Raw genomic sequence first — 72089 nt, 5'->3', positions numbered from 1 at the left:
CCACCAGGATTCTTCAGCTTAGTGTAACTGACTGTTTTTTCTGAATGGTTGATGAGGTTACCACAGTGCATGGGTGGCTGGGAATGGGAGAAACAAAGCTCTTGCTGCTCCAAAGGGATGAGGTGGGGAGCGGATGCTGGGCTACCTGCCCCTTTGGTCTCTGTGTGCATTGTTGAGCCCCCGGAGCAGTCACTTGGCATCAGCGCCACGCCAAGAGACGAGCGACCCTTCACTGCAGGGTAGCAGTGTGAAGAGCAGTTGTTCGCCTGCCCGCTTGAGAAACCCACAGCAAGTTAAAAATGTAAACATGCCCCAATTATCTACAGCAGCAGTTTTCATCCTGTGGTCCATGGATTCTGGGAGTCTGACTAATTCTCAAGGGTCTGTGAAAGGTGACAAAACAAGCTGTCAGGAGCTGTCATTTGCTATACAAGGGTTTGTGCCACCACCACTGGAAAAAAGCTGGGTGTCTGCGAACTGAGAAGTTGCGAATTACTGCCTTGGGGAATGTTAAACTAAAGCACTGCCTGCAATTATTGTTGGTGCAGTTTGTTGTATCCAGCCCATTCGGTGAGTCAGTATGAGACCATAGCTTTTAAATGTACAGCGAGCATGTGCCAAATGCACAAGAAACAAAAAGGTGTTCTTTTCACAATTTTGAAGTGAGCTTTTTGGGGAATTCAAAGCAAGAATGAATGTACAATCAGAAAGCTTTTCAAGTTACATGCTTGCTTTTTGGCCATCTTTGTATTTTTAAGACACACCAGGACTTATAGGGCAATCACACTTGCACCAATAAGATGGTGGTCAATGCAGTGCTAATTACTTATTTGAACAGTGCTGCTTAGCTGGCATTTATAGATACACAAGCCCATAGGAAAAGTGGAGTGCTAGCATGTGTGAATCCTGACACTTTCACGAGCAAATACAAAGATAACCACAGTTAGGTAAGTTGGAACAAGCTGAGCATAATCTTAGCTGGCAAAGATCAGAAAAATAATTCTTTACAACTTAAATATGTGCCCAAGGAAATTAACTAAAGATTTATGGGTGTCTTTCTTTACCAAGCACTAACAACTTAACCTGAATAATGATAAGAATTGTGAGGAAAGGAAACCCCCAAGATTTTAATGGTATAATTTTAACTGTTCTGTGAATATTGGCATGTGTTTAAAAGAAAAAAAATGTGTATGTAGTAATACAACCTGAAAAACCACTGAAGAACTGGAAAGATTGTATCATCAGTCTTGTTTTAATTTACACAAAAATGTGATCATACTCGTGACAGATTTTAATTTCTGATGGTTCAAAGCTTCTGGCACTTGTTTGCTGCCTATGAGAAAGCCACTTTTTCATGCTGAATCCCTGAATTAGCAGGACTGGAGAGATATGGGTTTGATTGATGGACTATTAGACGGATAAGGAATTGGCTGGATGGTTGCATCCAAAGAGTTTCAGTCAACAGCTAAACATCCTAATGGAAACCAGTAGTGAGTGATGTCCTTGAAGGGTCTATACTGGGACCTATACTATTTAATACCTTCATTAATGACATAGATAGTGGGATTGAGTTCACCCTCAGCAAGTTGGTGGATGACATCAAGTTGAGTGGTGCAGCTGATTTGAAAGAGGGAAGGGATGCCATCCAGAGGTACTTTTACAGGCTTGAGAAGTGGGTCCATGTGAACCTCATGAAGTTCAACAAGGCCAAGTGCAAGGTCTTACACCTGGGTCTGGGCAATCCCCAATATCAGTACAGACTGGGGGATGAACTGATTGAGAGCAGCCCTGCAGAGCAGGATACTGATGGATGAAAAATTGGACATGAGCCATCAATGTGTGCTTGCAGCCCACAAAGCCAACTGTATCCTGGGTTTCATCAAAAGAAGTGTGGCCAGCAGGTCAAGGGAGGTGATTCTCCTCCTCTACTCTGCTCTCATGAAACCCCACCTGGAATACTGCGTTCAGCTCTGGGACCCTTAACATAAGAAGGGCATGGACCTGTTGGAGAGGGTCTGGAGGAGGGACCACAAAAGTGATCAGAGGCTAGGAACACCTCTCCTATGAAGAAAGGCTGAGACAAGTTGGGATTGTTCAATCTGGAGAAGAGAAAGCTGCAAGGACAACTTATTGGGGCTTTTCAATATATAAAAAGGGCTTATGAGAAAAATGGAGAGAGGCTTTTTAACAAGGCCTGTAGTGACAGGACAAGGGGCAATGGTTTTAAACTGAAAGAAGGTAGATTTATGTTAGATAGAAGGAAGAAACTTTTTGCAATGAGGGTGGTGGGACACTGGACCAGGTTGCCCAGAGAAGTTGTGGATGCCCTATCCCTGGAAGTGTTCAAACCTGATCTAGTGGAATATGTCTCTGGCCATGGCAAGGGGTTGGACTAGATGATCTTTAAAGTACCCTTCGCACCCAAGCCATTCTATGATTCTATGATTTAGCAGTCCATGCTGACAGTTGCTGTGTGGACAGAAAGTCAAACATTGACTGGGCTTGACAAGTTTCAGTAGCTGGCTGTGAAAAGGTGCAGCTAGTTCTGAGGAGACATTCCCCAGGGACTGGTCAGGACTGGCAGCTTTCTTGGCCTACAAGCTATATATGAAAACCTAGAGAGGTCTTATGGCACCGAGGGAAACAAACACGTGCACACACGGGCGGGGAGTAGTACACAGGTAGGAATAACTATTTCCCCAATGGCCCCACCATCCTTTCTGGCATGTGCTTGTAACAGGTGCACAGCAAGGGGCCAGGGCAATCTGGGCATGCTGGGTGAAGTAGCCCCTCCATACTCATTTTCTCCTACAGCTGGATTACTGCTCACTCCAGTTACCTCTTGGCTCTCTCCCCAGCGTAGCTGCTGGCCACGTGGCAAAGCTCCACAATGGGGACTGGATTTGACCTGCTCAAAAGCCACAGCAAGTGATTCACCAGTTAGCCATCCTGCCCTGGTTTACTGCCTGTGCCTGGGGCGAACTCCACACTCATGTGAAGGGCAAAGGCTTGCTGGATGCCGGGTGACATCTAATTCTGCTGCTTTTCCATGCCCAAGTCCCACCCCTGTAAATCAGGGAGTCGGAAGAGTTCAGTCATGGAAAGTTGATACAAGTCAGCTCAGGATCTGATTGTGATCCTTCAAATCAAGACCACTGACCTTCACAGAAGCTGCACACTGAAAGCTGTGTTCCCCTGAACCATGCCACAGTTGAACCGTAGTACAAGGCAGTAATAACAGTGGTAAAAAAGCAAACAGGATTTAAAAATGTGCATAAAGAAATTATAGAGGATATCAGATTAAGTGTGCCCTTAAAAGTGGATGGAGTAGCTCCTTCATTTGCTTATATCTTTCCTGTATTGGGTGAAAACACAAATCTGATGATAATCACACATGGCTTCATTTTACTTATAATGCTATCCATAATGACTAACTAATGCTGTATTTTTTGTTCTTACTCATGTGCGTTATAGTTGCATACTAAGAGGCATATTGATCCCAAGACTGAGAAAATAAATTGTAATAGATTCCTTGGCAAAGAGTGTGTAAACCTCATCAACTTCCTTTTGCTCTTGTTTCTGCCATATGACTGCAGTTTTAAAGCAATAAAACAAGTTAATTATAAAAGCCAGGAAAAGCTGAAGAGGGATTTGGTATTCAAAAGTCAGTGGTATTTGTTTTAAGAACATTAGGCTGTGAGACTGCACTGCTGGTTAGTCTCAGACATTCATCTTCTAACAATTGGAATTATTTCTTGACTGTTAGGAATTATGGACTGCATAAATGCTTGACGAGAAACCATGTCAGAAAGCTATGACCTTTTCCAGGAATTTACATTGCTTTTGATTTCATATCTTTTTTCCCCTTCTAGACTTTATACACTGGTATTGTCATTTATGCTCCAGCTTTAGCACTAAATCAAGGTAAGATGAGTATACTCCAGCTGTTCTTCTGTATTATACTTTTTTCTGCATATAGCACTGGTATGGTTTTTTTGGGTAATGCACACTTAAAAATATAGCTCAAGAATTGACTGTGAAGTCTTCTAGGATTTCTGTTGATCCTGCTGGGAATTCTGCCGGAAGGCCTGCCCAGAGAAGTAGTCCCTTAATCGCTATCCTAGTCCCTTAATCGCTATCTGTAAGGGATTATAGAAGAGGCTTGAGCAAAAAATCTGCTCTCATTTACTCTGCCTCTCATGCAGTATCCTTAGGTCATGGCTGCATTCAGAAAAGTTAAGAAGACTTAAGTAAATGTTGAAGGCAATAGAGAGACTAAACACACATTTAATTCCCATGGCTAAGTGCTTTTCTTCAAGAGGAGAGTGAGGCAAAAGTTCTGTAAATATGGTTTTGGGCTGCCCAGAACTGTTTAAATCAGCCTATCATTTTTCCTGGAAAACAAATCAACAGCAAAGAGATCTTGAACTTAAGATGTTTTTAATGATATTTACAAAATGAAATACCTCCATTTTCTATTTCAAAATGACTCTGCTTTGAAAATGAGCCGCATTTATTTTTAAAGGGGAAAAAAGCTTTTATGTGGAGCCAAATGAACCTTTTAATCTGACACAATTAATTTGTCCACTTGGCAAGAAAAGGCAATAACAAAAGACAAATAAAAAATTAATCATTTTGGCTTGAATGAAAATCACACTTGTTCTGTTTGTCGGGGGTTTTTTTGGCTTGTTCATTGAACAAAAAGGAAGAAAAAACCCAACACTGTCTGCATTTGTCTCCACGTGTGTGGAAGTCCCACAGGTTTTATGTCCTTGATGTTTGTATTTGCCCTGCAAATACACACTAATCCAAGCCACGGACCTAGCTGGCTCCCAACTAGAAGCAATGATTTTCGTGAGTTTTGCTGCAGTGTTTCTCATGAGCCTGAGCTACCTGTTGGGGAGCACCCAGTGCCCTGCCTGGCACCACGTGAGCGCGCCAAGCCGGGGCAGCGACAGCTTGTGTGCCGACCGCAGCACAACGTTGTCTGGCGTAGACATACTATCATGTTTCCCTAAAAGAAAGGAGAATAAATGAAAGGCTTTTAGTCTGACACTTCTTCCAGACCGTGTTTGAACCACTTTGCCTCCGTGCAGCATCCCTATGTTGTTTACTTGTTTAAATCCTTGCTTAAGGACTCTGTGGGACTACCCAGGCTTCAAGGAAGGACATGTATTTTAAACCTTCCTGAGTTGAGGCCTACAAACATATTGGATGTGTTGATTGGCAGATTTCACATTAAAGACAAATAACTTCTTAGATCCTGAAATATATCTAACTTTTTAGCAGTTTCCAATGTCTGTAACAACTGTTTCATTTTGAGAACTGGTTAGGGCGAATCCCCTGGTCAAATCTTTTCATTGCCATTTTTTATTACCTCCTACTTTTGCATTTAACTTATTTCTATTTTTTTTCAACAACTGGATTGAGGGTGAAAAATTGACCTTAACTTTTTTGTCCCCAATGGCTTTCACACTGGTGCCATTTCCCTCTTTTTCAGTCACTGGCTTCGACTTGTGGGGTGCAGTGGTGGCGACCGGCGTGGTCTGCACTTTCTACTGCACGCTGGTATGTGGGCTCTTTGGCTGAGAAAAATCTCTGTTCCTTTCACCATTCACATCAAATATGGAATTTATTGGAAAGTAGCTTAACAACGGGTTCCCCCATGGGAGTACATTTCGCAGTGTAGCTGGAGCCTCAGGGCCATATTCACCCAGGGATGTCTCTGGATGCAAAGGTAGCCACGATCTGACTCAAACCTTTTCTGTTTTGATACATTCAAAATTCTGTTATTGCTGAAAGAACAGCAAAAAGATAGATTTTCCTTCCTAAAAATCCTCCTGTAATTTTTCTTCTACTTTAGTAGGGTTTAGCTGTGTAATTTGTCAAGAACCTGCTTACTGCAACTATAATAGTCCTGTCTGTTACTGAATGAAGCCACTGAAAATAGCAAGTGTCATAGGAACAGATTGGTCTTCAGGTTAGTGTTAATTGACCAAGTGTCTTGAAATTATTAAATGAAACCTCAGTGACAAATTTATTTGTATATGTTGGATTAAATTGTGTTTTATTCACATGAATGATATGCCTTCTGGAGTTAGTGGTACTGTATATATGTGAGATGAGCACTGTCTGCCAATTTATCTTCTGATACAAACTTCTGAATCAGGTTATGTGATGAAAGAAATACTAGATTAAACTATGTGTATGCCCAAAGTAAAATCTAACGCACTTCAAAAAAGGGCCAGGATGTCCTGCATAGGTTCCAGGGTGCAATTCCTAAACACTCCAGTACAGAATTATTTCTATTAAAGAAGAAGATGAAATGCATCTATTATGCATAATATGGATAATAACCTTTCTCTTAGTTGAATGTGAGTGCAAAGCAAGAGTGCTGCTGCCCTGTTGTACCTGATAACGTGCTGTTCCTCATACAGGGTGGTCTGAAGGCAGTGGTGTGGACAGACGTTTTCCAGGTTGGAATCATGGTCGCTGGATTTTCTTCGGTGATTATACGAGCTGTGGTGGTTCAGGAGGGGATTGGACGCATTGTAAATGATTCCTACTACGGAGGAAGATTAAACTTCTGGGAGTGAGTTTGTACTTGCAAATGATGTGCCTCTATTCCTACAAACAGAGCCCATGTGACAAACTGTGAAATTAAATTGTTACTGAAGGAGGAGGAGGGGAGGATTTGTGACCCAATTCTATATATTTTTAAACAAGCTTACCTGGTCTGAGGGATATTTTTTAGGTTTTACACCATGAAAAATCCTGTAAGGAGCAAAACCTTTTTATTTTGTCAAGTAGGTGTTTTAAAGCTACATTTTAGATTCTACTGAAAGTGAATGGTGAATAGGAGAGGGCAGTCATATTTGTTCTTCTAATTTGCAACCAGCTGATTCGGCATTTCAGCTGCTGACCCAAAACAGCTGGGGAAACAATAGTTTTTGTCTAATCTGAAACAGGGAAATGTTTTTCTTTTCCCTGAAAGAAAAAATAAAAGTAGTTTTAATAGTATTTTACTCTCCATTATTATAACTAATCATAGCCCAAAAATATCAATTTGCAAGGTCAAGAATATTCATTCTGTCAGTGTTGAATCAAAAACCACTTTAAGTTAAAAAAAAAGAAAAAAGTTATTGTACTGTTGATGAGAAACTTCACCCAGTGCGATTAGTGAGAGTTTCATGTGACAAGTATTTCCTTTGTCCATCAGTTCACAATACCCATCAGGTTGTTCTGTAAAATTTTTCCCCAAGTTCTTCAGTAAATAATTGATCTGTGGGCATTTTTTTTTCTTCTTGCGAACAGTCATTTTTTTCAATCTGTTTGGCTGATTTGCAGTGGTTATACTGCATTGCTTCTTCTCCCAATCATAGAGTTCACAGATGGGAAAAGAAAAGGAATAAAGTAATGTAATAGATTAAAATAATATTACATTGTTCCCAAAATAAGCATAATTTATTGCTATATTAAAGTGTGATTTTAAAAAATATATATTTATGGCCATTCATAATCTGTTATTCACTTAGACCTAAGCCAGCAAAATGTTTTACAGAGGCTCTGTCCACAAAGGCTGGGTGTGCAAACACTCCTTTAAATCGGTATCAGACTGGTGTCCCTGTAGATAAGCAGGCATATTAGACTCTTTACTGGAGCATCATTTCATCACAACAGTCACAGGCATTGTACGGCTTTACTTAAGACTGTACTTTATAGGCAAATAAATTAGTTAAACTTCACCTTTGGACAGATCAGGGTGTTTCACTGGATCAGGATTTCAGCTCTTGAGTTTTAAAATATGCTTTCCCTGTTTTCACATAAAGTTGGAGTATCTGACTGTTCAAAATCTGGCCAAATTAGCAGAGTTTGTATTAGAACAGGTGTGGGGAAATTTTTTCTCTTAGGTATTAAGGTCTTCTCATAATGAGAATATTTTCATATTCCAAATTTGTTTTCTCTTTTTCTTCTCATTGTAGTTTTAATCCCAATCCTTTGCAAAGGCACACCTTCTGGACGATTGTTATAGGTGGGACCTTCACATGGACTAGCATATATGGGATCAACCAGTCTCAAGTACAGAGATACATCGCGTGCAAAAGCAGGTTCCACGCAAAAATGTAAGTCTGCCTACAGTAACTCTTAATGTCTGAATTTAGCAGTAACTGTTCTTTATAAGGGCGATTTTTTTAAAAGGAATGTTTTTTGTCTATATAAAAACTATTTGTAAAGGGTAATAGCTTTCGCTTTCTGTTTTGTGGACCAGGTAGGTAGAAGACAAATCAGCACAATAAATACCGGTATTTGAATTACATGTAATTGCTCTAACATTGAACCTTGTGCCAGAATGTTTCACTATGCCAGTATTCTTGCATACAAATAGCTGCATTAAGGTTATATGCAACCTAAAGACCAAATAATATAGTACTTAATGCTGAAGCCATATCAACACAGCATCGTGAATTGCTGCTCTACTAAACCTAAATCATTGCGTGGGAATTTTGCGTAAATAAAGACTAAAAGATTTTTCAGTACCAATGAGTATATGCATGAGAAAATGCAGAAATGTTTTATTCAGTGGTAAAATTGCTGAGGAATCATATATTTTATTTCCATAATAATCATGACTTTTTCTTCAGGAATTCACTACGGAAATGGGCAGAGTTCTGTTTCCCTTCAGTTAAACATTTCTGATCAGCCTTTACTCTAGAATGGAGTACATTTACTAACTCTGTTATCTTACCTTTATCTTTAGTATCATTCCAGGAGTTTATAACTCAGGATTTAAGAATTATTAGCAAGCTCATAAAGTCATAATATATAAATGTACATAATGTATTTATAATCCCTATAAATTTTATAATGCAGTGACATACAGAGAAAGAGTTTTATGAAGGCTTTCACTTCATAAAGTCAGCAGAATACCCACAAAATTGTGCACAGTTTATAACTGAAATATTTTGGTTATGGCAATAATGAAAAATCTACTTTTCAGTCATTTACGCTGCGGACAGGAATGAGCTGATGCTCATCATCAGCCACATCTCCAAGTGTACAGTGCCACATCTCCAACACACCAGGTGGCTTCTCCACAATCTCTGGCGCGTGGCTGGGTTCCAGCTTCTCGGCGCTGCAGAGGCAGGAGGTGCATCCCACAGCTGTAATGCTGCCTGGCATGATTGCGTATAGGAAAACAGCCACATACGTTTTGCCAGATTTTGTGTGCCGGTGAGACTGTTCTTCCTGAGCACCTGCCCCACTTAGGGCTGTGCTCCTCTCTGGTACCCTCCCTCCCTTCTTTGTAAGGAGGGACACCTCCAGGGCATCCCAGAAGGAGACTGTGGCCAAGGGGAATCTGGCACCATGGCAGCTTCTGGGCAGATTTTCTAAGCTGCTGCAGCAGGTTTGACCAGGGCTGGAGGCTATCTGGTTCTGGAGGGGTTTGGATGGGATGTATAGCTCATACTGTGTTAGTGGTGGCACAGGTTTAATCAATCAGTGGAGTCCCCTCCTGCCGACGTGGGTGGTTGGACTCTGTGACGTCTTGCTTGCGCCTTGCTCATGCAGGGAATTTCCCCTGCATGGAGAAATCATTTTGTGAAATGGTTGCAGCTTGTCACAGCTATAAATGCTGCCATTCTGTGGTGACTATCATCTAGTCCATTTGCAAATGTAATTAGACACATCTGGCAAGTCATATTGGTGGCCTGCACCTCTTATTGCCATTTAACCTGTACACAGAAGTGTAAAATGTCAAAGTAATAGGGTTTTGTACCTCTGTGGCATTTACTGTAAGGCTTTATAGGAGGTAGCACAATAATAAATTGGAGCTGAAAAAATAATTCTTTCACAGATCTCAACTTGCAGGTTTTGGGAAGGCCTTTAACAGTGGCATAAGAGTAGGAATTTTCTCAGGCTTTTGGAAAGCATTTCACCCCATTCAAGAAACACACCAGTAGGTAGGAGCACATGCTGTCATCCTCAAACAGTAACTAGGCAAATTGAACGTAACGCTCATATATGAATGATAACTGGCACTTAGACCAGGAGATTTTTCAGAAAAATATGGGCTACTATCACATTTTTCTCTACTTTCCTTTCAAAGTCATCATCTGGCATGTTTCAGTGCTAAAATCTTAGAGCCAGCCTGAAACAAACAACAGAAGATAAGCCTTGTGCAGTCACAGTGCCTACTTCACCCAAACTCCACCCTATGTTACTCACCCAGAATTAATGGGAACACCTCCCTCCACGAGTGCTACAATTACTATACTCCAGTGCTTAGTCATAGGGTGTACCACAAGCTGGGATGTAAATCAGAAGGAAAAAAACAGCTTTCTTTTGAGTGTCGAACACTTTCTTTTCAATGTCAAACAAGAATTGCCAGATTCAGACAAACAATTTCTTTTACTTCCATGTGTTTCTCTTGACCTTCTAATCTTTACTACAGACTATATGCTAATACTGCTATACCTGTTCAAAAGATTTGGATTGATTTAACTCATTGGTTAAGTTCTGTACTAAATCAGCTTATAGGTAGATTATGCCAATGCAGGAACAGCTTCAGCTAAATGGATGCAAGACATCCAATCAATATGTAAGCATCTTTAAGAAGAGGCCTACTTTATTTTTACTAAATTAGTCTAGAGAGAAATTTAAAGTGCTGCTGGTTTTTTACTTAGACCACCCCTCATTGCAAATACAAAGCATAAATGCAGAGTTTCGTCTACTATGTGTAAGTTGGCTTTTATTTATATAGGTTGTTTTAAAGAGTTTACATTGTGCTTGCCAATAATTTGTCTATGGTATAAAACTGATAAGTCAACTAGTTAATCTACATTATGCCTTTCTGAAAATGTCCATTTCGATGCCTAATGAGGCCTATAAAGTTAGGTGTGCTTCTTGATTCATCCTGATGGTCCTCTAGAGCAGTCCAAAGGTTCGTGCACCATTCCTTCATGGGAACTGAAAGCACTAAAAGGCCTCCTGAAGCACTGCAAGCATGGATATATTTGCACAGAAACCAAAGGTCCTCCCAGTGGAGGTCTTAGCAGTTGGCACAGGTCATTGGTATGTGATCTGTCAGGCAGTTAAATCACTGTCGGCAGATGGTACACAGATAAACAGGAGGCAACTGCTGGAAAGGAACGCTGTTTTTCAAGGTCAAGCTCCTGGTGGGTATGTTTGCTTGAACTGACCACCCTAGGTGAGAACAACTTTGTGACCCAGGAGTCATCAAGAGCTGAGGAACATTTGAGAAGATCGGATAGTCAGATGGAAGGGAAAAGCCCTCACTGGGATAGGAGAACAATTGTTTTTCAGTGCCAATAGAGGCTGCCTTTTGTGTGTGGCAAAAGTACCATTAATGTCTGATGAAAATGCATTTCTGCTCCAGCGTTAGCTGAAGGTCCTGTCAGGATGTGGGGAGGCAATGGGGTTATTGGACCGTACCAGGCTCCATGTTGTTTCGTTACTAAAGGGGAAGCCTTGGGGATGGTGGTAACCCTCTGCTTTCTGGAAGTGGCAGCTGTAGGTGGCTCCAGACCAGGTCCCAGGTCCAAGTGCTTCATTGCTGCCTCCCACGGAGACTGTCCTGGGAGGAAATGGGGGATTTGTTGCTTTACAAGGACAACTCCAGCGTTGTGTAAGCGCGGCACTGCAGCTCCAGAGGCAAAGGAGTGCTGGTGCTGACTCAAAGGTGGTACCCCACACTTTGATCTGGGGCACTCCGCCTTACAAATCTATCCAGAGTTTGTCTTTATGGAGGGGTGTGGCAAGGGAGGAAGAGCATCATCTTGCCAGCTGCCTGCAACGTAAAACTCGTGCACATGATGAAACGTGGGGATTGTCATAACGCTCCCATCGTCTCCCAAGCAGACTTTGTCAAGGGTCAGGCACTCAGACCGTACCACCAAAACCAGAAGTGTAATTCCTGTATTTAAAAACATGATCTCACAGCAGGTGAAATAATGGGAGCCGTATCATGACTCCCTTTCCGGTGAGAGCCACTGACCAGGAGGTCTCCTCAGTGCTGGCATGGGTGCTTGCTCGCTTGTCACCAGCGGGGTCTTGTGGGACGCCAAGCTCTCACATGGTGCTTCCGTGTGTGTTGCTGCAGGTCCCTCTACATCAACCTGGTGGGCCTCTGGGCCATACTGGCCTGCGCGGCGCTGTGCGGCCTGGCCCTCTACTCCATCTACAAGGACTGTGACCCCTGGGCATCAAAGCAGGTGTCGGCACTCGACCAGGTAGGGCCCCACGTTTCAGGGGAAGGTGGTGAGGGGGCTGCCTTCCTCTGCAGCCATAATAACCAGACAGGGGTGGTTCAAGAGGCAAGGAGTTGGGAATAATGAGATGCCTAAGTCCTGATACCCACCTAATATCAGGCAAGTCTGTAACACTGAGGGATTAAGCTGAGACCATGGCGGGAGGGAATACCCTGGAGAAAGCAGCAGACATGTCCTTGCCACTGCTTGGTCACAGCGTCCCCAGCTGTGCTGGAGCTGCAGGTCCCTCAGCACCAGGGCGGCAGGGAGAGCAGCGATGTGGAGAGTGCTCAGTCCACCCACGTCTGCAGGGGTTTGGGTTTTTCACTCAAAAGGGGCCCGGGAGTGCCAGCATTGCATGAAACAGCGCTTCAGAGAGAAGCGAGGGGAAGGGGCTGCTGCCAGGGACAGCCGAATCGAGCGGTGCCTGTGTGAGTGACTGCAGGCCCTCATGAGCTGCTTGGTACCACCCGACCTAAACCGCTCTGTGCCAAGGGAGGAGAAAGCCTTTTCAGATTCAAAACGTAATCGTGCCCAAAGCATACACCTGGGAGAAGGCTACCAGCAGGCAGTTCTTTGCTAGTGATGGTGCATCCTTCCCTCCTTCAGAGGAGAGCTGGGCAATCAAACCATGTTGTACCGTGCTGCGGAGAAACCACCTTGTAAGTGATGGTGGCCTCCCCCTAAATAGGCCCTGAGCAGCAGATTTACCTGAGGAACAAGAGCTCTGGGAGCCCGTAGACTGACCAGAGTTAGGGCCCAAGGAAACCATGCAAGTCTTTTTTTTTTTGTATATTTATGCTTGGGATAATCATAGGCTCTGAATAATGTCCCACGGACAATAGCTAGAAAGCCAGGAGAAGAGCACAGACAGCAGTAGCTGAGACAGGACCACTTGGTCTTTAAGGGTAGATAAAATGAGATAAGGAAAGCCAAGGTGGAAACCTGAAGGAAATTAAGTTCCTGTCAGTCAAATTCTTCTGGTGAAAACTGGAAGCAAGATACTAAAAACTTGTCTGTGAAAAATGGTTCACAGGAAGAAAAATCTTAACTCTTTCCAGCAGTCATATCTGCAAAGGTCAACAAATGACACATGGTTTCCAATAAGAAAATTGTTCTCGGGTACCCTGAGGTTATTGGACTGTATCTAAAAACCTTTTTGTGGAGTCAACAGCAGGCAGAAGCATCTACTGTGGCACCCAAGCCCAATACAGACTACCTGCTGCCCAGTAGATGCCATTTCCTATGCCGTCATCACTGGAAAGCAAGCCTGAGGGCATGGCTGTATACTCACCTCTGCGAGGTGGTCTAAACAGACTTTGCTGTATCTCAATGCCAGTGAGAAAGCTATAACAAAAATAATACAGTGACAAAAAGAAAGATCAGGGTAAGACAACAATATTTCTTACTTTGAATTTTTCAGCTAATGCCATACCTCGTGCTGGATATTCTCCACGATTTTCCAGGAGTGCCAGGGCTTTTTGTGGCTAGTGCCTACAGTGGAACATTAAGGTAATTTAATAATTTGGAAACTAGTGTCTTTTTTTTTTTCTTTTTTGTTAGCGCTAAAGTCACATTTATACTAAAACTTTTGCATTTCATTTCTTTGTCTACCTAATTTTTATTCTTTAAAAAAGTACTATAAGGTCTTTGATGATGCAGCTTAAAAATCCATAGTTTCTAACAGTGGCGCTCTGAGGTCCTAGGACACAAAGCTGTTTGGGGTTCCCTACCAGCAACCCCATGAAAACAGCAATCATTATATATTTTTACCAGTGGAGACAAATCAATCCCCTTCTATTCCATAGTGGGGAGTGTTTTGTTCAGCTTTCCCAAGGAGCATCTTTTAGGAAACATTGCCTCTCTCGAGGAAGGCTATGAACTATAGTAAACAGATAAAAATGAAGAAACTTAAGAATGTGACACCAGAGTAATATTTTGTTCTGAGTACTTGTAGTACTTTAAATAGAAGGAACACCCAGGATATTTGTTTTTTATGCACTGAGGGAAAGCTGGTAGTTTTTGAGAGCAAGGTATACATAGACACAAGGTCACCTGACTGGCTTTGTGCCTTAGGAGAGCTGGTTTCTCTGACCCCATAGGGAGCCTGGAATAGTTCAGTTTGGACTAGGTGCCTAATTTTTAGATGACTATAGTTAGATTATCTGAATCCTCCTCTGAGAGTGCATTCAAAGGGATGTGGAAATTTTACCTACCCAGATATATAATGTGTAGACCATTTGTGAAGGTATCACATACGAGCAGTGTTTACAGCTTAGCCACATGTAATAGATATCTTCATTGACTTCTCCAGGCCCATCTTTTCATCAAGGTTTGCCTTGTCTTCACTAAGAGCGTTATTTTAAACAATTTTTGTAAGCTTTAACTGCATCACCCGGAATAATAAGTTATTTCAACTAATACAGCAGTTACATTAGTTTTCTGATACTGCTCTAGACAGTGGCAGTTTCTTTCTGCCAGTAACCCATCTGTTACCTATGATTTCAGCTGCTAAGATAAAAAAATTGTATAAATCTTGCCTCCTGTAGTACAGTGTCCTCCAGCATCAATGCTCTGGCCGCCGTGACTGTTGAAGACCTCATTAGGCCATACTTCAGATCCCTCTCTGAAAAGAAGTTGTCATGGATTTCCATGGGGATGAGTATGTCTGGAAAATATCTTTTCCACTTTTGCTTTACAAAGTGAGGGCTTGATTTGGATCTCACCTATGGCAGTGTAAGTCAGGAGTAAGTACATTCACATCAGTAGGACTATGTTGGTGCAATACTTGGGGGAGACAAGATCAGCTGTGTAGGTTTTACACAGAATGGGGGACAAGCTATTTCAAATGAGCATAAGGAAAAAAGAAGCCACCTTGTTTGATCTTTAAGCAGGAAAGATGCACGACATCTGTATTCCATATTGATTTGCAATACTACAAAGCCAAATGTCTCCTGTTATTTTTCTTTCATCTGTCACAAATGAGGCGCATAGGAAACAATTTTGTAACAAACCTTTTGAACTGAGTGATACGTGAGCAATAGCATTGTGTCCCAATAACATTCCAGATAATGAGAAACTTCACATCTTCTCTGATATACTCAGACCCTCACTCTGTTTAGCTTCTCTGTTTAATGTAGCTCAAAGAAGAAAGTCAGAACTAGGCTGAGCAGATGGTTTAAATCTCTGAAGCGCAGGTTGTCTCTGCTAGTTGCACTGTCTGTGACCAGCTGCAGGTGTAGCCCAAGACAGTGTTTGTAGTAAGCATGGAAAAACCACAGTCCCAACACAGAGCCGTAACCTACTCATACCACTGGTGGCAGATGACAAGTATTAAATATTTTCACCAGAGAGCAGTTTCTTAAACATTGTTGCAAACAATGTTTATGCCAAAGTTGTTGTTGGTCTTATCATGAGTTGCTTGACATATCACATTAAACAGTGAGGTTAACCTATTGCTTGTGCAGTGAAACTCAGCAGGGGTGGATGTTGAAAAAACAAATAAGCCAGTGTTATGGGTCCTGGGAAGAGACACAACATCCTGGTGACCCGAGATGTTCTTTGTCACGGTGCCAGCTCCCAGTAATCTGCCAGCATTTACTTTCTTGCTCCAAAGACTTTAGACTGAGAAGCAAAAATCATTCCCTCAAAAGAAGGACTATGACACAGGAGGTTATCTGAGAAATACAAACAATATGTGTCATATTCCCACTATAGCTAATCCATATGGCTGCCATTTAGTAACTAATCTTTAGTAATATACAGAAAGAGGATTTTTTTCAAGTTTGCATGATCTCTTCTTAATGTAAACAGAAACCTGACCTTTTGTCCAATTCAGGCTCCCTTAGAAAAACCCCAGATGCTAGCAGGTTTGTTTTGAAGATGTCAGGGGCCATGCTGGGTTAGATGCAAACCTTTCCATTAGTGATTTTCAAACTTTGGCAGATTTACACGTTATTCTGCCTTTCCCACACAGGCCTGTTTTATGGCGGAGTCTGCATCGCTATGGCTGCACTGGCATCTCTCCTGGGAGCCTTGTTGCAGGTAGGTGTCAGACTGCTTTTTCATGCCCATGTTGAATGACCTGGAATGAATTATGTAAGAAAATAATTGCTGGATACCATTATGAGATTAGTTTTTATTCTTTGTTGGGTACTGGCCTCAAACAGCCCATGACTCATCCTGTGCATGTAACTATACCAAGTCCTGCCAGCTGAGTACACACCAGTTAAAAAAAACCTCCTAAATTCCTTCTCAACATCTTCCCTTCTTGCCATGTTGGAGGCTTTAAGTTTCTTGCACAGGGCCTGATAGCAGACTCTCTTCCTTCCTCAGGCAGCACTCAGCATTTTTGGCATGATCGGTGGCCCCCTTTTAGGACTGTTTGCCTTGGGAATCCTCTGCTCCTTTGCAAATGGAATTGTAAGTAGAAATTTAAAGCCTTGTTCATAGAAAATTTTGATCATTTTGGGCATCTCCTTCCTCCTCTCCCCCCAATAATTTTATGTTAGACAGCATGTCTTTGATACTTTCCATGAGGACATTTCCCCTTGCTCCCTTTCCTCCTTATTCCAAGGAATTGATGAACAGGGCTATATAGGAATTTGAATTTCCATCCCATGAAGAGATTTACATGACCAGAGCAGGGGAAAAATATCAGGGCAATGAAAATGAAACTTTGGCAAGGATTTCTGGAAAACCGAATTTTAGAAGCAGGGAACAATGTGGCTTGAGATATAGCTGAGCCAGTAGACTCAGAGGATGCTGTTGGGATAAATGGGGCCCAAGAACTTGCAAACTGAATTGGGGTGTTCTCAGAGTGCTTCAGTATCGTGAAATTATAATTTGCACAGGAAGAAGCTATTACATCAAAAAATGGATTTGACGAACTTTGAGAATATGGTCCATGGGTCTGGCAGGATTGCTATTTAGTAAGGTTCACTAATCACTAACCTTTACCTCTTTGCAGTTGCAAATTTTATGTATATACTAAAAAAAAATAAAATTGCTAGCTGTCAGCCAAAAAAAATCCCCACCCTGCTGTAGAAGAGACTTTTGCAAAAACAGATCACATGAGAAAAAGGGAAAAAAATGCTTCTGTATTTGTTCAGGGAGGGCCTCAAATAAAGCGTTATTTTCCCATATACCATGCAACCCAAAGCTATCCTTTGATTGTAAAGGCATAGTGGCAAAAGAAAAAGAGGTAAGCTCAGGAGCTGTGAGTAAATACCATATTTCCCAAAAGGGGAATGAAGTAAACTCCCCAGCTGTATATTTCATTTTTGCTATGGAGCCTACAGTTTAGATTATCTTAACTGTTTCTTACTCACCTAGGTGTTGTTTTTTACAAATATCCTTTTGCGTTTCATGTAAATCCGAGTTTCATTTTCTGTTTTGCAGGGTGCATTTGTGGGTCTTATCAGTGGCTTTGTTATTTCACTTTGGGTTGGAATTGGATCTCAGATTTACCCTCCACTCCCAGAGAGGACCAAGCCACTATATCTCTCAACTGCAGGCTGTAATATATCCTCAGGAAATTTTATGTCAACAGAAAATCCATTAACAACAGTCTTCAACACACCAACTGCAGAGAGGTACACAAGTTCATCATGTGCAATCAACAAAGCATCTATTGTTTTAAAGCAACATGAACATCTGCCTAGCATTTGGGTTACTATAACTATCCCTCCCTTTTTTACCTACCAGGCTGTTTAAGATGAAACAGTTTTCTCTGATTTTTTTTTTTTTCCTGTCAGAGTGAAGTTTGTCTGAGTTATCCCAGACCAGAAGTCAAAGTGAATCTTCCTATTGATCCAAAAAACTTCAGCTCAATATTTGAGTCTAAAAGCTTGGATATACCTTACTGTGAACCATAGTGTTAAAAAAAGCATAACATTTATAGTTATTGGATTTACTTCCACAGTCTGTCACATGAATTAAAGCCGTAGGCAGTTAAAGGGCAATTTGCCAGTTTAACAGCTCCACTGACAACAGCTTGTCTGTGCAGAAATAGTTCCATGCAGGAAATTCAGAAGAGGGCATAATCTGTGTAATGGGCAAAACAGAAGGGACTTTCTCCCCTCTGCAATTACCATATGTCCATTACTTTGGACAGTTACAGTTAAGTGTAACAGTTATGAACAACAATATAGGGAACAGGGGGAACGGAAAGAAGCTGAACAAACACGTTTCTAGGGGTTCCTAATCCTTACACCTTAGAGCATTATACACACATGTACATGGTGCCCAACATACAGTTTCATATACTACACCTCTCACACCAGGCCTCCACCATTGCTGATGGCTGCAGGGAAGCAACTGTTGCAACAGAGCACATAGTCAGGGAGAATAAAATAAGGTGTAACCTGAGGTGTGACAGTTGCCCCATTGTTTTTGGCTGTTTAGAGCTGCACATGGATGATTTCCTACTTTTTTTTTTTTTTGTGTCTCCTTCTTTAATTTATGTCCCCATTCTAAAGAACTTATCCCTTCATCTGGATAAATGGAGTGCTCAGCTCTGCACTAGATTCCTAGCAGAGAAAGGACTGTTCAATGCTTTGCCTTGCTAAACTGTCCAGTCTCAAGTTCCTACAAAGGAACTTGTCCTGCAAATTTTAGAACAAATTTTCTGTGCACATTTTATTGTGCGGAGGTAGTTCAAGACTACCAGGTCACTTGGTTCAGAAGTAACTATATTGATACGCTGTCTGGAAACAGACAACATTTTCAAGTTGCTTGGAATAGGAAGGCAGAGATTAACACTTCTTCTGCTCTTTTTCAGGCCTGCCCTGGCAGACAACTGGTATTCCTTGTCTTATCTCTACTTCAGCACACTTGGGACACTTATCACAGTAGTTGTGGGAATAATTATCAGCCTCCTAACAGGTACTAGTTCCAGATCTGTGATTGAATGTCTCTTAGATCTCTTTCAAACTAAGATGACCAGAGAGCTGACATTGCCACAAGAAGTGCTGGTGACCCTATTGCAAACGCTGTGTAAAGGTTACCATCCTAAATCTCACTTCCTCCCCTCAGCCCTTCTGCATCCCATTTCTTGGTCTCTGCTCACATCAAAAGTTACTTCAAATTTCTAAGAAGAAAGAAATGTCAACAGTTTTTTAACCTGAGGGGAAAAAATATATGAGACGTCTATCTTTCCTGTTTTATTAGATGCCAGCAGGGGCTGGAGGTTTAAGGGCTGTCCCTGAACATTGCAACAACTCCAAGCAAGGAGATACACCCATGCTTCTAGAGGACAAAAGCAGTTTTACCTTGAGTGAGTTCAGAGCACTCAAGGATTATTGTCTGCATCTGTATAGTGCATGTTTTTCACCACAGTCCCCAAGCACGTACCTAAGAGCTGCAGACCCTGTGCACAGCTGTTACCTTCTTTCTCAATTTCCCCTGTACTATTTGTACAAGGGGCAAAAAGCAGCAATCCCCACAGGTAAAAGGGGGGACTTTGGTTTCAGCCCATGGCCTTGCTATTTTTGCATCTAGGCAAGATGCAAAGCACATCTGTCATCCACCTCATGCATGGCAGAAATAGCACAAAAGCAGCTGCTCTCACAGCTTTCCCCAGATTCCTATGCCCAGCCAGATTCCTATGACAACCCTCATCTTCAAGACTGTTAGATTTCAGACCTATTAGTCTGACCTACAACTGCTCCAGAGCTATGAAACTCCAAACCCAGCAGACAAACTTGCTTCTATTAGCTCCCCTGTGCCTCGCAACTAATAAGCACAAGTTACACTTCTACTATTTTCTTTTCCTTGTGAGTTCCTAGAGGATTTGCTCCATCCTTACTTCTGAGCACAAACTCTTCCTATTGCTATAGTGATATTTGTAAACAAATTTTGCTTCTTACCAGGCTGGGATCAGGTCACTCACAGGCCGTGAAACAAAGCATGGAAACTGGGCAACTCAGTAAATCCAGATGAGATGATAGTCTCAGCCCAAGAAACAGAAACCCTCAAAAACCCCTAACCTAACCACCATGTCACCCTACTTTTTGTGGGTCAAGATCCCATTTAAGCCTCAGGTGGCATTCAGAGCTAATTCTCAGCACCTGCATCTCCTTTTTTTCCCACACACATTCCTACACAAAAATAGTTAATCTTCTATGCCTTAAAAGTGCCAAAACATTCCATTAACCCTCATCCACCTGCCTTGGGGCTGCCCTTAAATAACACACTATAAAAATTGCTGGTGACTGGAGACAGGAGTCTTGCTGACAGGGGGATGAGGATTGGGGCTCAGTCTCCAGGGCAGCACTTGGTACCACAGCTTCTGGACTGGCAGCATGGTGCCAGATATCATTGTATGGGATTCCTCCGTTTCTGACAATTGTCTCAAGTTTTTGACGTAATAAGAAATCTGAGGAGGATCTGGGAAATGGCTAAGGCATTTCAAATAGACCTTGAGGGCTCATTTTATATTTTGAGAGGTGCAGGGTATACACTATTGTAAAGAAATGATACCTAAGGCCTGTGATTGCTTGATGGCTTTTGCTGCATGACTCTTTCCTGCTCACCTGGCCTGGTGCCCATAGCTGGGCTCTGACATGTCATTTTGCATGCGCAAACAGGGCTGATGATTGATTGAAACATGCCTGTTTTGCAGGAGGACTAAAGCAGTTGCTGACCAAGGAAGATTTCCTCTCCAACTTCTCACGGTCTAAATCTGAGACAGTAAGTGTAATCATGCACCTCTGATTTAAATCAATCTTTCTTCCTGGGGACAAAAGCAAACAGTCCCTGGCTTATTTTTTCCCACTAGGATGAATAGTACCATATGACTGTCTCCCTTAAGGTAGTAGCAGAGTGCAAGGCAGGTAGGAGTAAAGCAGCTGGCATAGGCAGGGAAGTTATGTTTGACCAAAGCTTGACTTCAGCAAACAACAAAGCAGCAGCTGAGACAAGGGACAGTTGTTCTCCAGGTTTCTGCCAAAATACTCCCTCACTAGCCTCTTGGAAGCTGGCCCAAGGCACACTTTGGACTGAGCAAAGCTTCCTTTGTTTGTAAACATGTGTTTTCTAAAGTCTGTGGGTTTTTTGGAACTTCAGCTACTGTTTGAGAGAAAACATTTCTAGTCAGTGTAACTGTTTCCTAGCTCCCTCCCTAAGATATAAGAGAAGGGGAGACATTATTGAATAATAACATACCTTAGAAGGGAGAATGTAGGGGAAATTCGTTTGTTTTTACAATAAACTATAGATCACTTTTCAATCAGTATCACCAGGATGCTGAACATTCAAGCTCAGCTTTGTTCAGAGCTTTTCGAGTGCTGCAGTACAGGCAATGATCATACCTTTGAGATGGTCCAGTTTGCAAAACGTTTTTCCTCCATGATGGCAACTCCTTTTAGCATGATCTCATATATTTCAGCTTCTGCATATGAACACCAGGGAGAGAAAAGGATTTTTACAATACTACTGTGATGCTGTTTGCCTGTGTCACGACTGGAGACCAGCTATCCAGTTATTGTCATTCACTGTCTTTAATGGGCCAACATCTGTTTTCACTATCTGGGAATTTAATCCCTGAAGTCTTTTGGGAAAAAAAAAAACAAAAAGCACTCACCCACATAGAAGTTAATGTCCACAGCCATACTATTTTTACCCCCAGAGTCAGAAACAAGTGTCTGCCTGGTTATACAGCTAGGATCTGGATAACACGTGGCTAGCATCACAAAAAATGCAGAAAGTTGTTGAGAAAAAAAATCAGGGGGAACTGAGCAACTTCTTGCACATAAAGAGCTCAACATCTCATTATGTTTAACAGAGATGGAACATAAAAGCAATGATGGGTGTTAATCTGCTTTTCATGTGAAAAGATAGGGCAAGGACCAAGGGCTGGGAGTCCATAGCTCAAGGGCTTAGTGGTGACAGATTGCTAGGCATGAAAACAGCAATTAGAACTTTGCACACCCGAAGATACTTTAGACACTTCCCAGGACAAGAACATTTATGTGACAAGAACATTTTACACAACTAGTACCTTATGCAATAAGAAACTTTCCATGCCCCTAGAAAAATACCAGCTATTCCAATGAGTAACTATTTATGTTCTGTCAGCAACCAGCATGTGTTTTCCTGCAAGGCATCCTGTATGTTGGCCTGACTCTTCTTGCCTGCAGGTCGAAGAGAGGAAGACTGTTTCTTCCACTTCACAGCATGGCTTTTGTCTTTTGTTTTTTAGCCAGAGAAAGTGGAAGTGTTGAACTGGAAACCATTTACTGTGGCAGCTGAAGGAACTGACAACCCTGCTTTCAGCCACATTGAAATGGATGTTGCAAGCGATAAGGACAAAGTCAATGGCCTTCATATATGACATGGGGCCAGGTCGGCCCACGACGACAGTTTTGTTCATGTAAAGCACTGCTGACATTCCTGTGGTGGGTCAGTTATCAGCCCTGCTGGGGTCATGGGCAGGTGTCTGCTGAGCTTCGTGGCACTGTCACCCTTGCATGACCTTGACATTAGTCAAGAAAGGAATCAGGTCTTTCTTCCACTTCCTCTCTCTCTCACTCTGGATCTTGGTGACAGGGCTTAAGGCAAAGTTTCTATGTGAAATATTTGCCTGATATTCTTGAGCCTCCTGGAAAATATCTGCTTTTAATCTCAGTTCACTCTCAGAGTAAATTTTTTATTTGGTAAGAGCACTGTTCCCCCAGACATGGCTGTTTTTCTGGTTTGTTTTTTTCTTTTTTCTTTTAAGGCATTGGAGGTATGAAGAGATTAGGGCTGTGGGATCTTATCAGATTGCAAGAAACAGTGGGTCTTTTTTTAATACCGGAGGTGTATTTAGTGCCACCTGGTTCCTTTATAGAACTGATCCTGAGAGCATATTTATTTTGCTGTTTTTGTCATATATGTTTGTTTTTGTCAAGCCACTTGTTCCGTGGTTACCTGCATCTCTTCCTCTGTGCTCACTGCTGGAAGCTACCAGACTGTCCTTGGTGATGGGTAGAGGCAAGAGTCAGAAATAGCCTTCCGTTCACGCCCCGTCTCCCTCTTCTTCCCTGTCTTGCCCTTACAGAGCTGGTCCTCAATAAGGAAAAGAGCTATTTGGGCTTTTAATTCAATGCCGTATAGCAGAACTACACTAGTCTTCTACTTCATGCCCAGTGTGCTGGCCTAGGCCTCCTCTTCCACTGGGCTGGGCATAGCACAGCAGAGATGTTAATGCAAGAAGAGGGCCCTCTTTGCTGTACTGGACAAGAGGGAAGGCTGCATCTGCAGTTGCCACTGCTGTTACCTGTGGAGCTGTGAACTGAAACCTCATGTAGCCATTTGTGTTCATGCAGTCGCTGTTGCCCCTCTGGGGATTCACGTTGAAGGTTGTTTCAGATCAGGCAAAAGCACGTCATGTGTTTTGGCAGGCAGGCAGAGTCCACTGCGCAGTCCCCCAGGATGGGAAGGGATCGCAGAGGCTGTCATTTGGTGAAGGCTTCTCCAGGGCTGCAGGGCATGGGACAGCTCATCCTCTGGCTGGGCTACCAAGAGAAGCTGAACAGCACATCCACTCCACACCGTGCACTGTACCTGTGGTTTGGGAGGGTGAAAACCCCCATTGCTTCCTTACCCTGCATGCTTCCTGGTGCAGCAGGGAACAGACTCTGACTCACTGTGTAGTTTTTGTACTGCAGACTTTTTGCTATGGCTACATGCGGGTATTTAAAACTCCTCTACAGCAGCCGAATCAAGTTGCAAAATAAAAGCCATTGCAGGAAAGTCAAGCTGTGCACCTTATAAAGCAGTCATACTCAAGAATCAACTGAAAAACTGACTGCGTGTCTTAAATGCTTTCTAAAAGTTATGTTGCATTTGTGCCATGTGCTGAGTTGCTGTAACTTGGAATATGACACAGTTACTAGTTTATCAACCTCGACTGGGGCGCTTTAGCATTTTAAATCAGTTTATTCCATGCCCTTGTGACAGAGGGCACTTGATGATCTACTGCATAAGATGAACCGACAGGATCAGAAAACATTAGGAAGCAAAAATGGACTCCAAGGAGCAGACCCCTACCAGAGCAGTGCAGGCCAGACAGACACTGTACAGGTTGCCACCAGGGGCATGTCTCCATCGGCTTACCCAGTGCAAAACTACATAGGGGAGGCAGGTTTACCCTTTGCCTCCTGAAGCTCTGGTTTGCATGATCCAATAAGAGTTTAGGGCCAGTCCCTTGTCTCCTATTCCTCTGCTGCAGCTCTGTGACCAGGCAAGTGCCTAGAGCCACTGTGTAGAAGGGCTGTGGGCAAGCAGGATAGATCCCATGAATTATGTCTAGTGTCCATATAAGATCGGAGACAAACAATAGCATCCTGAATAAAGTCTTCTGGGATTCAGGACAGGAGTCTCCATTCTGGTACTGTCCTAGTCACGCTGAGACAACTCGTCCACTCAGTGAATGAGCTGGCTGTGCTTCTGAAGCCTCAGAAGGCAAGTGCAGCTCATCCAGCCTTGTGCCTTGCCTTCACGACACAGAAGTACACACTGCATTTTGTGCTACAGAATAGTTCTTGAGCCGTAGAGTATAATAATTTGCACTACCATGTACTTTCAGCCCACAGATCTGAAAAAGGGTAAGTACAGCTATCTCCCCTCTGCTGCAGTCTGCTGAAATGGACGAGTGTGCTTGGTAAGACAGAGTGAACAGAAGCCTGTAGCAAGCCCTTGACCTGTGTGCCTGCTGGTGTAGCTACAGCCCTCCCAATCCCAACACACATGCTGAGCTGTCATCTGAATGTTGCTTCTCGGGAGGGTGACTGATCACTGCTGTGTTAAACAGCATCGGCGTGGCCTTCGTTGCACCGCTGTGTGCCGAGATCACTGTTTGCGCTGTAATTGATACTGCCTTAAACTGTCCTGGATGGTCTGTGACTTCTGCCTGTTCTATTCATGGAGTGAAGACTAATCTTACCAGTTGTCATAGTTAAGAAAAAAAATCAGCACCCCTGAGGTTTTTTTCCTCAGTGCTTTGAATTCACATAGTTGTTTAAAACAGAGAGAACATGTAAATGACCAGCTTATCTTCCCTTATTGCTTGAAGTCACTATTTAAGCACTGAGCAAACATTTAACTCTAATTTTGGGATGAAGTGAAAGTTTGGGCCAGGTGATATCTACTGGTCCACAATCACAACCTCAAGATGAGTTTTTACTGGGGAGAATATCTTGCTCTAAGAGGTTTAGAGACAAACATTCCCAAACTTTGCAGATGATCCCTGCAACTACCCCATCTCTTGCTGACTAACCTCCCATGATTGCTGCAGAACTAGAAAGTGACTCTTTCTGCTTTACTTTTTTCTATATGCTTCTTGTTTCAATTGGCATCACTAAAGCAATTAATTTTGCATAATATTATCTCTGGGATTATGTATTGTCCTCTGCTAGTTGGACTCTCAGCCAGGGCCTTGTTGCTGTAAAAGGAGCAGGATAATTCTTGGTGTCTCCATCACACTCCTGCACCCTGATCCTTCATCTCTTCCAGCTAAAAGCTCACCCGACAAAGAAATGCAGGATGCTTAAAGCCGATTAATTCTGTGGGAGCGGGAGCACTCCACACTGTCCAAATTTCATGCACCATCTGGCAGGGTCAAGAGACAAAACAAGTAGGAATATTAAAAAAAGAACTAAAACCACAACAGGAACAATATTTGACTGTGTGAATACACAAAGGATCCACAGAGAGAAAGCAGTGATGGATTTTGGCCCTTTTTGGTCTGCATTTAAATTTGCTTCCTCTGACTGATCTGTTTGCTTTCTGAACAAATAAGGTAAACAGAAAATAATTCATGAATGCCAAACAGCAAATATTTCATATGCATAATTTATTTTAAAGTTTATTGCGTCACATTATACAAGCATTAAACATGGCTTTATGTTGATGATTTTTTTTTAAGTGTGAAAACTTGACATTCTTCTCCATAGGATTTTTCTATTTACAAATAAACAATCTCTCTATATACTTTTTTATATATATATTATATATATGGTAAATAACATAACTCCCCTCAGAAAGATTTAAAATAAAAAAGAACTGATTTGTAAACAGGGTTTCTGTTGTAGTATTTGGTGGCTTTAACGCAGATGATGTTGTATACCTAGGATTTTTCTTTTGTGAAAGTATCCAGGTTGTTGATTTACATTTTTTATTCTAAGATCTGTAAAACCAACATGGGACAGAATGCAAAAAACGTAGCAAACAGGCTGAAAAACAGTCCCAATATACAATTTTTTTCCCCTTGGTTTTAAAAACTGGCGTGTAACTGCTCATGAAGTACATGCTGTCACGAGTGGTGTATGGAGATCAATCTTATGCTGACTGCAAGATGATTTCACAGTAAATCCTTTGATGTGTGCTGTCCTGCTCACTATGTAAAATGTCTGTGGCATGCACTGAGGTTGCTTTTTTCCTCATTCCCTTGAAGGTAGTGCTCTTGTGGAGCTGGAATAAGTAAACAACATATAAGACGATCACCTGGAGGTTTAAACAAAACCCATTATCAGATCAGAAAGGGAATGGCATAAATTTGCTATCTGGAAACCATTAAAATTCCATTTATTATTGTTAGCTTATTATTTGTATTATATTTTCCTAATTAATAAAATAAATAAAAGTGGGTCCTTTTTCCCAAGTGTTCTGCTATACAGCTTTGAAGGACTCTAAGGGAAATCTTTTCTGCAGACCAGCAGCACAGAAACCTCAGTGAGTTGACTGGTCAACATTAGGCGACAGAAATGTACTCGGGGGTCTGCCAGTGAGGTCAGAGCCCCGTTCAGCATCATACTCAGCACAAGCTTGGTAAGCAGCCAACTCATGTTCTCATTTAGAACAGAATGAGGGACAACTTCTAGCAATGTATTGTCATGAAAATTCATCATAATGTAGCTATGTTGAATACTAGTCTCAAAAGCAATTATTATCTATTGCATTTCTGCTGCACTTCATTTGTTTTGGCACATTATATTGCAGTGGTTCCTCTGGAGTTGAAGTCAGTTTATATTGTACTGGGTTTCATCTCAGTTCTGGGAAGTTGTCGAGACCTACATCGACAAAGCTGTTATCTTACTGCAGGAGTTTGCGAAGGTTCACACTCATATGGGTGACACAGATTTTACGCATGATTCACATCTCACTTTACTACTTAGCAAACAGTTCCTAAGCTCTTGTCAGCTGTTGTTTTAGATATTAAACAGAGGGTATGCAAACCCAATCCAATTGCTCATGTGAATTCGGTCTGAATGCGATTTTGCACAACAATCCTGCCCGAGAGTCTCCAGACTGCAAGTGCAGTACGCACCCGTAGGTGGTGGATGGTCAATTACTAACCCATCTGGCATGTGTGTATCAGAGGATGACACTGCCTAATCCCCACCCCCATTTACAGAGACAGAAACACTCCCATTTCTCCGCTGCCCACATGCGATGTGTCCACAGCTGCTGTAAGCTGAAGCAAAGATGAGCAAGTTCACTTCCTCATGAGGCAGGAATACACCCCACAACCATTAGTCATGTTCCTCACTCATTCTGGTACCGAGTCAAGACAGAACAACTTAATCCTGAAATTCCTTCAGTGCTTATGTTGCCTCATGAGACCTTCAGGCTTGGGCCAGGAGCGCCTGATAAATGGGAGCTGCTGTGCCATTTATCCATGTAGGATGATAGGTCACTATTGGAGAGGTTCCTTGCTGCAAGGAAGCAAAGCGTAGGCAGACAGTGGCTACAGAGATGAGAGTGCATAAATTTTCTTCCATCCCCCTCCTTCCTCAACCCATATTACCTTTCATTAACCCCCACGCCTGGAAATAGCACAGTTCTCCTTTGCCATGGAAAGAAGTGAATACATTTAATTTGGCAATATGTGATCTTGGTGCAAGAGATCCTGATGTCTTATGGAGCCTAAGGCATCTGTCCATAAGGTCTTGCACTATGTGGTCTGTCCAGAAGGACTTCTAGCCCTTCTGTTGAATGATTTCTGGAAGAACTTGTAGAAACAACTTGCTGAATTTTCCTGCCTCTTAAATATCTTCAAACTAGCAAGGTCACAGTTCCTCAAGGTTTCTGAGAAAACTATAATTTTTATGGAGCTCCAGTTATTTGGAAAAGGGCTATGTGAATTGATCAGCTCCAGTATTTTGTGTCTAGCTGTACCCTCACCAGGACATAGGCTTGCTTCCACTTGACTTCTTACAGTCTTGGCTTTTGAACTTCCTTCTTCAAGTCGTGGCTGATTATGCCACTGCATGTTCTACAAGAATTGCAGTGTTATCTCCTTGAGGCAAGAGGTGGTAGAGCTTTCACAACACTCAGCATTTTGATTTATGTTGCTCCATCCAACACTTATGCAGTTTTCAGACTTACAATCTATTTTGGCTTAATGATCTGGGAATCTTTTTAATGTCTTAATGATAAAGAATTTGCCAAAGGATATAAACAGTGGCCCATTTTGGCCAAATCTATTTCTGCAGCCTGTGTAGAATGGCTCTGCATGAAGGATTTCAAGCTATTTTATACTACAGTCTGTTGTTGCTTTTTTTTTTTTCTTTTACCCTCCACCCCTTCATAGGTAACGGAAGGATGAATAAAGAAAATGTTAAAAGAGTAGAGATTCTGGATGACTCTGTTCTTTTGCTCTGCTGACCTTGTTCATCTGTTGGTTTTTTTTGTTTTACTTACACAGCTAGGTCGTTAAGACACAGTCTGTCTTCTGTTATGTGTATCATACACTCCAATTCCTGATGAGGCCTCAATGTGATCTTGCAATACAAATACACGGGCAGTTCTGGGCAAGATGCCCTAGCCTGATTTGTTTCCTTCAGAGACCAGACAGTCCTATAGCTGAAAAGGCACTGTTCAAATTACCAACTTTCCACAGTATCATTTCCAGATAAATGACCCTACAGTTAGATACCTCTGGCCACATTTAGATGTTTGTCTATCTGATAGCACTTCTGCACACCTAAATTTTTCAGCATTGTTAGACCAGTTGATTAGACTCATGATCAAGCATCTCCTCCTAAAAAATACTGCAATATTGTTGCAGTTATGGAAATGGTCCACATATGTGACCTTAACTTGTGGTAAATGCAAGCTAACAGCTTAGTCCACTGTGGAAGAGGGCAACATTGCCATGCATGTTCTGTGGGTGGTGGTCACACACATGGACAAGTACTGCCATGGTGCTACTGTGCAGTTGCTGGTTATGAAGTAGCAATCTGGTCATGAGAATGAGCCGTATGATCACTGAGCTCTGTAAAGCACTGTAAGATATACAACTGCTTCGAAGTTCAGGGCCTTGAATTTAAGTCAGGGCCTAGGAGCTTCCTGGAAAGAGTGCAGACACTAAAGCATTGGTCTGATCTACTCATGCTGACATTAGCTCTGGAGAAGACTAAGCCTTGCAAGACCTCTAATTTCAAAAGGCTTATGACAATGTGCACCGTATTAAACATGGGCGCACATGTGCTAAGTGCACACAACACTGACTGACTATTCTTTTCACTGCACTCTCCACTGTAGAAACTCAGGAAATTTTTATAAACAGAATTCCTATCTTCTTTTAAGCAGTTTCTTCCTCACCCCATCATGGCCACTCATTGTGATAAGATTTTCCATTCTTCTTCCTTTCCTTCCGCTCTTTCTGCAGACGTTCTAGTTCAGCTTCATACATCATTTCCTGAATCAGGTACTTTTCTCTCCTCATCCGATCTCTCAGATCTTTTGGGAGATCTGGGATTAAGTAGGAAATTAGGTGCTTTATACAAAAGACAAGGTGCTGTGAAAACAAAAAAGGGATGAAAAATTAAAATCTTAGGAAGAAAAGAAGTACTTTCTGTATCTTCTGAAAACCCTCTCCTTCCAGTTCACAAAAAGATGCTGTGTTAGAACTAAATCTACTACTAAATTTGAGGAAACCAAACCCTGAAGATTTTTCCCCACAAAAACTCCAGCCAAAATGAGTGGGGTATGGATCTCAGCAAAGGTTAAAAGTGGCTGGGTTTAAATAAGGCCCCAGAATTGTTGTATGACTGTGTGTTCATGGCCCTGAGGCCATGCTTTGCTGTAAAGTTGTTTGGGCAGTGCCTGGTATTAGTGGCTTGCTCTGCAGGAAGAGTGGGGTCAAATGGTATCTTTCCTGTTATCAGAAAACCCTTGCATCAGTATTGGAAACAATGAATAACCTATGCAAAACAAAACATTTTTTCTTATACTGCGTCTCTCATCCAAAGCCATATTGCCATTTACTAAACATCACAATTAATTACAAGGTAAGTGATCCTTTGTCCCCCATCTTTCAGGCATGGCACAGAAAAGCTTGATTGTGAGCAGGGAAACTTGCTTGCGTGTCCTTTTTCGTTTGATCAAAGATGCCGCTTGGAGATTTACCCACTCCACTTGAGAGGAGGAGCAGAGAAACAGAAAAATCTTCCGTCACAGAAAGGACACTCATTCTAGATTGGAGAAATAAAGGTATTTATTCTTCTCCAAGCAGAACCCTTCCCTTGAGAGCTACTGAAAAGAAAATTTAGTATGTTTTCCTATGTATCCTTCCCTCTTAAGAAATAACCCACAATACCTTAATTGCGGGGTTTTTTTCCAAATCTAAAAAAAAAAAAAAAGAGCTGCTTCTGTCAGTTTAGCCTGGACAAATAATTCCTTTTGCAGTGATAGGAAATAACTTTTGTTTGTTTTTGAGGGAGGTAAAGATAGCCAAAATAATCACACCCACAGTATCAAAAGGGTGTCTAATTTATGAAAAACCTACCTTGAATCAGTTATCTCTTAGCTCAATCTTTTACTGTAATTGCTGTAACAATCACAATACACCCATTAGTGTTTTCCACACAAGAAGACAGTCATGGTTTCCGCTGCAATTACCTTTTTGATTTCACAGATAGAGTTAAGGAAACAGTTTGCAATGCCATTAACAGTGGCTGCTGTCGAGGGAGACAGCTATGAGCCACCCTATGGCTTTGGTTGGGGCAAAGCAAAGTCAATTCTCTTGTGCAAGTGTTGGGCAGACACAAAAAGCTATTCCACAGCAGGCTGCAAATTTGGCTGGGCACTGAGGCTTGAGCAGGGCTGATTCTTCTTGCCTCAGTTATCTTTGCCCTTATGCCATGCTGCCTTTATGCCAAGTGTGTATCAAGAAGCCAGGCTATCTTCCATCTTAAAACTGCTTAGGCTGACATGCCAAGGCCGTTCTTGTAGCCATGTCTGGAGACAGATACCCTGGTTCTCAATACTGACAGCTCAAGAAACAAAGAAGATACCAAGCCCAGCAGGCCTCTATCAAATCTTTCTTTCTTTCCCTTAATGTCTCCCTGAGCGTGGCAGAGATGATGGAAGAGCTGATCTCCTTAGGATCAATTCTAATGAGTCAGCCCAGTGTAGACAAAGTCAAGAACCCAACCTGCAGTGCCATATTCCCCCCTCGTCTGGGAAGGGCTGAAAGTGACAATCGGGGGAAATTCACTGCAGACCTTGGGCTTCTGCTGAGCCACCAAGACATCCCCACATAAGAAATAATCTAGAAAATGTTTCCCCTTCACCTTTCATCTAATTTAAATGCTTCTGTTCTGTAATCCAAAGAGGTGCTTCGAAAGCTCAGTTCTGAATGAATTTACACAGTACTGAGTCAGAAATGCAGTATGTGCTCATGAAAATTATGCCAATAATTTATGGTGATTACAGTTTCCATATCTATGTTAGATGCCCTGTTGCTATGATTTCAGAGCAGAGGATTGAGTAAAGAGTTTTTTAAAATTGTTTGTTCCCTGTTTGGCTTCTTCACAGTGTAAAAGGCATTTCAAACTGCCCATGGTAGAGAGATGCTGAGCACCTAGTTTCTGGCAGGGATATTCAGGCACCTGAAATTCAGGTCTTAAGAGCTGCATTTTATTTTGTAAATGGTCTCATCGTATTTATCTACCCTCCTGTCTCTCTTTCTCAAAATCAGCATGGGAATACCAGCCATGTGAAGCTGGTATTATCTTCTCTGGTTTATCTTAAAGATTTCTGAGATACTGACAGTAAGTACTAATATTATGAACATTGGCAAATGTATTGAAACCTTTTCATCGTCATCATCTTTGTGATGCTAATCATTCTCGGGAAATGAATGGTAACAAAAAAAGAGAAAAAAGATAGATGTGTAAATACTGTAACTTAAACTATTTTCATTTTCCAGTTGTTCAGATTTCATTTTTGCTTCTCTTGTTCCTTCACCCCTTCCTCACACACTAGTCAGCATATGGCTTCCCAGACTAGTCAGGATACAAATGCCAAAACGCAGGAAGTAAATAAAAGCTTTATTTATTTTCCCCCTTTGCAAGCTACTGTTATAGTTTTCAAAGTGCTACATTCCCCTTTTTGTTAGAACCTAAATACCTGTGACTGTTCAGAAAACAGATCTGAGTATATGTGTGTATATATATATAAAGCACAATAGCAGAAACTAACACAAAAAGACCAACAGCTGCCATCATAGATCAGCCTAATGAAAAAGCTTCAAAGGGCAATTTGTTTCTTTTTGTTGTTTTTATTAAAACGGAGAAACAAATACTTGCCACTTGAATGATCACTGACCTCAAATACAATAATGAAAGCCAACCGTGCTGCTAAGACATGCCAGAACTGCAGCGTGTAACCGTAGGGCACTGGGGAGTGAGGAGGGTCTCGGTAGTCCCTGTACCTGGAAGACAAGCAGAGTAGGGTAGTCAGCAAGTTCCTGCAGTGCTGCCTGGGAGGAAGGCAAAACCAAAACCCAGCTGCTCTTGATTATTGCATTTTCTGCACCAAAATGATCTCAGTTCAGACTGTACAAGTTACCACAAGACTGCTTGCTTCTTAGGCTGGGCCTACGCTAGGGTTTTATTTCAGATCAGGTGCATGCTTTTGAAGCAAGTGTCCTGATCACCTCCACTTGTCATGCTTCGGTTCACCCGGATGGGTTTACTTTCAGATGAAACCTAATGGTAAGATGCATTCCAGGAGTGCACTTCGTGCTCCAGCTGCTAATGGAAATATTCAGTGCAAAGGACCAGGGCAGAGCCCGTATGAAGCGAAACTGCTAAAGCAACTACAGAGGATGTTGGGTGCTCAGCACCAGCAGTTTGACCCTACAGCATCTCCCTTGGCAGCGCAATGTGTACCTTGCAGGCACCTCCCCAGAACATGGAGCAGGGTGGGATGCTCTGCTCTTTTGAAGGCCACTTTCTTCCCACCACAAGTTTATTTTAAAACTATAAATGTCCCCAATTTTGTCAGCCTGACAGCTGCCCCAAAATCCATATAAAACTGCCTCATGGCTCCATCTGGCCCTTTGTCAGTTAGTTGCTCAAACCTTGGAGTAAAGCATGACTCATCTTGACTTCAGTGGAGCCAGAACTGCACCCCTTGGTATACCAACAGGGTAATGGTTGGGTACGAAAGGGTTCTAGTGTTTTGTCTCACAGAATGTTTCTTTAAAGACTTCAGGTCTCAATAAAGTAACTAGAGATATCTATTGGGAAAGCTGGATCCAGGATGACTCCAAAACTACATTAACAAATCATGAATCTAAGTCACACATTCTGGAGTCCACTTCTACTAGCAGTATGTTAATTCCAAAATACTACTGCAGAAACTTAATTCAAAAGTAGTGTAAAAATTGTTTCCTCCTTAATCTGTTTCCTAGATAGGACAGAAAATCCATTATAAAAATTATTGAAAATACCAGAGCAAATAATAGTAAATAATACACTTAAATAATACACATAGTAAATAATACACCTAATAACCCTAACCCTTGATGTCTAAGTTTTAAGAGACTAAAGAAAACTCAGATGAGCAAAAGAAATAAACACTTAATTCATCTCTCTGATAATCTGTATTTCTCCCTGAAGGTTCACCTTCCTAGATTGCAGAGGGTGCTACATAAAATGAAATAAACTGTTTTGACATCTTAGTCAGCAACAAACCTCGCTTCAATTGCAGTCTTTCTAGTGCAAGTTCTTAAAACTGAGATGATCTTCCCTTCCGCAAGCAGCATGCTGACTTCAGAGTTTAGGATGTTTTACAATATCCTAAGCATCCTGAAAACAGGAGTCCCTGGAGCAAGTCGCAAGTCAGTAGAGTACTTTTTGTACTTGCTAGGAACCAAGCACTACACATGAAGAAATGGGGAAACCTTTTATAAACCACCAGAATAGCATGGTACAATCTGAGTTCCAGACAAGCAGAAGTTAGCTGAATATGGCCACTGTTTGTTGTTCAGATGGACTGCCTTCCTGGAAAAATGCCTCCACTATTGCACAGTAGAACATAATGTTTCCTTACCTCACTACCAATATCTGGCTTGAAGGGCAATTAAAATGACTGATGTTTTAGCAGAACTCAGGTGGGTTGAGTAGCTGATAAACTCAGCTGAAGAAAGTAAGACAGACATTCATTTTCTTTCAAGGGTATATGCATAACAATTCAGTGTCCCCCAAAAGAACAGATTTATCTTCTGGAGATTTATGGCACCAATTTTAATAGTGTTCTGTTTATGGGATATTGAGAGGACAACTTTTTTAATTGATGGGATTTCCACCACTGGCTTTAAGAAGCAGCAACCTCATGCTTGAAGTTGGGGAAGAAAGGAATTAAAGCAGGGAAGAGAATGATCAGAATTACAAAACATTATTAAACAGTGCTATGGCAAACATTGTAGAGTGGAATATCCTCAAAGTGGTTCTGCTCCACAGAAAATGTTACCTATGGATTCAACATTGGGATGTTCTTTCTGCCAAATACATTGCAACAGTCTTAAATACCAGTTAATTAAATGAAAGCATTAATGCCAACCCCCCCAGTTCATTATGCTACACCACTCAAACTTATTAATAAAAATGCCACAATATCACAAAGTATCACTGACTTTTTCTGTATCACAGAGTATTTTCTCTAGGCACTCATGAAAGGATATTTTAATTCTTCACAGTGAAAAACACTGGGACTAAGTGTATCTGCAGCTACCAGGACTCATGCTTGTAAACCAAAGTTGCAACAAAAAAATGGTAGCTGTATTTGTTGTTTGGTTGCGACCCCATTTAAGACCTTTATGTAGATCCTTGATTCTTTGGACCATTAAAATCAATCAGGTGCAAATCTTTCGTTACAGACTAGTCTCAGACTGCTATTTCTCCAATCTGAGGACAAAGACATAAAGATAATTAACTATTCATTTTATTTTTATTCAAACCACATTATTACATTTATACCTGTAAGGAATGACATAAACATATTAACCATTGAGCAATTAGGAAGTGCTGGATTTGAGATTTTGTAAAGATAGCTTAGGACAGACCTTGTTTATGCCTGGCAGACCTGTGAAAAAACTCAGTGTGGTCGCTTCCGTGGAACCTTGACTTCCTTGTGCATGTGCTATGATATCATCTGATTACAGTTTCATCTCACTGGTACCTAAGTAATGTCACCTATTATTGGCCCTTTGAGACCGTATTTCTCCATGATGGTTGTGTCTGATTCAAGCAATGACACCATAGAAATGTTGCATTAGGAACACCTGCCAGATACCCACTTTTCAGCTTCTCCTGTATCTAAGGAAGGAATCACGCAGGTAACAGCCAAGCAGTACCATCAGCATGTCCCTGAATAGCACAGTTAATTCTTTCCATTACTGTATTTTAAAGCTTGAAAATCAGTTCCAACCCCAAATTTATCATGATGCTTCTCCCTTGCAATGTCTTAAAGCAGAGAGGTTATTTTGATCAATACTTACCTGCAATATTTTAATGGTGAACCAGAGAATTCACTTCCATTTGACGTTGGCTCTGAACGGTTTTCAAAGTCAGACACCAGAAATACTGATAAACTGGCATTAACATAGCCAACCATACACCTAGAGGGGAAAAAATCCTGTAGTCAGGACACAGCAAGGTTTTTCCATTAACTGTTGTACCCAGGAGGATGTTCTCTGGGTTTCATGAAATCCACAGTATATCTGTGATGCTTACTAATATTTGAAAGGGATGATGAGGCAATATAAAAGAAATGCTCAAGTAGGTCAGATGGACAATAAGAATGAAGAAGTGGTAGATTTCTGTGGGAGAAAAAATGGTGAAGTCTGGGACTGGTTACTTTTGAAAAGAAAAGTCACCTAAAAGGTGGCATAGCAGAGGTAGAGAAAATAATGAGTAGCACTAGGAAGATAATCAGAATATTCCCACTATTACCCTCATGATACTAGCACAAAGCGACATTAAATCAGATAGATTAAACGAGATTTTTACAAAATGTTGAGTTATTCGGAGGAACTCAGTACGAAAAGATCCCAGGGTGGCTGAACACTGGGAGGGTCAGGCAGAGTTTGGAGAACACTGGGTAGGAGAATGTACGTCGCCTGACGAAGGGCTGTGGGAGTCATTAGGAGGCTCAAGTTTGGTCTTAATAAAGCTGAGGAGAAATATGGCAAGTGTATTGTGCTGTTCACTCTGCACTGCTGAAGCACAGGTAAGTCTAGGCACACTGCTCAGCTTGGTGCAGAGTATAATGCACAGTATGCGTTGGTTTGTTTGTTTAAATTATGGGTGTTACAGTCTTTGAGAAATTACATTTAAATGCCATCTGGCTTTGTCTCAAAATCTCCATACTGATTGGATTTGGAACTTAATTTAATTACAAAATTTTTCTGATATCACTGGATGTCATATGGATCTAATGCCTGCAGATGTTTTTTGGAAGAGAGAAGCACCTCTCTCATTTAAGTTATTCAGTAGCAGATGTTCTTTACTCCTTAATTTGAGAAAATTCAATATTCCTGTGGATTTTTGAACAGCTTCCTGCTTTTGTAACAGTACTTATTATATAACAATATCCAGAATGCTGACATAAAGAGCTTTTATCCAAGTTGGCTCCTTCAAAGGATTACTGTCTGATGGTTTCCTCTAGAAATTCACTCAGAAAAGCAGCAGAAGTGTGAAAACACTATAAAAGAGGTTTGTGAAGATGATAAGAGCTTCCTCTGTGAGCCAAGCTACTTCTCCTATGCAGAACTAGTTTAAAAGCCAGTGAGTCATATCTGAGTCTTCATAAAAATAAAATTTCTAAAGGTGGTGCTTTTTCATGCACAGTAGTCCTGTGAAAACCAGTAGCAAGGAAAGTTGCTGACTGCCTCAATGACCTATGGATCTTCATAATGGCATAAGCAGAGGCACGTGCTCAGGAACAACTGGCACCAGACCAAACACTTCACCCGTGAAGGAACTTTAACTCTTCATGAACATAAATGGAACATTTCCCCCGGCACTGACTAAAATGCCAAACTCCTTGCAGGACGGCAAGTTAGCAGCACTGCTGATCAGGAGCTGCCACACCAATTGCCCTTTTTCCATCAGTATGATTAAACAGTACTGGCAACCAAAAGACGGCAAAAAAGCAGCAACAGAAGAACTCACTTCCTGTAGCAGGGAAGAAAAATCAATCTGCCATGTATCTAATAGCAGAATGTAAGCTCTCTGTCACTGTCTACTGTTTAGCTTGGGTTTCTTTGAACAGTTGGGTCCTTGCTAATGGAGCTGCTAGAAGATCATTTGCAAACCATGTCTATCTGTGTTCCGCTGGATTCAATGACCTTCCCTGAGTGCAACAGCCTAGATTTGACAAGTTGCCATGTAGTAGCTATACTCATACTTGCTAGTAGTGTGCACACACTAATATAATCTCAGTGTTTAGCAACATTGAAAGAAAATCCATTTGGGCAGCAGGGATTCAGTTCAAAAAATGTCTTCTGAAAGATTTAATCCAAGGTCTCTAGTTTTAGAAGAACAACAAATTACTTTGCTCTGTAAGTATATCTTGATGTATTAGTCGGGAATTGCTTCCTCTTGTTAGACACTATTTTTTTTGAGCAATACATGCTGAAAATACATTAGGAAAAAAAAGCCTACTGAGTAAGTTTAAAATGCTCATTAAATCCATAAATGATAAATATCAGCATTGCTTCAGAATGAAAAGAGGGTTATATCTATGTACACCAGCTGCGGTGCAGCTTGTACAGCATACTGTTGCACACAGCAAATCTCTGTAACAGCTCTGCCATGTTTTCCTTGAATTAATGTCATAAATTATAGTCACCCAGCAACCCATTCCGTGAATATGCAAAGCATCAATATCTATAGCTGATACCTGTTACCTAAGCACAAGCAATGAATTTGGGTCTGTGGAAACAGAGCACACAGACAATACTGCTCTATCTATGCAAGTAGTAAGTGGTTTTCATGCGCATCTGTTTTCCCAAAGAAAAGCTTACTTTTGTCCAGCTTCTCCTTGGCCAGCACAAGGTCCATATTTGTAAGCATAAACAAGACGAGGGATGAAATCTGATGTCACAGCTATAACAAATGCATTTGTGATAACAGAAAGAATTCCAATGCCTTCCAGGATCCCGTACCAGATTCCTGTTCAATAAGGAGAGTATGTTAGCTCCAGGAAAAGCCAGAACCAAAGTGCCTGAGATACTGCATGCTCTGAGCAGTTGTCCCCACCACCCAAGGTCTTCCTATGTAGTTTCTATCCAAGAGTCGCTGAGTAAAAATAATTTTTCTTATTGAACAGCAGGACTTCAGTGGACCAGATTTCCGTTTCCACTAGATGGGAATTTTGTTTATCCTGCAAATAATCTCAAGGAAGCCACCAAAATGCTCATGGATGTCTTGGCTCCACCAAGCCACAAAACCGTGTGGGCAGTTTTAAGACATGCTGTAAGCCTCCCTGCTTATGATGATGGCTATCCAGCCTTGGAGGAGGGTCTTCCAGTGCAGCCACGAATATATGCAATCCATGATCTGCCTGTCACAGGGGCCTGTGTGTAACTTGTGCACAGCTGGTCAGCATGCATCTATCAGCATCAAAATCTTCATGGTATGCTAATGCTGTACAACGGCACACTGCCCCTAGGCATCACATGAGCTTTTTGGCCCATCCTCAACCTTCTGTCAGATCTTATGGTACAGGCACACAGCAACTCTGGTCATGAGGACCATCACTGAGAACCACACTAAAGGAAAGTTAGACATACCCGTTGATTCTAATGAGGCATCAAGCTGTCCCTGAAAACTTTGCTGAATAGTGAGCAAATGCAACTTACTTTGAGAAAGCACACTTGAATTGGCCTCGGAAAAAAAAAATCTAATTTTCTGTGCTTTTATTATTTACACTATGTAACTTTTTCAGGAATTATGTCTGCAGTGTATGCTGTGTACAGGCTGATGTCCAGGCTTGTACCTAAACTCATAGATCCACACTGTCCAGCGTGTCCAGAGAAGGGCAACGAAGCTAGTGAGGGGGCTGGAGCACAAGTCTTATGAAGAGTGGCTGAGGGAACTGCGGTTGTTTAGTCTGGAGAAGAGGAGGCTGAGGGGAGACCTTATCGCTCTCTACAACTACCTGAAAGGGGGTTGTGGCGACGAGGGGGTTGGCCTCTTCTCCCAAGTAACTAGTGATAGGACAAGAGGGAATGGCCTCAAGTTGCACCAGGGGAGGCTTAGATTGGATATTAGGAAAAATTTCTTCACCGACAGGGTGGTCAGGCATTGGAACAGGCTGCCCAGGGAGGTGGTGGAGTCACCATTTCTGGAAGTGTTCAAAAAACATGTGGATGTGGCACTTCAGGACATGGTTTAGGGGACATGGTGGCGCTGGATTAATGGTTGGACTTGATGATCTTGAAGGTCCTTTCCAATCTAGTGATTCTGTGATTCTGTGTGATTCTGTGACATACAAAGCTTTATTCAGACACAGACTTTAGGTACATGGTAGACCATTCTGAAAGCACAAAGCCTGGGGTTCTGTTTTGTGGTGTGGGCTACTGGTTTTTGCAATGCATATGGGCAGTGAGGTATCCTATTTACCCCTCCAAAGACACCAAGGATTCAGTGTTGGGCAGATGACTTCGTTTTACAGAGTCTTTCCTAAGGGTGTTCTGCTTTTGCACACTGCAGGACAGAAGAGATTTATAGTCAAAATATGTTCAGAGAGCCCTTGCAGTAGTGTGTGACTGGGTGACCTCAAAGTTATGTGAACCCTGTGTTTAGCAATGTAGGTGTGCCTCACTGGGAGCAAGTCATCTCTTGGGATCTAGACCCGCCCTGTCTGACCCACCAGGGACCTAGTGGGCATAGCACCTGAGTCACAGGGGACCAGGTAAACACAAAACACACAGGTCCCTTCCTGGATGGTGGCCACTTTAACTTGACTTTCATGTCTGCTCTGTCTGGTTATTATATTCAAACTGAGCAGTGGCATGTGTTCACACAGTATGTCTGCCACAAGCAAAAACCTGCAGAGAACACTGATACTTCATTAAAACATCTTGGCTATTAAATCACCCAGAAAATCATTAAAAGGCATTTTCCAATATAGACTACTAATTGCATAAGTAGATTGGCATCAGATGATACCTGAAGTTTTTTTGAACAATCAAATTATGTGTTGTTAATGGGGAAGATGACTGAAAATACCTTAATCTGCTCCTACTTGAAGTGATCAATGCTTTGCCTTAAAAATAACATACACAGAACACACATACAAAGAGCTCACCTATATCTTTGGCTCTTGAAGCTAAAGGTCTTCTCCACTGGGTAACAAATTTGTATGCATCAAGCCGAATTTCAATAATATTGTTAAGTAAGGCCAGAAGTGGTGCCAGTGGAAAAGCTGCCACAAAAATGGTTGTGAACCCAAACTGAAGAACTTGGAAAAAAAAGGAAAGATCACAGTATAACTGTTAAGATCTAATTCCAAGGTCTAGGATACCAAGTAATACATGCATACAAAGTTATGTATAAATATACAAACATTTCTTATTATGCCGTACCACACAATAGTCTAATGATGCTTGTACAGCAGTTCCTGGCTAAAAGTTCAGAGCAAGGAGGACAAGCACATCTGTCCCTGGGATGGACAGCAACACCTAGATTTTGCAATTTGGAGCAAAAGTTGAAAGTTGACAAGCTGTGCTTTTAGACAGGGACATTTTTACTCCAGCATCAACTAGGATCGCTCAATACTTGCAAAGATTAGGGCTGAATACATTCCTTTTTATAGTACAGATGGGTAGCAGTTTGAAACTCTGTGTAAGTTCCTAGAGGCAGGTTTTCAGACTGCCAAATTTCCCATTAATTTGAAAAGCATTGTGTGAGGGAGAAAAAACCCCAAAGTCATGAGATATGCAGTTCAGCCACTAAGGGCAAAAGTTCTTGTTTAACATTTCTTTAAGCAGTTATCCTCCCCTCTCCTCTGGATAGAGCAATGCCTTTTGGCAGCAAGCTACTTTGTAAATGGGAGGTACTAAATGATGGTGAATTTTAAACACAAACAAGCATGCAGGTCTGTACCACGCAGTTTAAAAATAACAGCCCAAGGGAACTTCCTTTAGCAAATAGCAGCAAAGTTCTTAAAAAATGTATGCAGGTGAAAAGGTGGGCTCTGGTTTGGAAAATGACCTTCCCCACACAAAGCCAGAATAAAAAGTGTTTCATAGACGCAAGGTGAGCAAACCAGCAGCAGTGTGGTTAGCTACATTGGTTTGGTTCTTACAAACTCATTCCCATTCCTCACCTGACCTGTGAGAATGAAAACCATTTGTCAGCCTCATTAGCTTCATACAGCAAAAATTAAAAGAATACACCAGCCCACATCAACAAAAAAGCAACAACATTAAAATCCAGTGAAAGGGAGAGAATGAAGGTCAGTGCCATACTCATTTCTAGGTATTCGTCGAAGAGTCCATAAGCATTCATAGGTTGCAGATTGTAGTCCTTTTCCCACTGTGGGAAGCTTGTTTTTCTCTGTGTGCCATACTCTTGTCGTAGTTTTCTCCTGGTCCACCAGTTTTGAATTAGCCTATATTTTCAAATTAAAGAAACAAGGTAAATAGTATTAGTGGCTGTTTATCACAGAATTGGAAGAGACTGAGTGTGCACAACATACCTTGCAAAATTAATTTCCCAATGCACAGGAAAATAGAGCATTAGTAATAAAGGTGGCTGATGACACAGAATAATAGGTATGAAAACAGATATGACTGATGGGCTGTAATCCAGGCCTAGATGTTCTTGAAATGGTGGAGGGGTTGACACCTTTTCATTATTTATTTACTTTTTTTTCTCTACATAGAGTGGCAAATCACTTCAGGGTCTGTTTATATGGCAGAATGCAATGCTGTGTGGAGATAGGTGAGCTCTAATTGAGAAATCAGTAAATAGAGTGCTAATGCTGCTCGATCCTTTCCTGTGTGCGAGCTGGCATCTCTACACAGCTCTACAGCGTGCAAGCTGACAGTCCCCGGGCAATCCTGGAAGGGTAAAAGCAACCTTGAATGGTGTCTGCAGCCAAACATTCAGAGGAACAAAAGGCAGAAAGAAGTGTGTGGACTACTGACAACATATGGTGGCCAAGAGGTCGATGGCTGACATGAGAGCTATCTCTGTCTCAAGAAGTGGGGGAGCTGTACTGGACTTCAGGGGGAAGATACTGTTTCTGAAAAAATGCACGTGTGCCTCCACTGTGAGAGGCATTGAGCCCGAAGCGAAATGAGTGCTCACATCTGAAATAAACACCTTTGCCTCTCCAGGTCAGGGAGTGGCACTGGTTTAACCAACAAAGGACACAAGTTACAGTTAGCAAAGGAAAAAAAAAAAAGAAAAAGAAAAAAGAGATTGCCTCCTCCCCCCTTCATCTCAGCAAGACAGAAAGTGATGGCTTACCCACATAATTCAATCCTTTCCCTCACTGTGTTTCGATTCTTGCCTTCACAATGGCCTGGCCTGGCCTGTGAATGGTAGGCAAATGGCCATTGGATTTGGATAAGGGTTTGGCCAATTGCTTGTTTTCTTAAAGCTTAGAGATTATTTTTCCATTCAGGCCATTTACGAAAGAGATTATAGCTTTTCCTGTCTTCTTTAAAGAACTGTAGGTACAACTGAGTGCAGGGCATTAAAATCTGGAGTTTAGAAGAGCAAGAAAAAAATTCAGAAGTGTGGACTTCAAGCCAAAGTTTGGAAGTACATGAAATTACTGAAGTATTTGGTTTTAGCAGTTTGTAGCCAGTCACTAGTGCGTGAAAAGCCTAAAAACGCCTTTCCTGTGAATGACCATGGTTGTGATTGATGAACTGCGGGACAGTTAAGGGCACATCTTTGCAGTCCACAGCACCCTTTGGGACTTTGCCTCTCCTGTTGTGCCCGTGAGAAAGTGAGAAGGTTGAGAGCTGAATTCCTGCAAAGGTGGCAAATTGACGGATGAGGTGGGTGGGAGACCAATATGCTGAGACAGATCACAGTTAACTTCCTCCCTTGTGAGAGGGGAAAACCATAACCAGTGTTACTAAATATCAAAGACTCCTAGCAAAATTCAAAGAGATGTCATTTTCTCATATATGTGGGAGCAAAATGTGAGCAATGCGATGTAATGTGGTTTTAGTATGGATCTATATTCTTCCAAGAAAAACGTCGACTTGAAATTGTAGTTTTCCACCTCCAAATGAAGCAATAATTTATGCTTTTTCTTAGTTATTGCAAATATATCTATGCAGGACAGGAGAACTGATGCACACTTTCAGAGGTTTTGAGGTGGTGGTTGTACGAAGCAGAAGCACCACTCTAACATGCCAGTATTTGTATTAAAAATGTAACCACTAAACAATGAATGCTCTAGCACATGCCCTAGGGACTCTCTTTTCATATCTTTGAAACCTCGTTCTTAACTCTCAGGAAGAAATTTCAGAAGACAAGCCAATGCCACATGTATCAGTGAGAAATGTGACAGCAGGTGCGGGGGTTCCTGTCACCAAGCAAGACACGGTGGCATTTCTGACTTGCCCTTCATGTCTCTGCGGTCCCTGTGGGAGCAGAGATGGGCTGCCACCCTGAAATGGTGCAAAACAACACCCTCCAGAACAGGCTGCTGGTGCTCCTCCCCTAGGGCTGGTTTATGGGGAGATAATCTCTGCTATCAGTCTTGGCACTGCACAGTACTGGCTCTGCCTCCGTCCCAGCAGGCAGTAGCTGGCACATGGCTGGAGGTTCTACTACAGGCTATAGGATTGCCTCCAAAACCTCTGGTCATCCACATGGTGTTGGCTCCGATCATGCTCTTAGCAGAAATGATCACAGTTTCGCACACAAAAAGGAAATGCATTTGCCTGCAGCATTTCAGGGCTAGAAGGTGGACTGAAAGGTCTGGAGAGCAAATACATCTCTGAATAAGTTGAAGCACCTCGCATTGTTGTGACTGTGTTTTGTGTTGTGATTTTCGTTGTGACTCTAAAAGTGAAGAGCCTGACGTCATCTGAAGCAGTTTATTCCTATTAAATCACTTGCTCCTAAACAATCTCCTCTTATCGCCTTCAGTCACCTTCTTTAATCCCCTTTTGTGTTCTCTATTAGGTTTCAAAATCCCTGTTAATAGGTAGCAGAAAGATCTAATGAAAACTGACAAAAGAGGTAGGGAGTGAAAAGAGAAGGATCAATACTGCTGCTGTTCCCATCTCCGCACCTCCAGCCCCAACAGTTGCAAAATCCTGGCAAGTAGCACTAGGCGCAAGCCGGGGAAGATGGAGAGATAGCGAGCCTTGAGTACCTTCATTGCCAATTACTCTGTGCATTTAAAGCACTTACTCTGTTCTCGTTACAGCTGGATGTGATCAACACTGAGGCTGCCTGCAATCTCTTCTGCAACATGTTTCTGCAGTTCAGGGACCAAACTCTGCACTAGCTCTGCTGTGGATCCTGCAGCGAAGCAAATCACTCTGAACTTCGCAAGGGCAAACTTTCTGACAATGTCAGCTCTCTCTTATATTTTCACACTTGCTAATTTCTCTTGATGACCTGCCACACTGCCTCTAGCATCAACTGTCTATATTAATCATATTAAACATGCTCATTAAATACTAATCAATAAGAAAGGGACCAATAGGAAATGAATAATTGTCAGCCTTTTTAGCAAGGCGACATCTCTGTAATACCCTAAAGATCACCAGGGAACTTGCCTATATAGCAGTCAGTATATTTTTCTATCTCTGAGAGTGTATATGCCAGCAGTGCATTTTTTCCAGCTCATACCTGCCCTTTCAGGCATCTTTTATCACCCAGCAAGGAGAAATCCAATATAGAACTTACTGGCATAGCTAAAAAATGATACATATAATATTTCCTGTATAAGGAATACAGCAGTCCTACAGTTATTTTTAAGGAGTTTTAAAGCGGGGAATACAATTTGATGAAATCAAGTACTTCCCATATTTATATATTAAATATAATTAAATAATATTAAATATATTATTTATTTGTTAGTATTTATATTACACTTTCACTTTTGCAAACTATGTTCAAGGTTAAAAAGAAAACCCAAACACCATCTATCTCTATACATCTGAAAATCTGTATTAAGAGTTTTGTATCTTAGGGGGGATTTTCTATTGGAATGACTATCTTGCTTTTATGTAACTGGTCATAAGCAAAGCATAAAAGCATATTTTTCTGTGACGTAGGGAAGCATGGGCATTATATTTACTTACGGATATCCTAGTTCCATGAAGTTATTCCAGGTCTGCTTTAGCACCATTATAATACCCATTTGCATACAGAGATCAATAAGGCATCCACTAGGGTGGCACTACAGAAAAAAAGAAACAAAAGGTTAAATGTAAATTATGCTGAGTTTCTGAGCATTTCTTAAACATGGTAAATGCATATTAGATAATTTACTAAAAGGAAATTAAATGTCATTCTCTTTAGTTTTTAGAAAAATATAAACTCATGGGAGCATGTGAGACTGTATCATACCGTGAGCCTTTTAAGCCTATAATCTAATTCTCTGCAGAGGTCAGAATCAGTTGAAACCAATGCAGTTTTCACATTAGTGATGCTAATACGTTGTGCAACTGTGGGTGGGACAGAGGCAAAGGCTAATAAGTTTCTTCAATGATTTCAATAGTTTTTGGGGAAGGTGGCTGTGCCTCAAGTCAAAGAATGAAAAGAAAATTCCTCCTGGCTGCACAGGCAAACAGTTTATGCCTAAAGGATAGACCTAATACTGTTTACTGAATACTATTTAATGTATATGACTGAGTGGACTATGCAAAGCTATTACCTTCTCGAAGAACTAAAAATCTCTAACAGTCAAACAACGGTTCTCAGTGTCTCTTGCTGAGTATTTGCTTGCTTTAGCAGTGGCTCCAGGCCTTGAAGAAGAGGTGCTGCTTTGGGGAGAGATGCTCAGCTAGTACAAATTTAAGTAATTCCACAATATTTCAACTAGTATTGGAAGAAACAAAAAAGAAAAGCAAAAAAACCTTCTGCCCTCTAATAGCATTTTGCACAACTGACTTTGCAGATCCAAACAGCGGAGGTCCAAGCTGTATTATTAGATCCTGGGTATTATGCATAAGTCAAACAGATCACTGTCACAGAGCTGGAACTATTTCTGTTTAACTTTTAGGGAGAAAAAAATTGACATTAGTTATGACCTGTAACAAAATGCGATTGATATGAATTTTTAATGCATACTGCATTATACAGTGCTCAGAACCAGGGTCCCTGCTGAGGTTTCTGTATGACCTCATTCAGTTTCTCTTTAGATTAACAGGGTGGCAGATATTTTTTTTTTAAATTAACTTTTCTAGCATATTATTAAATCATCATCTTTCTGTTTTAGGCATCAGTCACATGAGCTGATATAACCTAAGAGAGGTAGGTGCAGTATTAATGAAGTACCAGTGATACTACAACCATAACATCACTAATGCACTTTGTACGTCGTGGTCTGAATATGCCCACCGACACTGGACCTAACTATATCATGTTATTAAATGTCTTACACTTGGCTTCATCCAACAGTGGAAGAGAGGGCTATTGGGGGGATATCTGGACATGATATTCTACATTATGTTTCTAATAAGACCTAACACAGATAGGGTCAGTAAACTTGAGACTTTTTAAATTAGATGTTTCTTTTATTATTAGCCTTTTTTTTTTCTCTGAGAAAGGCAAAACAGTAGGGACTACTAATAGTAGCTTCTACCAGCAACTGACCCAACCTCTACCACCTTGCTGCTGCACTTCCCTCCCAAATCTGATTCTTTGTTCCTCCCATCTCTGCTCCTGCAAGTGAGGTTCTTGCCCTGTTCTCTGATGCCTCTGTGAGATGATTCAGCCCAGTAACTCATCAGAAAACTAATGCAGCCAGAAAAAAGAAGTGTTCCCTGCTGATACAGGGAACTGAATAGGCTCCTCACAGGGTTGGACAAGCCAGAGCCAGTGCAGAGGAAGAGGAAGGAGCAAACTTCTAGGGGAAGTCCAAGGAACAGCAGAACTGTCCTCTTTTGGCACCAGCAAGGTATTATGTCAGCTTAGCCCCTCTCAGACTTTGGAGGGATGTTCAGTGAATTTCTGTCTGCCCGTTTATAATTTTTTCTTTCAGAATTCACTATGTCAAAATTAGGATGGCTTTTTCAAATTATTCCTTTTTTGCTAGTGTTTGGATGACCTCTGTTAACCAAAATATTTAGATATCTGGAAGTGTTTGTAAATTCATGTTGGCCGTGTAAGACCTGCATTTTCCACTTGCCATTTGTCGTGTATTTGCAAAGTCATTTCAGTTATTCAGCTGTGAAGCAGGAAAGAAACTATGGGATTTGAGTGTGCAAATAGCAGCACTGGAAGCTACATGACTGATCCAGAAACTGCTGCTGTTCACCTCCAATAGCTGTCAAATGGTTTTTGAGTTCTGAATGTATTTGCCAAAAAAATGTGATTGGTCTTTGACTGGCTTGCAAAGCCAACCTCTTACTGCTCTCCAAATCCATTTGGTTTTATAGACATGGAACATTATGCTCTTTTGGGAATTTTGTTCAGTTGTTTTTGTCAATTTTCAAGTCCATTTTATGTGTCTGGATTTTTAAGTTATTATTTTATTATTTTAGCTCCCTGGTCAGCAAGGCTAGAAAAACTGAGAAGAAAGGAATTTTTTAGAAGCAAAAAGTTGTCAGATTCGTATCTGACTTGATTCATTTCAAGGATGAAGTATTTCCAATGTAAAAATGTGAGTAATGTTTAAACTATTTGATACCGCTACCCAAATGCGATGCAAACACTAAAACTGCTAGCATTCAAAAGGGCATGTATATAAACATGTAGATATTTTTGTAGCAGATGGTGGTGTCAGCAGTGTGGAGTTAGATGGCAACTGAAAACCCAATAACACACTCAAAAATACTTAGAGTTATGTGTCTGCCTCTGCTTGCGTTCACTGCATCTGTGGGCAGCAGATAAATCAGTGTGTAGTTAACAAACACTCACCTCTTCCAGTCTCCACCGGTTTATCAGCCTTAAGTAGGCACCAGGGTGTCCTGTAAATCTTTAACACAAGAATATATATCAACTATATTGTGTAAGCAGTCTGTTCACAGTAGTAGAAGAATGCTCACACTGTTGTTTTAATCTACTATCATCTTAGCACGATTGATACAACTATAAAAGATGTTATGCTGCAAAAAGTTTTGGGGGATTCCTGAAATAATTTCTATGAAGTGCTAAGTATATTTTTACTTCCAGTTTTATTTCAATATCAAATACTTTGCTGGTGGATATTTAGCATATGCAGAGAAGAGAGAAAATATGAATAAAACTGTTGATGTCAGTTTGGAAAATGGCTTTCAACTGCCAGTCCATTTCCTTACAGCATAATGTGGGCTGTGATATCTGCCTTTCTGTGAAATCTGAGAAAATGTTACTTTTCATTAGGAAAACATAGTTTTCTCACTATTCTTTCATGTTTTCTCAAACAATGAATACCACAACTTCCCACACGCAAATAATCCATACTGATTGATTCTTCTACTCAAGCCTTCTCTACTCAAAGCTGCTTCTTTTGCTTTTAGAGGACTTGCAGAAAGACACACACAAATATATATGTATTTAATTTTCTGCAGAAAAAAAAACAATTAATAGTTCATAATTCACTCTTAACAGTCCAAATCATATAATAGAAGCAGCAAAATATTCAGGCAGTTGGACTAGATGATCACTGTAAGTCCCCTCCAACTGAACTATTCTATTCTATGCTATGCAATGTTATGCTATGCAATGTTATGCTATGCTATGCTATTCTGAAAGAAAAACACACAGTGTTAAATTATTTAGTTACCTGTACAAATTACACACTTGAAGACAGAGTGAAGTGAACTGCACGTAGAGTACTGTGGGATGCATCAGTTCCCAGCAGTGTTAGCATTGAGCCAATGTGGTGCTAGGAAATGAAAACTATGTCTGTTTCTGGGCTTTTGAAAGGAAAATAAAAGGGCAATCTGTTCTGCTTTACTAGTATGGAATATGCATTTTAAGATGTGTGATAATATGGTCCCATTTTGTTTCATTACAGGTAATTTTATTTCTTCTCCCTTCTTCGTTTTGTACATATAAGGGTGCAGATGTCAATCCTACCTTCCAAGGAAGAATGCTATATAAAAGGTAGAGCTGTTCAGATTGACAAACTGAAAAAGAAACATTTTCAGAGTGAAGCTGTTCTCCCACTCGGATTCAGTACGAGGCTGCTCTGTGAAGAAAGAAAGCAGAGTTTCAGAGGTTTAACCAGATGAACAATTTCCCTTGGCACAAAGGCTGCACACACTTATCAGAGCTGGCAATGTATTTGTAAATTAGCCTGCTGATTTCAAAATATAAGCTGACAGAAGAAATTGTATGCAAAAGCAGCACACAGCAAGTGAGCTTGTAAAGACTTAGAAATCTCTTCTGATTATCTCGATATGTATATTCCCAGGAGACTGTAAGGAAGTGGTCAAGAAAATACGTATATTTAACATCTCTCCTGGATTCCTGTGTGCTTTACAGGCTCAGGCTCTTGTTTCCTCTCCTGCAACCTACCATAATGACATTGCCCGAAAGCACCCCACTACAAGGTACGTAACTGCCTTTTTGTTAGAGATGTCACACTGAGCTGGAGCAAATCCTCCTTGTAATTCTGTTTCATGGATTTGCCCACCATGCTGGCACCTGAGGACTCTACACAGGTATCAGTGGAGAGCCACTGCATGACTCCCTTTCATTGCCCTAGGGAGCTCATCACAGAAGACTGAGAAAAAATATTTTGCAAAGGATGGGGTAAGGCAGATGGGAAAGGGGAAGACATCTTCTTCCCTTCATGTAGGCCCTTAATCTCCATCTAAAAAGATATCAGAAAGACAGAAGTTAACAAAACAACTTCTATGCCAACACACCAGTACTGTGTCCTGGTACTACTTTCCAGTTGGCAGGAGCTTGTTATTAGTCAACCATTACTGTGAACAAGCGTAATCAGAGGAGAAGTGGAGGTACTAATGGTGATTCTGAGTATCATAACGGTAGTATTTATATACTACTTCCAAAGGAGCCTCCAGTAAAGTACTGGAAATACAGAAACAACAGTGATAAACCAGATTCTCTTTAATTAGAGCTGCCCTATCCATGAGGAAATTTCAAACAGATGGCTCAACAAAACCATAAAACAGACCCTAAACTAACAACTGTGTTAGTGATTTGGAAATGCCTCTCAAGAAACCCAAGTTTCTGTGTATGCCAGTACATACGTATTTAGCTAAGCAGAAAGAAATAAAACATTGTGTATTTTTGATGCCTGTCTGTTGGAAGGACAAGTTTGACTTTAACAAGGCTGCTGCAGCTGAAGCTTTGCTCATATGCTCATCACAGACTATGGCAATGCTCTGGAGGAGCACGAATGTGAGCTCTGAAAAAGGTCATATAAGGGCTGAAGAAGGACATCCTGAATGTAGCTTTGCTGCCAATCCCACTCTGAGCTTATTACACTGATAAAGATTGTTCAAACCAAATCAGCTACTTAGGCCACCAGAGTAGAAACTGTCTGAACACTGTCAGAACAGCTTGACCCACTGAATTTTCATACAAGTGCTTTCTGTACGGGCTACAAGAAGCAGACCTACCTTGATGATAACCTGGCAGAAAGTAATCAATCTTCAAGGTCTCTAGACCATATCTTACTGTCTCCAGGTGTCACAGGCAGTAAAAGGGCATAGCCTGGGCAAATCACATACTTGAAAGTCATATTTCTCAACTGTAACTAGCCAGTATCTTTTCCGTGAATACAGGATGGCAAAAATATTTTGGTTTTACAGCACACAAATGAGAACTCTCAGTCTAATACAAACCAACACAATAAAATGCTATCTTACACAAACATGCTTTGAACACATTACCTATGTGACTTCCCAGATGTAGAAAAGCCCTGACACTAGCTAAAAGCAGCTGTGTGTTTCCTCTGAGCAGACACCAAAATCTGTCCATCTGGTTCAAAATACCTTACCGAACATCATCAATGTACAAAGGTATGCAGAAGCTCAAAACAATCTCCTCAAACCACTTCTACACATGCCATAATACAGTTCACTTAATAGGCCTTCAACAAGAGTCTCATTTCAGGCTTCTTGACTCTAAGGAGCCCTTGCCAATTGCCACCAACTACTGTGATCTTCCAGCATGATCAGGATCTCCAGAGACTCTGCCTGAGCCACAGATATATGAGTGATAGCCTATTGCTACCCCAGTAACAGTACATGCTGTCCTTACTCCAGCATAAACATCACCTTTTTGGGTGAGCTGAAAAGATGACAGAAACTTTAGAACACCATTAGAGTTTAGGTGTTGGTAGAGTTGATGAGTCACCTAGTTATTTTCCCTCCAAATTACTGTCCTCCTTAAAGGCATATGTTTGATAGTCAATCAGCACTTTAGTTTCAAGCTATGAATTTTGCTTCTGGAATTGATTCCCCCATTTCCAGGTCTTCACAAACCCTGGGGATTGTGAGTGCACAGTCTCTCTGAAAGCTCATGCTTTTTCCCCAAGGTAACAGTTTGTTTAAAGTTCTTACAGGGTAAGAGGTTGGAACAAGAACGAAGCATGGCAGGTAGATGGTTGTTCTCACCACTGACTGGATGGCACTATAGCTTAGTTTATATACTACTTTATAATAAACCTAAGAAAAACATTAATTTTTATAGATTGCAAATTAATCAGGATTTTCCATGTTTATACAGACAGTCTGAATGCTGTCGCAGTATAGGGACTAAAAAATCAGTACAGTATCATTCAATTTTGCATTTAACACTGCTTACCTAAATTTGTCAGGAAAAGAGCAACCTTTTCATACAGCTGTAACAGAGAAGAAACACCTTCTTAGATATGTGACCAGCTCAAAAATATAGAACTACTTTCTAAGTAGAGTAACTGCTCTTACATATTAAATCTGACATCCAGATGGTCTCTCTGATGTTCTGATAATGATGATAATAAAACTATACAGTAATAATACAATAATTATATAATCAACCAAGGAACAGTAATACTTTAAAGTTTATACTCAGCTCTTTTCATTCACAATATATAGAGAAAATAATGCTGTCACTATTTTACATACACAGTGAAAAAGGGTCAGATGGTAACTTTTCCAAAAACACAAAGTAGAACAATAGCATGCCTGGGATTTCTGTTCTAGTTACTTATGGAACATTTATCTCACAAAAAAAAATCACCCAAGTAAGAGCATCCTCTGGTATGTTGGGTACTCTGGGCTTTTGATTTTGTTTGGGATTTTTTTGGTGCTGAAAGGAAAGACACTGGGAGACAGGGTTACTTAGGAGAAAGTCTTTACTAATCCCCCCCACAAGACACATTTCTTACTTTGAGTCAGTGGCATTGTTCTAAATCCTAAGTGGTACGTTCTGTGCTTAGCAGATACCATGCTCTCAAACCCTCCAGGAGACTGCTAGCTAAATTCATAAAGCTTACAAAAACTAACTTAGAGGGTTTTCACAATTAGTGTTTGTGAAGGAGTTTTGAACCTATAAAGTACATCACCACAAACACTAGTATTAGTGCAAATTAATACAACAACTTCCATTTGCTTTAAATTAGTCTGGAGCCTGTTCCCACAAAGCGCTAAATGTCTTTAACTCTCACTGATGCCTGCAGGGATACAAAGATTCTCATATTTCAGGCTCAAGTACTTACTTATTCCTGAAGTGCATATGAGCAATGTTTCTTTTCATTTGCAGTTATCCTTATAAACTCTTGCTTAAATTGAGTTATGTACTATTTACAGAACAGACTGCCTGCTTAAGAACTGAAGTCGTCGTGAATTAATCTCATCCATGTTAACAACCACTTCTTGCTTAGAATAGCTTTTCGCTGCCTTTGGAGTAAACAGTTTTGTTTCAAGTAAAGAAAAAAGGTGTTTTTTTCTAGGTTTAAAAGCATCTCTTAAGGGCAACTGTAAAAGTGCTAATGTCTGGGTGGTTTATATCCTGATCCCAGCAGAGAGCGTGCTATTTTATAAACGTACATTGCTCTGCAGAAGCGGGTTATCAAACCGTATTTTGTTGCTATTCCTCCTGGAACAGTAAGACTGTGTTAGAGATTCTGTTAACAATGTTTGGATCTAATTATCTGCTACTGCAGTTTATCACTACTAGTCCCAAGGGGCCCCGTTTAGGATCATATTCTGTTCTGTGTTCATATTTTCTATGGGCAGTATCACTGGAATTAACAGGTTTTATTAACTGAGGTAAAGCTAATGATTGTTCCCAGGTCAGGCTGCAAGATTATCTGGGAGACATTATGCTTGAAGGTCATTTAGTTTGTCATGATGGATGTGTCAGTGTATGCACCCATCTCTCAGAGCATCCTGTGTATAAGTTACTTGTGGTCTAGACCTTTCCCCTGATGCTTAGAGAGGTTGTCAACTCGTATCAGAATCACTGGCAGTTTTCCAGGCTTCCAAACAGTGAATTCCCTACTGTTATATACACCTTGGTCCATTCTGTTTTTATTACTGTATCTTTGCTTGCTCTCCTGCTACTTTTCTTGAGTCACAGTTTGTAGAGGATTCAACTACCTGAATTGCTCCTAGGGATATTTTTTGCTCCCCAAAAGGAATCTCACTACTGTCCTTCAGTAAACTACATTAATCCATCCTGGGAAGTGAGGGATTATATTGTTAAGTCCTTCTTTTGAAAAGCTCATGCAGTTTCATATTTTGGGGATCTTTTGTTTCCATGAGCTATATCCAGACCTAAGGCTGTGGTGTTTATTGCATGATAATGAGTACAGGACTTAAGAAATCCATCTTTGCAGCACTCTATTTATTTGATGTATTTTAGGAAGTAAAACAAAGTTTCTCAAAAGGCACCTTCAAGCCATCTTCCCTTATTTTAAACATTTCTCTAAGCTGTAAAACTCTTTGGGAACCAAATAATTTTGTTTGTGCAGTATTTCTTTGTTGCTGCTTCACTGCATACACAATGACATATTGAGAGCTTGGAAATAAATGTTTTACTGACATAGTTATATATAGTTTTCTTTTTATTTCTTCTATGCTATTGTGTGCTCTAGGTGGATTAAAGAAAACCCCCAAAAGCTGCAGACAACAAACAATAAATAAAAAATAACATAAAAGAAGTTATCCCTCAGTACAAATTCAGAGACAATAACAGCTTCCACCTCTTCTTTCTGCCCTTTCTCAGCCTTTAGTTCCACCTTAGGGAAAACAGGAAAGTCAACAGTTCTTGGCAGACTGTCCTAGTCACCAATCCAGTCTTGCCTATGCCAAAGGGAGAAATGAAGTCCTGCAGCAAAGCATCTTGGAATTTCCTGTTATATAAATAAGGGGCTGTTAAAATTAATTTTTAAATTATGGAAATGCTTGGGTATTGCACAGGAAAGAAAGTAGTCTGCAAGCCAGCACTTGGAATGTGCAGGCCTGAAATAACATCTTATACCTCCCCTAGGAAGTAAATCAGCGTATCTCCTAGACTAAAGTCTAACATGCTTTTTGCAGAAGACACTTGCTACTGAGTGGGTAGAGATACTTCGTCCTGGCTCCAGTACCTGGAGGGTTTGTAGGTTGATCCCTGCTCCCCCTTAAATGCATTCTTACAATATCAGTTGACGAAAACCTGATAATAAAAGGTCATACACCTCTTGCCAAGAGCAACTAATAAAAGACACATTGCTATCACAGTGATATACAGAAGTACCTGCATCACAATGGAAGGATGAAATTCCCCATCTAATCTATGCTATACTATAGGCCAGTCAGTCTCACTTCTATGCCTGGCAGGATCATGGAGTAAATCCTCCTGGAAACTATGCTAAGGCATATGAAAAATAAGGAGGTGACTGGTGACAGTCAACATGGCTTCACCAAGGGCAAATCATGCCTGGCAAGTCTAGTGGCCTTCTATGATGGGGTTACAGCATTGGTGGGTAAGGGAAGAGCAACTGATGTCATCTACCTTGTGCAAAGCATTTGACATTGTCCTGCATGACAATCTCATCTCTAAATTGGCGAGACATGGATTTGACAGATGGACCACTTGGTGGATAAGGAATTAGCTGGATGGTCACACTCAAAGAGTTGCAGTCAATGGCTTGATGTCCAAGCAGAGACCAGTGACGAGTGGTGTTCCTCAGGGGTCGGTACTGGGACTAGTACCGTTTAATATCTTCATCAATGACATGGACAGTGGGATTGAATGCACCCTCAGCAGGTTTGCTGATGACACCAAGCTGTGTGGTGTGATTGACGTGCTGGAGGGAAGCGATGCCATCCAGAGGGACCTGGACAGACTTGAGAGAAGGGCCCACGTGAATCTGATGAACTTCAACAAGGTCAAGTGCAAGGTCCTGCATCTGGGTCGAGACAATGCCAAGCACAAATACAGGCTGGGCAGAGAATGGATTAAGAGCAGTCTTGAGAAGAAGGACTTGGGGTTGTTGGTTGATGAGAAGCTCAGCATGACCTGGCAATGTGTGCTTGCAGCCCACAAAGCCAGCTGTATCCTGGACTGCCTCAAGAGAAGCATGGCCAACAGGTCAAAGGAGTTGATTCTCCCCCTCTACTCTCCTCTTGTGAAACCCCACCTGGAGTACTGCGTTCAGCTCTGGGGTCCCCAACATGAGGACATGGACCTGTTGAAGTGTGTCCAGAGGAGAGCCACAAAGATGATCAGAGGGCTGGAGCACCTCTACTATGAACACAGGCTGAGAGAGTTGGGATTGTTCAGCCTGGAGAAGAGAAGGCTCTGGGAAGACCTTATAGCAGCCTTCCAGTACCTGAAGGGTGCCTACAAGAAAGCTGGAGAGAGACTTTTTACAAAGGCATGTAGTGATAGAAAAAGGGGTAATGGCTTTAAACTGAAAGAAGGTAAATTTAGATTAGCTATAAGGAAGAAATTATTCACTATGAGGGTGGTGAGGCACTGGAACAGGTTGCCTAGAGAAGTTGTGGATGCCCCATCCATGGAAGTGTTCAAGGCCAGGCTGGATGGGGCTTTGAGCAACCTGGTCTGGTGGAATGTGTCCCTGCCCATGGCAGGGGGGTTAGAACTAGATGATCATTAAGGTTCCTTCTCATCCAAGTCACTCTGATTCTATGATGTTGTCTTACTGGGGCTGTTGCCACATAGAAATTTAATTTTTGTCTTTGTCCCAAGTCTTGCTCCAAACCAGTTCACACCAATAACCTGACTTCAGCCAGTCCCCCTACAATGCACCCAGAGCATGTCTCTGGTGTACCCCGGCAAAGGTCATAGGCAGCTCATGGAAAAGTCGTATCTGCCCAAGTCTCTTGACATTTTCAGCCCAAGGGAGTTGTCCTGCACATGGACATTGTGTCTATATATGCATATCCTCACTGGTAAACTACTGTGAAAACTGAAGCTGAAATAAGAATTACGCTTGAATACGGTATTGAAAAAATAACATCAAAATACTCATTAAAAAGAAGACTATTAATGAAATGGACTGAAACCTGCAAACATATGAAAGGAAAAAAAGAGGTACAAGGTAAAACAGGAGTATGGACATGTCTCCCTAAAACATTTTTTAGAACACTCAAAGGTGCTTTACATAATAGTTTGGGTTTGGAATTGTACTTTACATATATAGTGAATGATGCCCATAAACAATAATGCCATGTCTGGCAAGACACTCCATTCCTGTCAAAAAGGGAACCAAAAGCATTTGGTGGTCTGCATGCTGAGATATCTACTGATCTGATGGCTTTGGTATAACTTTGAGTATGTTAGTTTTACTCACCACATTCAGTAGCATGATGATGCAAAAGTTGATACACACTGCAGTCCCTGTAGTTGCAACCTGAGAGTTATTCCTGATTAAAGCCCACTTAAAGGCAGCAAAAGTGCTGACAGTCACAACACGGTAAATAACAATGCCAAAAACAGCAGCAATCACCACACAGATCTAAAGGAATAAAAAATCAGAGAGAAGAACCTGAAAACTTTCAATAGAAGAGGAGTTAACTTCTTCCTGAAACTCTGAAAACTAAAATGAAATGAAAGACTTGAAAAATGCATCCATTTTGATTCCAGTTGTTTCAACATTAATATTCTTATTGTGAAGTCCTTTTTATTTTCCATAATGCATAATATCTTTGAAATAATATTAAAATAATTTTTAGTTTTAAACATTTTCTTGAAAATGTATCTCCTCCTTAACATTAAAGTGGGAAACAGTGTTGCCAGTGCTGGGAATTAGAAATTTTCTTTGCATGTATCTTCTGCAATGTGCAAAGGCTAGTGTCAAGCCAATGTCCCAGCTTGATGGTGTCATATTTGGGATGGATTTTGTGCTTTGATGGACTTTACACTTACAGGAAAAAATGTCTCCACTTGTAAGCACTGCCTCAACAACCCTGGCAAGCTACCCTAGCAAGCTACCCTAGCAAGCTATTTCTTGCTACAGTTCTGGAAAGATTCTACTTAGGGAAGGTAACAAATTCAATTGCCCTTATAATTTCTTCTCTGATGAGACTTTCAGCAAATGTGACAGTTATAATGTGAAAGCCATGCAGCTGAGCCAGGCTGCTAAATCACTTGATGTTCCATATGCAACAGTTGAGCACTAAATGACAACTGTTTTCCATCGTGACCAATTTATGCCACAGTTTAGCAAGACACCTGAAGGACAAACAGTTGGGAATTAACACGGGTGACTCATCTCATAGAAATGCTGACACAGTACCTGTTAGCTACCTTATTACATAGGAGGGAGAGTTTCTTTAGTAGAAGACAGATGATTATTTCCGAAAGATAGGTGTATTCCAAGGTTATGTGTAGACAACTTAAACCTATCAAAATTGAAGTGTATCTAAGCTAATTGAATGGTCAAAATGATTTTGGAAACACTGAATGCTAATCAAGCTGTTTTCATATTTTATTAGTTACTGAATTGCTTGACATAATCCCAGTGCAGATGAAAAAGAAAAGTTGTCTGTCTGTTAATGTGAAGGGCTAGTTTATTAGATTCTCTGGCAGCACATAGAAACATTACAAAGTTACTGAGCTAGAGGATTGCCTCTGGATTCCCTGCATAGTGCTGAGGGGAAGATGGACCACTTCCCTTTGTTAACAGGGAATAACCTGGTTCAAGCTGTATTAGTAACTGCACTGTGAGAGTCAATGCTGTGAAACTTTGAGAACTGCTCTAACTCAAAGTTTTGATAAAAGTAATATCTCCTGTGCTTAAAGCTATAATTTTTAAGGAATATTTTTACCTAATTGGGGGAATATTCATTGGAAGTTCATGCTACACCAGCAATAAAACATATCTTCAGTGAAAATAATCCTTGTCCTGTTTCAAGGACTATTATGGGGACAATTTGCGGTGCATGCAATTCAGAGCAAGGCTACTATCTCTGACACTGGGCAAGATCTATCACTAGGCTAAGAAGATTAGTGACCGTCTTTGCAAAGGGTAGTGAATGAAAACTCTCCCCTCTTCAAGAAAAAAAATTGGGAAAATGCAAAATGTTTCAGGTGTACAATCAATTCTGAGCAAGGATTGCAATCCTGAGCAGATGTAAGTGTCTTCAAGAGCTGAGTCAGACAGTACATTGGCTCTTTGTGCCCCGTATTTCTCTATGTGCCTCTGTCCATCCACCTGACGTGCCAGAGCACAGCTCATCTCAGTAATGCTCTTGTCTTTCTTTCCAAGATTGCTTTAGGCAATTTTGAAGCCATCAGTTTCTTACAAGCCCTCTGCCCTAATTCCCTCCTGTCTCATTCAAACACAAAGTTCCTGGGCTAGCTCACCCACCTGGCTCTCCAGAGCTCCTGAAGTTATACACATATATAATTTCTTTTTTTTCCTCTGGGAAAAACCCTAGTAAATTACATGAGGGTCTGAGTTGATGCCAGCTGTATTTTCAAGACCAGTCCTACAACTGCAGTTGTCATGTGAATAACAGTGAATAACAGATTCAGTGAATTTAGAGGATGAGGGCGTTTCAGCAGAAATGCATGCGGCTCTCTGTTAAGAGAGATTCTGCTGCTGCATTTAGTCTTACACTTTGGAAGGAGGAGAGATGCCTCATTCTAGGCAAGGAACATAGGTTTCTCCATTTCAATTGCACTAGCAATATGAACCCTCTTTCCTTACCTCCTCAATACACTGAAAAACTAGGAGATATTAACACCATTAAGCAGTCAAGGCACCTTAGTTATGTTCTCTGTAGAGTTTACAAAGAACACCTGCCTCTTCCATGACATCTCTCCCCATCACTCTGTGCTGTCTACACAGGAAAGGCAAAGAAATCAGTGAGCTAATTCAGTCAGCTGAAGTTGGTGCCCAAACATGATGGCATCACTATTGCAGTACGTGTGTCACTACATATAGCCTTACATGTATAGCCTTGAAGGAAGGACTTAAAAATCTGTGAGACTTGGTGAAGAGTAAACTAGTGTAGAACTTTACAGAAATTCAGGCTATTTGCCGTGTACAGATTTTCAGCCTGCAGTAAACATGCTAGAGCTCATTTCACTTTCAAGCAGCCATATCCAATATCGCCATACTCTTTCAGCAGAGATAACATTATTTTGAAATTTTTCAACTGGTAAATAAACAAAAGTTCTCAAACCATAAAAAATATTCCAGATGCAGAAACAATGAGTCTGCTGCATTTATCTGCAAATGCTTGATAAGGCTCTGGCTTCCCGGATATGGGGTTCATTCGTTCTTTCTTGGAGTACTTGGCTTCAAACTGTGGACGTATTTCCTCCTAAAGAACAGACAGACAATGTTCACGTACAGCACAACTAGGAAAGATTCAGATCATTTGTTAAATCAGTGCTATTGGGAATTACATCTTTGAATTCAGCAGCTGGCACTACTATAAAAGCTGAGCTGGGAAATCAGGTCTCCTTCATGAGAACTAGAATAAATCACTGTACCCATAAAACGATATTGGAAGTATTTAGCAAATTCCCCAATTACCTACTTTACCTACTCATCTAAACAATGCTCTTTCAAACCACATGGCTGTAAGCCAAATCATTTTAAGGTTAATACCACAGAGTTTTCCAGCCTGGTATTATCCTATTGATACTGGAATTCTACAATAAAGCAAAAAGCAAAAAAAAAAAAAACCAAACCAAACTCCTTTTTCCAAAGCCAGTTGCTGTTTGCTAGGTAATTGGGGAGTACCTTCCCATCATCAGCAAAAGTTTCTCAGCATTTGAAGAAGGAGCAATGCCATCTGATATTGCTAATTTCCTTCCTAACTTGGACAATATTATTAGCAGGAACAGCTTTCAGCAGCAGAAATGTCAAGTCCTGCTTTGCCATAAAAAGCCTATTCTGAAATGAAACTTGGGGATTTCTTGGGGAGAGGCTTCGTTACATCTGTTTACAGCCTTGTCAGAAGACAGGGTTCACCCTTAGTTCAGGTAAGACCTCATGGTTTTCAGCTGCAGTAGGGCTACCCACTGCCCTGCCATCTCGGACGTTCACCAGCAGCCGCGTGTCCTGTGCCACCTCACCCATCTGGCATCAGGGATGCTGTCAGAGAGAGGAAAAAGCACTAGGCTGCGAAGATGGACTTCCAACAGCTGCTGGCAGTCCATATACATTAGATGAAGTTTTACAATGCTCTGATGCATGCTAGAGAACTGGCTCATGGTACAGCTGGCTACAAGGGAGCACAAAGGCAGCTATGGACTGTCTTTGCAGCTTTTCCACCAGGCCTCTGCTGTGCATTTCTTTGTAAGCAGCCAATAACCCAGCTTACCGATTTTGGTCACTTCCAGCCCTTCAGCTGCATTTAATTGAACTTTCACTGACTCAAAGTTGTAAATGACCGGACCTTAAATGACTGCATTGAAATAGGGGAATGTTGATTGCTCATACAAGTCTTTAGAATGTGAATAAAAGTGAGAAATCCTAAAATCCTACATCCTTTTTATAAAATTCCCCTGGTAAAAGAAAAAAAGTCATGTCTCATTCTCCTTCTCTCAAAATTTGAAGGCACTTCCTCAATACAGTTTATTTCCAAATTCAAGCAGCAACCTGGTAAGACTGTATTGAAAAAAGTTGAGGCTTGTATACTCAGCTGCAATGCCTGTGTAACTAATTACGTGGTTGAGGGAACCAGCCCTATATTAGCCACATACAAAGGCTAAGCATGTTTCTGTGGAGGCAGGGTAACATCTTGCTCTTATTCTTCCTTGCTCAAGCTGTTCCTGCCATATCAGGGCTGAAGGTTGCTGAGGATACAATAATCTAGCAAGAGAAACAATGCAAATAGTATTCTTGTGTGCATGTCATTGTGGGACATGCAAAAGGACAAAGTGTGATAGCATTGAAGCAGGGTGCTTGAAAATTGCACCTTGTAGTTTGTGGAAGGGCTCTGCCAGCTAATTTACAGAGTCATATACAAGAAGCCTTTTCTTCTCTGCAGCTCTCTCAAAGCCAAGGTTTGATTATCTTTCACAATCTGCGCTATAGGGAAGTCCTTATCATATCCACCATGAATCTAGGTATCTGCTATGATCTCCAGTCAACTCTGATAATGCAAATCCTATTTTTACAGATACATCTCACGCAAAACTGAAACTCTGGCATAAACCTTTGTACCTGTTTAATGACAGCCAGCAATGCTGAGCACAGCTTGGGGCAGGAAGTGAGCAGTACTATATCTGGCTGAGGTTAATGATATAAAGAAAGTGACACTGGAGAAAAAGAAAAAAAAATGCTGTAAATAGCGACAGAAGCCATATTTCAGCTGGGAGTGCCAGGAACTCTGCGCAATTGCTTTCTTGTTGCACACCCAGCCAGGACCCAGTTACATGTCCACGTCTCCCACCTTGCACCTCATTTACACAAAAAGGAAATCCAGATAGGCAGGGCTGAAAAGAGCCAGAACACATTCAGCCCATGTCCCCAGGCTGGGCAACCTGGCCTCTGCAAGGGCTGTGGCATGCCTTCCTTGGGTGAAATTCGAAACGGGTGAGGAATTCACAAGGTTGCATATCTGAACAAATTTAATTCTCGTTCCCATCATCTTCATTGTTTCAGTTCTTTGCCTCTTCAATTAGAACAGAAAAGTGATAATGAAGTGATTTTTCCCAATCTATTGTTGGTAGGAATTAATAAATTTCCTTCTGTAGCAAAACCTTATTTTCCAATTTGACAATGAAAATTAAAGCAAGTAAAAGTTAGACATGGCAGATAATGTTAATAAAAGTATCAACCTTCATTAACAAAAGCTTGTGAATTCAGATGGTAATTAGACCTCTTTAATTGATTTCTTTGAAATAGCTAATAAGAGAAATCAGCTGATTTTGTCTGGTGATAACTGAATGGAATGTAGAGAGGAAATTTAATTAGCAGTGATTTTATTAGAAAACAAGCATTTTGGGGAGTAAAATTTTCACCTTATGGAGACAAAATTCTCACTGACATCTCACTGACATGTACAACTTCATGATCAAACTCCACAGGATGTGTCTTTTTCAATCTACATAAAACAGACCATTCTCCTTCCTTCCTGCTTCTCAAACATGGATTATTCTAATTCTTTACTCACAGGAGAAACGATACTGATTTCTGGAGTATCAGATATAGATTAATGTGCACTGCCTTAGGCCAGATCTTTGTGCAGTGCGTTAGGTCAGGTCTTGCTGCACTAGAAGAGCTACTCTAATTTTATTTTGTGAAATATATCCTTTTCTTTCAGGAGGTGCTGAGTCCTTCAACAGGTGAATTCTTGCAGGAGTCCTATCCTTTCTAGTCCAAGGATATATCGTCCTCTATAGCCCAGATGTAGAAAAGGGATTTGTAAAAAACTGAAAATCTGAATCTTGATCACTGGGACAATGATAGGACCTCCAGAAGAAAGTCTCCTTGCAAAGTCTGTCGTTTGCAGGTCATCCTGCTTGCAGCTGAAGGCAATGGCAAAGTGAAGAGGTAGACTTCGAACCACAGAACAGGGAAATGATTTCAACACCTTTTCACCTGGAACACCTGCTTCCAAACTGTGACTGTCTCAGGGGCAAAGTCCTGCAAAGGCCCCAGCGTCTATGGAAAAGTACAGCATCAAGAAGATGAAGGCAGTGATCCGTTGAGCTGACCTTAAAGCAAGGACATGCTTGAGTTGTGCAGTAGGTATAAGCACTGGCAGTTGTAGCATCTTCAGAGTAGATACCTCTGGGAGGCAATCAGCTCCCACTCTTGGGACCCCACTAAACTCTGAATGGAGGAACTGATGCCTCAAATGCCAATAAGATACTGATGCTCTGATGACTGCTCACATAAATCTTTGAGAAGCAGCCAGCTGAGTTCCTACTGGCATCTTTAACCTCTAATTTGAGAGAGAAAGGTATCATCTGGCACACTGCTTCTGAAAAGGCTGCTACCCACTGCTGTAGAGACTTACAAAACTCCCTCTGGAACTCTAAGAAGGTGCAATGAATAGCTCTGGAGCAGGTACACTCACCACTGCCCCAGGGCACCTGACTGAGGTCTCATTGACAGAGCTTATTGGGAAAAGACTGGTGTGAGAATAGAAGACCAGCTGACCACCAGCAGGGAACAGTTATCCTCTGAAAATTACTGACATGCATCCTACAGGCCAACTGAAATAATCTGCCAGTGGAACATAAGCATCTCTTATAAAAAATAATGTTATTTGATAGACATCATAAAATAAACATATCATATTTCTATGAGGATAGTTTCAACTACCAGAAGCTCTTTCATGCTTTCTGACTAGAAGAGGTAAAATCTAGCAACTCTATTCTCTTCTGTCTTTTTCAGTGTTTATTCCAGCTAAAGACTGTTGCATGGGCGTGGTAATGCTCTTCCAAAAAAGCGTAGAAAGCAGAAAGCAAATCTTCCATGAGGATGCTCTCCCCCAGGCTCTGCAAGAAGATATGCAGTTTCAGTTCTAGCAGCAAGGTTGTAAGCAGAGTTTGGGCATGTGCATAAAGAGGAGAGGGAAACAGAATGGGGAGTGGTCCTGAGTGGGTTTGGAGCTGTTGTGCTCACACCTGAGCAAAAGACTCCTCCAAGCATTACTACAGCAGCCATAAATCACTTAGAATTATTATGCAGAAAGGAAAAAAAAAGCATCACTTAAGGACAACCTTACCAGGAAATTCAGTATCTGTAAATGAACTTATCATGGAAGATTCAGGTGAGTGGCTTTATGGATCAGCAAAATCCCAAATCCAGGTAGGTTAAATGGTGAAAGGTGTAGATATAGAACATCCCAAACTATAAACATCTGCAAGACCAGGCTTCCTTGGAAAAAACATAAAAAGGGCCTCAAACTATGCTTGCTTGTGTATTTTGTTAGTTTAAAGGCTCCTTCTCATTCTGGGGACACTGAGCTGTAATTCTGACTTGGAAATTGCAATTTGGTACATCTGTCTTCTCCCTAAGCTGTCAGCAGCAGCAGCAGGGGCTTTTTTTGCAACTAGCCATGAGGGGACATGATCACTGCAGTTCAATTCTAATCAATATCTGAGCCTCAGGCAGGACTATCTCAGTGTGGTCTCTTTGTGACTCATTGGCATGGGCAAGACCAGGCTGCTAATCTCAGGAGAGTTAAATCAGTATTAGAGTATTTTCAAAATATATGACAAAAGTCCTGAAGTAGCACCAAGAATTGACAGCATATATGCACAAGTAATGATGTTCCTGTTGCTATAAAGAAACCAATTTCCAGTTGTGTAAGCTATTTCATTTTATGTTCTTGGATTATTTTCTTAGTCATTAAGCATTTTAAAAAAAATTCTACCAGCAAATGAGCAATTGTATCATTTCGTGGCCTCATTGAACTACATTGCCTCATAGAGACAAAAATCCCATAACTCAGAAGCCTGTTTCTCTGCTGGTGAGATTAATGAAAAAGAAATTCTTCCACAGATCCAGCGATATAGAAGTTTTCAACTGCACTGAGATCATTACAGAAGCCTCTTGCAGTCCCTTCAAGAACTTTGGGACTGTCTCTGGAGAGGAAGGAGAGCAGACTCTGTGGACAGCTGTATGTCCAAACCCACTTAAGGAGCACTTTTTCCGCCACACACACTGAATCTTGCTTTTCTCCTGCATAATAAAACCTGCTAGTTCCACTTAGATCTCAGCTCTCAGTCCCAAAAGCATGGAGTTTCCTTCTGGTAATCACCACAGAAAAAGGTTAAGGTTATTTTTCACTGTTTAGTTTCCTCCCTAAGGGGATTGTCTCTTCCAACAGAGGATGAACGAAGTCCTTTGAGTTGGTTCACCTCCCTCAGTCTCTCCACAGCACTGTACACTTAGGTAACCAGCATCTGAACATTCAGAAGCTGGTACAAGCCTCACAAGGCTTTCTCTCCATCAACGTTCTTAGTGGCTATCTAAAACAACAGATAAAAGCCCATTTGCCAAAACACTCTAGGCTGTCAAGAACGCCTTTGGATTCAAAAGCAAAATTTGCTAGTTCCCTCCAAAGTGCATTTTTTTCCTAAAATTTCCCACAGTGACAACCACTGATATGTTGAAATTAATTTAGATTCACCAAGGTGTAAAAAGAGAAGACAGTTTGGCTTGGGGAAAGTTTCTTCACATTCCAGAGGAAACATCTGACGAGAAAAATGCTTATTTTCCTAGTTTATGAAGATTTGAAGAATGAATTGAAAATAAATCCAGAAGAAAAACATGCTTACATTTTTACCAAATCTTTTTATATTAAAGATTAAGGAGCACTTTTTTTTATACAAACCTCCTCTTCTTCCCAGTCTATCAAGTCCCAGTCATAAGCAATTACTGCTCGCCTTCTTTTCCAAAACTCCAGAAAAACAGTTGCTGGAGGAAATAGAAAAAAAACCCAAAATTGTCTTTAAGTCAAGAAAATGTTAACTACTATCACAGAACTGTTGAATGAAGCTGTTACATGATTTCCATTTCTTTGCATAAATGTGTTCTTTGAACAGCAAATCATGCTGATGATCAAAACTGCTTTCAAAAAGCATTGCTTTCTAAGGATTACTTTGCTTTCTTCAAGTGTGATTGAAGCTTTAGAGATTTCATTTAGTGCAAAATGAGAATGTGTTATTTCTAACCAACCAAGGGAGGACTCTCCAAGAATAAAATTGTTCCTGTGAGTCATCATTACTAGATATAGCAGATTTCTGATGAAGCTAATGGTTTCTTGGGGCTATTGTAGATAAAGCAGTAACTTTCCTTCTTCGAAGACCATTTATAATACACAGAAGCCAGAGCCCAGAGCAAGCACATTCCAGTGTATGTGCAAATTTGTAGAGTACTACTTGAGGAAAGGGGAACTTTTGTCTTACACCTTTCTAATCCAGACCATTTCTTTTACACTACATGAGTGTGTATATATGGTATGGCATTAACATCTGACAACTAAACATTCTGTGCTGTACAGCCCTTATTGACAGAGTTCAAGATAGTGTTAATATACCCATACATGACCATGCATCATTAATATACCCATACATTTTCCATCACATATTTTGTGATGGAAAAAACAACCAAGGAAGCACTGAGTTATAAAATAGTATGTTCATATTCTGGAGATTAATATCAAGCCTGTTTATGGTTACAGGTTTTTAAAATTTGTTTTGTTAAAAGAATGTAGAAGCTGCCTAAAGCTAACACAAATCAGTGGAAAGGCTTTCTCTCCCACTGTGAGGTTTGGCTCTTCCCTTTATTGCTTGCTGAAAAGCACCAGGCTGATAACCGCAGAGGACATAAACCTCTTTGTTCACAAGCTAGCACAGTATTAGCTGTAACAGTGTCACAATAGCCTGGCGATATGTTCCATATCTAGTCCTTAAAGGATCTCCTTAATGGACTATCTGCCCTACTGCAGCATATAGATAATGATGTGACATGACACTAAGCACTGGCATAATTTTGGTGAAAGCGAATTTTTAGCCAGTAAGAATTATTATATTTTAATGTATTAGCCAATGCAGCTAAGATATGCTTAGAAAATGAACACCATGAGCAGATAAGGTAAGATATCAAAAGCACGTTTAAGGAAGCAGCTAGTTGGTTTGAAGGCATTTTCATATATCACGACATCCTTTTTCTGAAAGCTGGAGATATGCTATGCCAGTGATCAGCTGCTTTGGTTTAATCTAATAAAGAAAGTAAATTCAATCTCCTGATCCTAATGTTTCTGTGACTTTTTTAAATAATTGCAGTATGATTGGTTCGGATCAGCAAAACTAGTAAGTACTAGGCTCGACTGCTGCTGAATGACACATAGTTCATTCCTTGGTGTGTCTTCTGGTGGAGCTGCTTCTCTTCTAGCAGCCCATATTGAATTATTTTGTACAAGTAGCTGAACAAGTAGCCATGCACTTTTTGGAGATCTGGGAGAAACAAGCTTGATTGATTATTACCACTCTGTTTCCATTCCAAAAGAGTGGCTGGAAGCAGGACTCAAGTGGGTGTATGAGTCCACTGGCATGAACCTCTCAGATATGAACCATACTTCTTTTCTGTCTTGTTTTTCACGCACCTGGAGTGAGGAATCTATACATATTATATTTAGTATATTTAGCACCTGTCAGAGTAAGTATGTGCAGTTCCTGAAGCTTCTTTAAAAAGCTGTTTTCAAATCATTAAGTAGCAAATAGGATGATCTGCACAGCTCTGTTTTAGCTTTTACTGTGCTATACTCACCTCCCTCTATCCAGGTCAGTATGCACTTTTCTCTTGCTAGATATTTTAAAATGTGCTATAAATAACCATCTTTGATTGATTCACTGCACTACTGAGGTGTTCTATAAAGTACTGTATTTTGAAATTTCTCTGCTTCTTTTCTAGTCAAGCAATCACTAATACCCTATATCATACTTCAGCATTCTTTTCTAACTTTGACAACAGAACACAGTTGTACTTACCCTCCCATTCTCCAATTGGTATGTTTAAACCAGATGCTAAGAGTTCTCCAAAAGTCCTGCTTGGAATTTTGAATTTCTCATTGGCCTTAACTCCCAGGTCTTTTGCTAGCTTTTTCTATACTGTCCTTGCCCTGCTTCAGGGCTCAACCTTGCAGCTCAGTCCTCAATATCCACTTGTACAAACAGATGTCTTTTAACATCATTTCCTCAGATGCTTTTGAAACAAGTTGTGATCTCATCTAGTAATGCAAATGGCCTCTTGCAGCAAATAGCTTAATCCTGATCTTCTCTCAGAAACCCTCTCCCTGTTGTATTTCAGAACATCATTTAACATATCCATCCTGATTTCTGCAATATCTTTTTCTGCAATTTTCTACATACCAGGAATATTGCTGAAGAACCTCCTTGAATTCTGTCTCCTCAGAGAGAGCAATGTGAATATTTTATGCTAGAGGCAGGGTTTGTAGAAAAGTAATATCTTTTATTAGCCTAATGGATTTATTTAGAAAAAAATGCTTTATGTTGGCATTTCTCACTGCTTGAAAAAAGTGTTAAATTCTTCATGCCAGGCCTTTTTTCCCCTCCCAACTTTGCCTTTCAGCAAGTGTTCTAAAGCTACTTCCTTTATCAAAGGAAACATGCTTGTAGGTAGACAAGAAGAAATTTCAGAAAGGTCTTTTCTTGTGTGCCTTAGTCCCCCAAAGATATGCAGCAAAAGAGAAACTACCATCAGCCCACCTTGTCTCTAGCAAAGCATTAGAAATGATAAACAGCTGGATGATCCTGTTTGACAGTTACAGAACTTTGCTACTGAGCTTCAGGAAACATCTAGTCACTGACATCTTTGCACTAGCTTTCCTCAGTACCTCAGCTGGAAAAGCAAAAGCTACAATTCCATCTGGCTTTACAGCAACATGATGGGAGTCAACTGATTATCAAATTTACCTAGATTTTTTTCTGAGAATTACCTTTTTTCTGCACTTTAAATGTCAACATTTATTTAGAATTAACATCCTCTCATTTTCTGTCTTTGGTAGGAATCCAGTTCAGACAGTAAAAAGAGAGGAGTTTTTCCTAGAAATGGGACCTACCTTTTCATCAGAGTTGATATATCTGAAGGCATACATAAAGGACAAAGTGTAGGTGTCTCCCTTCAGCACAGAAACACAAAAAATGCTATTGCTCCCCTCTTTTTGAAAGCTTTGAACATCTGGAAAATATCATAAGACTAGAGATTCTCAAAAGGAAAAATTCTTTTGCAGCTTCTGAGATGACAACATGAGCATCAATGACAATCTGTTCACCAATAAAAAAAAGTATTAGTGTTTATAGGGACTTACTGTTTCCTATAAAACGCAGAGGTTTATGTCTTCAATCCTTTTGAAAGGGTTTTTCCTTTCAACAGAAGCTCCAATACAGAAAAGCTTATACAAACCACCAGTGAATTCGTTCAGTGTACCAAAGGGAGACTATCTTTTGTCCTTTGCTACATCAGTTTAAAATGAAGTTGTCTTAAGTGTTTTGGATATACCTTAGTAAGTATTGTTTTTTTTTTTCCTTTTATATCAATTACTTTTACTTCTTACACAGAACTTTGCTTAAACTGGGCAGAAACACAGTAGGTGAGGTGATGGGTCAGTATCTTTTTTTGAAGAAAAGTGTGTTTCTATTCCAATATCTCCTGGTGCACTTGACAATTCCAACCTTACTTTGACACGACCCACTTATCCCACAATGAAGCATTATAAAAGATGGGTCCCTATGCTTCAGAGTCCTACAGCCAGGCTCATTGCTGATCCACAAATCAAGCAGCCCATATTGATAATTGTCGTGGTAATTCCTCACCCTAGCCTGGCCACAGCAGTTTGCTCATCATTTGGAGAAGCATTTTATTTCTATTTAAAAAGTGAGCAACCCACTTTGCCCATCAATTAAAGATATCTTTAGAGTAAAAGAAGGAAACTACCACACAGACCACCTCTTCATGGAAAGTCCAACCTGACCACGCCTGGTTTTGAAAACCCCAAGCAAATGGCTGAGGCTTCTCCCTCAAGATGGGAGTTCACCAATGGATCTAAAGACAGTAAAGAAGGTACTTAGACAGTGGCTAAGCTCAGGCTAAAGAGGTAACACAATTCTAGCTGCCTTTTTTTTGCTTTCATTCTCTTTTTTTAAAAGTACTGCCATCATTATTTTATATGCTAGTGTCTGTCAAGCTGGATCATCTAGAAGGCTGAACTTTTCATGTTCAAGCAAATTTGTCATGCACTTGCCAGTTGTTCCATGCTGACAGAAAAAACATTTCCGCAATCAAACTGCTATCACTGTTTCTTCTCTTCCCTTATGATTTACTGAGGTGATGGTAATGCCTGCAGCTGCCAATAGGCCTACTGCAGACTGAAAATCCATTTAAGACAGGTGGTAAGCCAACTCATAAATACAATACCAGAAAATCCCTCAGAAGTGTGGCTTGCTTTGTTCTAATGCTGCTTTAGCCCTAACTGTATGGAAAATATCTCCACAATCTCACTGTTGTCTCAGTGAAGTCTTATTTAAGAAACTACAGTTTGGGTGGAGCCATAGGATCGCCTCATTCCCCAAACCATTACCCTACACTCACAGCTTCCTTCCTGTTGCTGCCCCTACATCCCTCTTGGTGGCAAGCTCACAAGCACAGTGTAAGCCAACAGAAGTAGTGGGGAAAGCTCTCACCCAGCCGCTGTGCCATATAGTTTCTTCTCCACTCATCAAATCATTCAGAGGGCAGCATTTATTATATTTTTTCTTACCTCTCTGTGGTGTTGGTGCTGGAAATGCACAGATGGGCAGTGCATTTCCCAGTCCTGGCAGCCTGGTGGGAGATAGCCTTAGAGGGAACTGGGTTTGGGAGTCTGACAGTGGTGCTGAAGGAGGAGGAGGTAGGAGAGGCTAACCGAAGTGAGGTGCAGCTCCTGTCAGCTAGGGACAGGAAAGAGAGAGGACCTAGATCATTTTGTAGGCAGGCTTGCTCAGCCCTCTCCCAGGCAGTGACCATGAGGCAGGACCAGGCATGGTTACCTGAGTGACTCCCCTTATCCAGAGCTGCTTTTCCTACAGCCCTGGTTCTGGGCAGTGCTAAGACACAGGTCCAATACTGTGAGCACAGACATTTCCTGAACACAGTGTTACTGTTCAGAAGGAACAAAAGCACTAGTGCAAAAAGCTGCACTCCAAAGACATGCTCACAAGCAGTTAGGAACAGTGATGTAAATGTTCAATAGTGTTAACCCATCAATTTTCCTAGCTGAGATGGAAGTCTCTGCCTCTAAATTGTCTTGAAAATTCCCAACTTCAGTGAACACATAGAGAAAGAGGCTGGAAAAGCTGAGTAAACATCTAAAAAAAATCTTTAAGGCTTAGAAGTTTTTGGTTATTCTGAGCTCTGGTGTAGCTCTAAAACAAAGATGAAATACCAAGGAGAAACAAAAAATCTGTATGATTTGTGGATTATTTCCTTAATGTAAGATGTGATATTTTAATA

General features: G+C 41.0%; 2 protein-coding genes across 2 annotated transcripts in view; one reads left to right on the top strand and one right to left on the bottom strand.

The window, feature by feature from the left end:
- SLC5A8 (solute carrier family 5 (sodium/monocarboxylate cotransporter), member 8) overlaps window positions 1-22602 on the top strand; it is a 25212-nt gene extending 2610 nt beyond the window's left edge. Inside the window, exons 3-15 of the mRNA XM_010288558.1 lie at window positions 3873-3924; window positions 5501-5568; window positions 6438-6592; window positions 7983-8123; window positions 12122-12251; window positions 13693-13781; window positions 14819-14931; window positions 16246-16313; window positions 16605-16691; window positions 17670-17863; window positions 19051-19154; window positions 20893-20960; window positions 22471-22602. Of these exons, the coding sequence (XP_010286860.1) occupies window positions 3873-3924; window positions 5501-5568; window positions 6438-6592; window positions 7983-8123; window positions 12122-12251; window positions 13693-13781; window positions 14819-14931; window positions 16246-16313; window positions 16605-16691; window positions 17670-17863; window positions 19051-19154; window positions 20893-20960; window positions 22471-22602 (1401 nt within the window). The remainder of the gene's footprint in view (window positions 1-3872; window positions 3925-5500; window positions 5569-6437; window positions 6593-7982; window positions 8124-12121; window positions 12252-13692; window positions 13782-14818; window positions 14932-16245; window positions 16314-16604; window positions 16692-17669; window positions 17864-19050; window positions 19155-20892; window positions 20961-22470) is intronic.
- A 7260-nt stretch (window positions 22603-29862) lies between these two features.
- Window positions 29863-66494, bottom strand: ANO4 (anoctamin 4; the record flags this gene model as incomplete). The annotated part of the gene is made up of 13 exons (XM_010288559.1): window positions 29863-30054; window positions 32868-32973; window positions 36046-36165; window positions 38575-38722; window positions 40863-41015; window positions 42025-42167; window positions 45841-45938; window positions 48623-48680; window positions 49766-49877; window positions 52469-52505; window positions 57450-57614; window positions 60289-60429; window positions 66412-66494. Coding segments are annotated over 13 exons (1556 nt in total), but the record flags the coding sequence as incomplete, so codon positions are not given.
- Between the last annotated feature and the right edge of the window lie 5595 nt (window positions 66495-72089).

This window comes from Phaethon lepturus, unplaced genomic scaffold (assembly GCF_000687285.1).
Source record: "Phaethon lepturus isolate BGI_N335 unplaced genomic scaffold, ASM68728v1 scaffold10486, whole genome shotgun sequence".
Taxonomy (NCBI): Eukaryota; Metazoa; Chordata; class Aves; order Phaethontiformes; family Phaethontidae; genus Phaethon; species Phaethon lepturus.
Note: the sequence above shows the minus strand (reverse complement) of the source record. Positions and strands in the feature narration are given on the sequence as shown.